Raw genomic sequence first — 72,089 nt, forward strand, 5'->3', positions numbered from 1 at the left:
TTAAGCCTGAGGGCTGAGTGAATAACAGTGTGTGGAACGGGCGCTAGCGGCAGCCTTGTTGGTAGTAAGGTGGGCTTCATCAGGTCGCGGGTGAAGTAGGTAGGCACTTTGGGGATGATGACAAAAATGTGGTAGTAAGAGAGCATCTACAATGCATGATGTAGGCAATATGAAAACTTTCAGCCACTGTATCAAACATTCAAAGTTGTACTTGTGTTGACAGGCAGCAGGATCACCTGGACAATAGTCTGGTCTTTTCATGAGACTCGGAAAGAGGGAAAAGTGGTCATCAGGGAGCCCAGAGGAGATGAAGATGCAGTGATTAGTGATTATAAATGACTTCAAGGAGTTTCTGCTAAATGGGAATCATTTTCTTTCTGTTTAGATGCTAAGGAAGCTGATGGATGTTAGAAATATTGTGGAATAATAAGAGGCTGGATATGGATCTTGCAGGTTAGAGACGTAGGTTAAAGTTTAAATAGAAATTAAAAATGAGTTAGGTTTATAAGCTGAAGTAGCAGGGAAATAATACCTTTGGATGATTTCTTCTGGCAAAAAATATATATATATATATATATATATACATACATATATATATGTATTGGAGTCCTTGCTTTTATTTTCTTTTTCTTCTTTTTCCTGCTCATATAGTCATTAGATTTGGTACCTTAGGTGTAACACAAAGCCCTTAGATGCCATGTAGTCTGGAGGCTGTTGAAAACTGTCTTAACAAATATTCCTGTTGTTAAAATACTCTCCAATCTTTTAACCTTTGTGGAGGACCCAGGGGTCTTTCTATAATTAAGACTTAAACCAATTGATTAGAAATATTGTATAACAAAGTGTAAATATAATTTAGATTCATTTTTTAAGGCTCAAGATTCCTTAATTAACGAATACAATGAGTGTAACGGAATATAAACCAATAAGAACTGACTCAAAACAAAATAATTCCAAACGTTTAATTTCTAAAAAAAAATCATTTTCAGTGCAAAGTTAATGTCAACATTTTTTTCCTCTTAGGGATTTTAGTGAAGATTTACGATTATCATAGGACTTGGTGCAGTTTGTTTGCTCCCCACAAAAGCAGAGATGATTTTTATTGACCAATCTTTGATCCGAGAGATTAAAGAAAGTACTGCAAGAGCAGTGAAAAGGATAACACCATGGGGGTCAATAGGCTTACTGCTACTTGGAAATGAAAGTGAAGCATTCCATTGGGAGAGGGGGGTAGTTTAGCATTCTTACTGGGAATTTGTTTCCCCTTTATTTATTTATTTATTTTTCTGGGGGAAAAAAAAAAAATCATTTTGCTTACAGGTTTCTCTATGACTTAATACCATGGCCATAATATGAGGTCATTTTGAGGGCGCTAGATTCGCCAACATAATTCTGCACAATGCTTTTTAGCCCAAATGGCTTGGCTGTCACATACGCGCACTTGATTGAAATGTTTCTGGTAGACTTTTGGAATGCAGTCTGAGGGCTTAGTGACTCAATATTTTCAACATGAATACATTTCCTATCTCATAGAAAGTTTCTATGAACTACTGCAGAGTTAATGTGTCTTTCTGTTGTTTCTTGAAGCACCGTGGGCTTTACACAAACCGGTAGAACTGTATGAATCAAAAGGAAATGAAAGTCCTAGCTTGATACATTTTTATTTTTTATGGCGTCATCATGGCGGTACTTTATGAGGGTATCAAAATGTCTGTTTAATGACAAATTTTTCTTTCTCAAAATAACCATTTATATCCCCTTTCCCTGGTTCCCTGGTGTATGTGTGTTGTTTACCCGCCCCCCCCACCCCCTTTTTTCCCCCTCTTTGTCCAGGTGGTATGATTTTTGTCTTCCCTTTCACTGCAGAGAATAAGTGCAGTAAGAACAACAGCTGGTATGACTTTGACTGGGGATGCGCTGAAGTGCTTTTGTTTACAGAATATTCACAGAGATGCACGAGGTCTGGCAGAGGACTCATGTCACGCTTCTTCCTCTCTTGAAAAATTGCCAGATAAATCTGATTGAAATTGGCCAGTTGTACTTCTTTTGCTGCTTACCAAAGACAGGTTTGGAGGTTTAGCACGTTTTCACATTTTATTGAGTTTCCTGCAGGTAGATAGTAAATGATTATTCATTTTTTTTTTTTTTTTGGGGGGGGGGAGGGGTAGGATGACCCTCAAAAACTTCTCAGAAAGATTCTTGTGCCTGTGAATCTATGCGTGATAATGCTTAAACAGCACCACAAATATATCATCTGGGATAATTGGTTTTATCACAAACAATAATCATGCTCAATTCACCTGGTGATAGCTTGTGAAACTTGGCTTTTCTGCTTCCACAAAACAAGGTTAAGATTCCTTTAGTGAAAAGCTGAAAAACCCTGTCTGTTTCCAAGGTTGTTTCAAAAATTTAATAGAAAGGTATTTCTATTAAGAACAATGGCAGAATGCCCATGGACTTGACAGGATTTATTTATTTATTTATTTATACTTTGTTTATTTTTCCTCCTTAATTTCCTGAAGACTAGTGACTTTGAGTACTTTGTTTGTCATATGAAAATTAAAGACTTAAGCTGATTATTGAAATTCATGAAGCAGCTATATAAAATTACTATTCTGTTTACAATCAAGTCATGGCTTTTTAACAGCTCATTTACTATTTGCAACTGGTTGTTGGCAACATTATCTAGGTTCTTGAAACTGTCTGTTCTGTTTTTATGTACCTGGATCATGTTAGGTTTTCTAGAAAATTGTCACCACTTCTGTTGTTATTCACTTCTTGGTCATTGCTGGGTGTGGGTGGTTTGCATTTTTTTTCTTTGCGTCCCTGGCCTTGACTATTCTGGAAATTGTAGTTCTCAGTTTTGTTAATAAGCTTTGATGTAGCCAAGAGCCATTCTCAGTTAGACCATGGTGAGAAAATCAAAGCTTTCTGAAAGTTTACAAGACGTGTTTACTCCTTTCTCCTATACTCCTTTGCAGATTCAGTGCTCTAAATTTACACCTTTCTCCTGATTCTTTTCCCTTAGGGTAACTTACAGGCTTTCATCTCTTAGCTGTGGAAACGGGCTGCTATACTTTTGTTCATAGAAGATGTTGCTGACTTCTGTCTTCTCATCATCTGTTTCACAAATCTCACACAATATTTGTTTAATTTTTGGGGGGTGGGGTGGATTTTTGTTCTTTCTAAAAGCCTCAACTCGTAGAGGAATTTGATTATATGTGAACCATCAGCTTTCTAATTTTATTTTTTTTTTGTAATAGTAGGAAAGTGAAACCTAAATAAAAACTGACTAAACTCTAAAGCTTCAGAAACCAGAAGACAAATAGAATGAATCCCATATGTGCTATGGAAAAAAACAAAGCCCTTTTGATATGGAAGGGCCTACCTTTTTAATGCTGCTCTCTTGGGGTGATATTCAGTGAATCTAGCACCGTTGCATGGTGGTGTGCTCAGGAGCAGGATATAAGAAAAAGCCCCTAGTGTAGCAACAAAGATTAAGGGTATTACTGGTAATGACTTAAAAATGAAATAACTTCTGTACTCAATGCTGCTTTTGGGTATAGTGGACAAGAAGTAGTATTAACTTTTGTATGCCCTGAAATCACAATATTTTCTCTACAAGTTAAGGTTTTATTTATTTAAGTAGAAAGTTTTCTTCTCTTTTAAAATTGGAGACAAGCTGGCTATGAAAATTTGTAAAAACATCTATGCAAAATCTCTGCTGTGTTCACACTTAAGTGGCATGTTCTTATGGTTCATTTGTTGTGTGCCCTGGCTGTTGTCAACATTATCCATGTTCCTGAAACTCTTTGTGATCTGCAGAAAAAAGGCTGGGGAGAGGTGGGGGCAGAGGGGGGTGTGGAGGAAAAGAAGGAAAATAGGTAGTGCAGATTTTTGCAGCTCAGTTTTCTCATACAGTAAATTCATCACTAACATCAGGCTTGTATTTGTGCAAAAATAAACAAGTGTCTTTTTGCTGCATTTTGGAATTAAGACGTACTTCTTTCTTGCCAGGAGCGTGTAGGGTTTTGGCTAAAACAAACTGAAGGATACACCCAGTGTTATCAAATACTTCCCTTCCTGTTTTTCTATTCAAAACTGAATGACTTATTTTATCAAGACAGAAGAGTGAGAAAAATGTTAAGTTAAGCTAATTGAAGATTGTCATAAGCTGTGAATAGACGTAGAAAGTAGGTTAAGTATATCACTGAAAACAAACCAAAAGGAAGATTTCAAATATTGCACACTGGACTTCTTGTTTTTGTGTGGTTATTCAAGCATTTGAGTACTGAAAGATTACTGTTTAAACTATTGATAGCAACTAACTGAAAAAGTACCAGGAATTTGTCTAGTCCAATTTGTTCATCATCTTTAGACTTGTATCTGTCCACTGAGGGCTGAGAGTTTGGTTGCCATAATTTATTTAATCTTAGTTATTTTCTATTTAATCATTAAATTGTCACCAAAGGTAAATTCTCAATGGAATGAGGTCTACTATAAAAAGGCCAATCCAAAGTGATTAGGACATACCTTAGAAATGTAGGGTAATTATTTTAGTTGATGTGAAATCTTACAGGCTGAAGTGATTTTGTTGTTGTTGTTGTTACTTCCTATCCCCCTTCCCCAATAACAATTAAGAATGTCTTTTACATTGAAAATTACTTCTTAAGAATTCTTTTAAAATCAGGCCTTACTATTAAGTTTTCTTAAACTATTCAGCAGGTATGAAGGCAGGTGTGTGTTTGGTAGTTTGGTATTCACCTTATCGCAGTATCCCAGGTGCTCCAGAAGGTGGTGAGGAATAAAAGAAATATTCTTGAATGACCTGTGGGGTTACAATCCATTAAATTCTGTCAAATTAAATATATAAACCATTATTATAGCAAATATATCTTAGAGTCATCTCACTGGAGTAGGCATGGGGCGGGGGCAGGGGGAGGGGAGTGTTGGTGCTCAGACACTACGAGTCCCTTAGGGTATCAACTTCAACCAAATTAAAAAATGTGTGCCAGCCTCAAGTTGGCATGCTTGAGTTCACTTCACTCCAGTCAATGAGGCACCTTAGCGCAGTAAGCACAATAGAGACAAAGAGATGCCTTGCAACTGACAGAGAGAGAAAAGAGCCCTTTGAGATGAAATGTTAACATAAGAAGTGAAAATGGTTTGTGGTAGTCTCAAGCTGGCTCTTTTGGGTTCACTTTCCTATAGTTACTGAACTATAGTGCTGTACCTTAACAGAGGAGTCTCAATAAAATTAGAAAGATATCCTAAAAAGGACAGAAGACGAGAGAGAGTAAAAGAGAAAGAGACAGAGAGAGAGAGAGTTCTTTTGATAAGAAGCTTAACAAAAGTGGAAAAAATGGTTTATGTGAATGTTAGTTTTCATGGCAGTCTCAAGCTGACACTTGGGCTCCCTTTATTACAGTCAGTAAGCTACTTTAGCAAACAAAGGAGAATGGAGAGAGGGATGGCTGGAAACAACAGAAAGGGAGAGAAAGAGAGACCTCTTTGACAGCAACTAACAACACGGAATCTCTGCTTCTGCTTTTCTTTTTTGAAACATTTTCTGTAAGGCAGAGAAATACAAATGTTTAAATCTTTGTGAGGTTACTTCATAGATAATTAAACAATTTAAATGCTGAGATTTTAAAATTGCTTAAGCAACATAGCAGCTTAATTGTGCTCAATAGAAGGATGGGAGAAGGGCAGTGAATGCCTTCTTAACTTTCTAAAAAGAATTTTCTTCAGCTTGCTGTTTTCAAATATTGAGAAATAACCAGGAAATTCTATTGTAGTGTTGAATCCATTTTAAATCTTCCTCATGTTTGACAATACGTTGGAAATAAAATCAACAGAATATATATATACATATTTTTAATACAGTAGTCAGTAGTGCTTGAAAACAGAATGTGTACAGGCTTATACCTACATTGCATGACTGATAAGTGAATCTGCCTTTCTAAACAGGTGCAAGAAAAATTGCTAAACCATTTTTTCTCTGCATTCAATTCAGTCCTTTAAGTCTTAGGTACTTAATTCAATCTAGTATTTCAAGTTCTAGGTATTGAAGTTCTGCCTCTGACCTCTAGTTCTCAGAATACACTGGAAAGGAAATATGTTTGATTAGCTTCCACAAATTTAAGCTTTGCAAGGTGAGCATGAGAGTAAAAAAAGATTTCAGGTCTATTGTACCTGTTAGGTAAATATATGAGGTAAAGTAAACCATACACATCAAAGCTGTAATTAAAAGACCCCTGAAAATTGGCAGATTTTGAACATCATCTATTCACTGCAAAATGGGCCATTAGATATCTGGCTGACAAATGTTTTCCTTCTGAACCTAATGTGCACTGATCATATGTCATCTGCAAATTCTGTAGAGGCACACTTTGGAAAGGAAGGGAAGTCACAGTCACAAATTATTCTTGCCCTCCATTAGGCAAATTGTCAACTTTATAGAATCAATAGAAGATTCTTTATAATACACAAATTGGTATGCATCCATGAGCAAAAGCAACTGAACAACCAAGGATGAAGTTTAATTAGAGCAGAACTTGCTTTTAACGATACCAGATAATGAAGATGCACTTCTAAGGAAACAACATTGAAGCTTCCAGCTTCCTCATCATTTTGTAATACAAAATCCACTACAATCCAACTTCACTTGTGTTTTAATAGAATTTCTTTATGGAGGGGAAAAATAGTTTTGCCTAAGAAGTTAAATGCTAATCTATTAATCAAGATGATTGTTTATAGAAGCATCATAGAAATATTCTAAAAATATACAATAAATCAAATTTGCAGATGGCATAAAGAATAGGAAGAAAAGTACTTATGTTCACTTATGTGAACAAATTTCAATCTTTGCTTTTTTTTGTAAAGCCTTATGCTGTTTTTCATATTGCATGATTGTTCACTGAAGTCACCGTGATACATCTTCTACTCCCTAATGGCTTAGTTTGAAATGTTTGAACATCCCTATAATAAGTAAGTAGCAAATTACATCATTCAATACAATAAAATTTAATTCATGCTAACAGTCATGAAACTTCAGCAGTTCAAAGCTTTTCATTACTGTTCTTCAGCTACTCAAATATTCAAGAAAAACCTTTAAGATGCCAGAAAATCCACTGATATTTCAAATTCTTCTTGGAAAAGTATTCACTGTTTTCATTAATATTCAATGAAAACCCTGTTTGGATTGGTGCCTCAGACCTAAACTTTAGTTATTTTGTTCTGATGTCTTTTTGAAAGCCTCTATCGAAGGCTGAAGACACGTGAGAATTGAGTTCTATGTATTAGGTCATAGCTAAGGGATTATGAATCAGTTACCTTATATTTGGATTCTGCAGAAATTTGTAGCTGTAGCCTGGCCAATATTAGTCAGAAGAACATGGGGAGTAAATAGGGGAAAAATAGGTGAAGATGATGAACACATTTTCATTTCTGAAAAAAAAGTGCCTTGTTAATAACGGATCTCTGGGTTTTAGAGCTGATGATGGCGTTCACAAGGGGCTACCACATATCCATGGGACACTGGTGGCAGCAACGCTCATGACCAAATTTCTCTCATTTGCTTTACTAATCCCATAAATTATGACAACACTCTTAACTATCAGCTCATTTATTGCTAAAAAATGGAACTTGTGCTGGATGAAGAAACAGGAGAACTACACTGTGAGAACACACAACTATTTACAAATAAAGACACAAAAAAGGAGAAAAGTAGAGACCACTGAAACAAAAGAATGGGAGATGAAAAGAGGCTGGATAAGAAAAACAAAAAGATTTCTATTGCAAGGCAAAGAGGAATGTTTCCATCCAGCATGGCAGCACTGCTCCTGCATTATGGATTCCACTGAATAGTTGCTCTGCATTTTATTGACATTTGTTTTAACTTGATGAATACCTCAGTCCCCAAGTTTAGGTGGTTTGAGAGACTAGTTCCAAAATATCCAAATTATTAACCTGTGATGTAAAAACAATTTTAATTGGTAAGGGTAAAAGCAGGTGGCAAGAGTATATTTGCAGCACTGAATCAAAATATTCTTTTTTTTGCCTTACTGATGTGGGGGTGTGAGAGAGACAGACTGACATCCATCTGCTTGGACTACAGAGACTAATCTGAGCAAACATGCAGCATAATAAATGCTCCTCCACAACCCCTCAAGAATGAGCACTTCTGTTTAGCGTTATTGCATGCCATCCAGTTTTCTAAGCTACAGAAATTCTGACCTACCCCCAGACAGTTCATGTAAATGCTGTTAATGATTACTGTCCACGCTCTGCCAAAAACAGTTCTGATGCTGCTCCCTTTGCTTCGTGTAATCAGTTCTTCCTTTTGCTACTAGTTTGTAACAAGCCTTGAGGTAAAACTGAATCAGAAAGCAGTCTCTCCCTCACCTCCCCTATATATGTTGAGTGATGACTGCTTCTGACATGAAGACTCTAGCTCTTTAAACTTAGATATGCTGTTAATGTGTCCTTTTCCAAAAAAGAAATCGTACTTGTCAAAAACACTTTTGGTGTCTAGACAAAGTGAAGAAAACTTCAGGGGTTTAAGGTATCTCCTCTTGGCTTAGCTTTAATTTGCATTTCATGATCAACCGTATCTCAACAGCAAGTACGTTGAGTTACTGTTGAGGCATGTATTACACCAGGCGTGGTGCCTAGAAAACAGTTTTTCTTCAATTTTTAAGGAAGTAAGGAGAATTAAGGATTATAGTCAGGATAGGATGAAAAGATTGTTTTCGTTCTCTTAATAGTAGCATAACGGTGAGGGGGAATGCATTTCTGGTAACCCAGGTGTACTGCATGGCAGTTCATTTCGGAGCAGGACATAATCAAGCTGTCTTGTGTGTGCAGTTGCTTGGCTGTATCTGGATCATGTAATGCCACTGCTACTCTCTAATGTCCAACCTGAATTAATACAACTGGAGCAGATGCTAAATGACGATACCCAAGTCACTTGTGTCCTATTTTACACTTCATTTCATGATCGGTGTGAAGCTGTGTGAACATGTGATATCCATCTTAGAGTCTCACCATATGCCCTCGCATTTATAGGCTATAAATCCATAATCAACTACTCAGCTGATTTTGGTATTGCTTCCCTCAACTGCATATGTGAGTCAAATTGTTTGGAAATGATCTTACATGAATGACCACTAAAGAATCAGAAATGTTATTTCACATAACACTATAATAAGGGGGGAAAAGAAAATGGAGGATTCACTACAGATACTAGATACTTACGTAAACTTCTAGGAGAGGTCTCCATAAACTTGAACTTCATTCACAGGATTTGAAACTAAAGCTCCAAACGTGCATACAAAACTTGTTTCATTACTGCGTAGCTTTCTGTAAGAAAAATGATTTAAAATCCTCTTCAGCTTTTGCTGACTCTTAAAATAAAGACTTTTTTTTTTTTTCTGTTGAAGATCATAAGAAACTTTATTTTCTGCTATGTGTCCCCTTCACTTTCCCGTCCCTTCAAACACCCCACACTTTTCTATTTGTCACCCTGCAGTTTTTACTTCCTTAATTCAGCCCTTCTACTCCCTCCCTTTCTCCTGTCTGCAAAGTAAAATATTTGATAAAACATCACATTCAGCTCTCTGCCCCCCTCCTGCCCATTAAACGCATGAAATGTCATTTCTGATGATTGGCAGTTCTCCATAAAGAAATTTTATTCGTTATTAGCAGTCACTGTGGTGAAATGGGACAACTTACCCCTCTCTGAGCAGATTTCCATACGTAACACTTTCGGCAGCAGCCACGGATACTCCAAGTTAGTACCCCAGTAGTTTTGAAGCTCTAAATTTATTTTGTGTTTTACAGATAAGGGCTTTATTTAGTGGTCATCGCATAGCCTGGTCATCTGAAGGGAGTGAGCTTTGTGTTGTAGGAGGGTAATAAGGCACGGTATAAACATGAAGAAACTGCTTTGCCTTTTTATTCCTCAGTATGTTCCAGAAAATGGGTTTTAATACTGGCAGCCCCTCTGAAGTACTGTCGAGATTAATAGAGTGCAGAAAATGCTATTTATGTAAATATGGAAGATCATGTTATGCATCAAAGGCCTCCTCTTGGAGGACTCCATGATTAATCTTAGCTCGCGCGAGTAGCCGTGCTGATTCCTGTAGGTCAGAGTATTGTTGCAGGGCAATATCTACTTACATACAAACAGGTTATTCGCAACTCTGCTATTCACACGAATGTTTTCTTCCTCTCTGTCTCTTTAAGAAATTGAATCTTCATTGACTTACAGATGACTGTATTGGATTCATAAAATAGTCTTTCACTTCTCCCTGGGCATATGCTGTATCATGAATTGTCTCCTTAGAGACAGCAGGCCACCTCATTATGGTTACAATAGACAAATTCCTAAGCATGTGGTCTGCTTTTATGGCCTTGACTTGTACATTTTTTACCTCAGAGACTTGCCACTCATGTTGACACAGATTTGTTGTGTGTGATGAAGTGATAAAATCAATGAAGAGGACACATGTGCTTCTCTAGCTTTCAGAAAGACTTTATTATTTATTGTTTATTGTTGTAACTTAAATCCACTCAACAATTTTCTGCAAAGGTACATTTACTTTTTGGATTTGTTTTATTCTGCCTGCAGCTTAGAAGTTGCTCTTAGTGCATACTGTACGTGTTAGCTTTCCAAAAGTTGCACTGGAAAAAGGTGAATATAAATCTATGCGTCTTGGCAAGAACGATACCCAAGGGAAGGTGGAGGGAGGAGAAGCATTAAGTAAACAATTTTAGAAAAACAAGCAACCTGAATGCTAAGTATTCCTGTGTTATTCCTATTTTCTTTCTGCCCAGCAAACTATATTGCTATTTAAAGGCTTAAAGAGAGCCAAAAAATATTTTTTTATTATTCTATTTTAAGACATAACAGTAGCTAGAGCTCTCTGGTAATATTTTTGTTATTATTTTTGGCAATTTAAAAAAAAAATGAAAAAAGCCACCTGTTTACAGTAAAAAGCATGCGAAAATGTTACTATTGACGAGGGCTGAAGAATGACAGTGTAATTTCTGAGGAAGCTGAACATCTTGTAGATCACTACCGCACCTACAGTTATAAGTACCTGTGTAGAGTACACATTAGGCAATTTCGGGAGTCTAAGTCTTTGTGTGCTTCCAGAGTAGGGACACATTTTTTATTTAATTTGCAGGCTTTGTTCAGTTTCTCTCTCCTTCTCTGTCCTTTGTATTTTATTTTACTTTTATTTTATTAATAAAAAAAAAGGAAAAGGAAGGAGCAGGGAAAGATCCGTATGATTGGCATCTAGGTAAGGAAAACAAGAATGAAGCATTTTCAGTCAAGCCTGAGCTTGTCAGTGCAGAAAGAAAACTTACTGAAACAATCTAAAATAGGCTGATGATCAAAATTATGCCACAGGCACGGAGGATATGGCCATAGAGAATTTTGCCAACCACCCTTAAATAGAACCAAAGTTTTGTTGTACATAAGAAAAGATTTGAAAGGAACTTACTGCAGAAAGTAGGCTTCTATCTTACTTTACAGAAGTTTTTGTAATATGAAAAATCTTGGATAAAGTATTTTGGTCTATAGGTTTTTGTTTTAGGTATTGCTTCAGTCATTTCCCCTGGTTATGGGCTCAACCATAAGAAACAAGGGGAGAAGCTAAATTTTGGATGCTTTTATAATCTGCCTAGGTTGGTGAGAGTTTCACTCATGTAGGTAAAGTAAGAGTAGTAATTCACAGTTTGGTGTTATTTGCAAACATTTTTTAAGTTATTGGCAAACTCCTTTTATAGAGTAGGAACATTTTAAGCTGTTACAGATTGGTGGACCATCTTCAAATTTACCTCTTCTTTAGGGGGTACATTAGAGCGACATTAGACAAATTACCCATCTTTTTCTTGCTTCTCACAGCTCAACTTAATCCGTATGACCTGCAGAGTCCATTCAAACATAATTTGATGGGAGCACTGAAGAGAAAAGGAAAAATCTGATTAAAGTGATTTTTGAGGCTGAATCTGACTGGCAGAGCACAGTCTCGATTCCTAGCTCTTGTATTGAGAAGGCTTTGTTTGATAAACAGATAACTGATTGCACTCAGTAAGTTAGTGTGAAAATCTAGATTGTCTGGAAGAAATAGGTAAAAAGATGAAACACAACTGGCTCAATCTTAAATTCTGGGAGACAGAAGGAATGAAAAATTTGAGAGACAAGATGAAAAAAGTCAAACTTGCTGGAAGACTGACCTCTGCCTTGATTGAGGGCATATGACCACTGGTTTTTAAGATAGCGTGAAACATCAGTGTCCTGTTCAGCTTCTCTCTACCCCCAGGACACACATTACATCATGTTTTTATGATCTTTGATTAACTAGGATTTTTATAGTTGAGAACCTTGCTACTGAGATACAAATATAGACCACTGCAATGCATCATTTTGCTGAGGGCTGAACATGATGGTGTCCCAAAAGCAGTAACTGGTGCAGCACACAGAGGTGTGACGCAGAACCGGATTTGAGAGAGCAGCACAAGTTTGTGTTCAGCGAGCTGCATTTGTCATCTGCTTGTGTTCTTTTATTTTTTCATATGTTTAAAATTAATCTTACGCTAAGGGCTCTTCTTTCCTGCCTACCCACCACATATAATTTATCAGGAATTCTACAGTGAAAAGGTCAAGAATAAGAGTCCCATTCAGAGGGATGGATTAGAAAGGAAATCCAGGATCTAAACGCTTGCTCTGGAAAGCAACCGGCTGACACCAAATCAGCCCCTGTTCTTCTTTGTCTCTAGTCAGACGCTGCGATCAAAAGATCTTCCTCCACTGTCACAGATGCCCTTTCAATTTTTGTAAACTTATGTAAAACAAATGCTATCTTGAAAGGACACTGGTATGGAAAAATTATACAAAGCTTTTCAATTAATTTCATTAAAAATGTTAATTATATAAGATTTTAGGCAGATTTGGCAGATCAGTGTTGGTGAAGAAAGGGTAGAAATCGGTTAGGGGATAAATTAAGATTTAATGAACAAATTAGCACTCTTCACTTTGTTTATTTCTTCATTTGCATCATCTTAGAGAAACAGTTCTTTACAGCACTGCGCATTAAAAACTTGCTTACTGTACATGGCCTTGCTGAATCTAGTGAGACTGTAACATGTAAAGTTAAGCATGTGCATACACCATTTGCAAAGTCACGACATATTTTTAAATTAGTGACTGGAATACAGAGACCGTGGTTCTTGATGGTGACCCCCTGTGCTGTGCTCCAGTAAGAGGAGAAGTAACTTTGTCTATGAATTTCTAATAAGTTCTGAGAATAGAAATCCTGAGGTGATCAGACCCAACGCACTATGGGTTTCAGGGCATGCAAAGTCATGCAAAACATTTCTTAAGCAAGTCAACCCTCCCCACTGCCACCCCACGCACCCCAACTGTGTGAAATATTTGAAAAAGAATATGTGCATGCTGGTTAGCGTGCTCTCAGCCCTTAAGAGGGATGTGATTATTCTCAATGGATGCACTTAATGCATAGGGAATTATGAAATATTATAATACATGCATCTTGTTTTATGTTTGTCAAGCACAATGAGGATTAAAAAAATAAAATACAGACCTGAGTACTAAAACTCGTACTAACCCTATTCTCAGCTTTGAGTGACTCGGCCCTTCAGTGTTTCACAGTATTATCCAATGCTTTTAGAACGATTTACTTATCAATGCATTTTGAAACAGGGTTTTTTTTTCCATTGTCTCTAGCAACAGTTTTATTGAATACCCATGTTTACTTACTGAAGTGCATTTCACTTGGAATGGAAATGCAAAACATTAGTGCAGGCTTTGTGAAATTTACCACTTCTCTGATATGTGAAAAGTACTTGAGATACAGACATTGCTTCAATAGTGCTGGGAGAAAAAAAAAACCTATAAGCTATTCAAGCAAATATAGACTGTTTATTTGTCAGTGATGTTTGTATTTAACAAGCTCACTGAGTCAGTATGCTTTTTGTCAGCGTTTAAGTCTACTGATTCCTTCAAAGATGATCTCTTTTTCTAGCTGCACAGATTTTTTTCCCTTTTTTTTTTTTTTTTTTTTTTTTTTTTGTCAATAACAAGAATGAAAAACTGGTATTTCAAGGGAGTTGAGCTATGAAGGACTGTGCAAAAGTAGAACAGGTGCAAAACTAATATTTTACTTTTTGAAATAATATTTCACTAAATCACTTGTTAGTTTGTCCTGACTTCTGAGTTTGTTACAATTTTACTCGGAATTTTAGAGTTCCGTTGTATAAATAATTATTATTGTTCTTTAATACTAGGCACCAAATCTCTACGTTTTGTTTAAATAATAAGTGGAAATGGTGCTTATAATCTACAAAGCATTAAAACTGCTTGCAGATTACTTACGTCAGTGGCTTATAACCTTTTTGATTTGTGGATCCCTAAGTACTTTTCAGTGGAGGCATGCATCTCTGTGCAGCAAAGGTTAACTTACTGCAGTAGGCTTCCTTTTCATAGCATGGCTGTGTGAACCCAAAGAGTCTGCAGACCACATGTTGAAAATTATTGATCTACATTATTTATATATGACTTGTTCGCTGCTGAAATGTTCCTGCTTTTGAGATGACTCAGTAACATCATGCCATAGTTTTCAGGAAGGAACTGGAAAAAGAAAATGTAACCCTTAATAGGGGAGTTTTAGATCAATAAAATGTTTCCAGGATTCAGGAATTAAACCTTCTTCTTGCCAGTGATGATAGATCTGAAACAATGAGGGTTGGGTGTCAGTTTTATGTTTTACATCAGCAGTAGTTTGCAGTGATTCCATGACTGCAACAGTTGGACAAATTGGTTCAGTGCTTACTTGGAAGGATGTGCCATTTGATTTACTTGGTGGCTGCCAATCACAGGATTCCTTGTGCATTAAATTGCTTTAAAGGTATTTAGATTATGTATTTATGTGCCTGCACCTCCTGGGGAGAGCTGGCCCTGCTGTGGGGCAGCTCTACCCCAGCAAGGGACATGGGGCCTCCAAGGGTTCCACTGGTACTTCAGCAGTCAGATAGAATAAATAAGAAGATAGTTTAAAACACTTCAATGTGAATATCAGATACTAGGGTATAAAATTAACACTTTTTGCTCACTTATATTCATGTGACCAAACAGCTAATTGGCTTGGTGTATTTTTAAGACTACATTGAGTAGCGTCAGAGATGCTGAGTTTCATACGTTAGTGAAGCTGTTGTTTTTCTCAACAGTATACAGTTTATCACTATAAGTTTAGAAAACACTTTTTGTTTGTTTGTTTGGGTTTGTTCTTTGCTCACTTCCCATCAGTTGATTTTTGCTGTTTTCAGCAGACAATAAGAATGGGAAGCTTGAGGCTTAATGACTCTTTAAGGAAGAGCAAGGATAAGAAAAATGCTTATTCCTTATATATTTTAAAATGTTTATACTAACAAAAGGTAATATAAAATGTAGTAATTTGTCTCAGAAAAGACCAAATGATTTGCTTACAGTTATAGCATGCTTTTGACAAAATGCTTTTAAAAAATGTTTAACTTCTAGATTTTGATAATGTATAAGCTTTTCTGAGGGCCTTGCTGCATAGGATGCCTGTCTGTAGGCCACACTCTTTCACAGAAGTGTCTATATAAGCAGTTGATCTGAAGTGCTGATTCTGTTATTTGATTTGGGATTAAGCAGTCTGTTGCAAGCCATCTGCTTCCCTATGCACGTGTCCTTGAGAGGTTAGATTTCCACAGATACTGCCCCATAACTTTAGCCAGTGCCGGAAAGATCAGAATTAGCCAAAGACATATGCCACTGAAATTATCTGTCGTATCCTAGAGGACTGGCTGACATCAGTGCCCATGTTGGAGGAAAGTTTTCTCTCTCCAATTGCTGCTGATTGAGAACCCTGCTGCTTTTGGCCAGGTGCCACCAGGCTCAGGATTGCATCCTTTGCGGATGTTTGAACAGCTGATGCTCGGTGAGTGCACATAAAGCTCCAGCAGCTTTTTAAGCGGTAACTCTCCTCGGGAACCTGTCCCTCTGGTGGATGCCGTATTGACCTGGGACAAACCCAAACTGCTGCCATCAGCTGTACAGCTTCCTTGATAGTCTCTGTGACAATTAGGGTCAGAAGATACATTTTGGTGCCAGTCCAGGGTTCAGCGTCTCTGGAGGCTTACAGAAACCTTACATGGCTGTGCCTCACTCTTACGTGCGATTTTTTTTTGCTGGGTGCCTGTTCAGGCATCAGCACGTGGGTGCTGGCTGTACACGCGACGCAGGGACAAGCGCTGCAGGAGAGCTCATGCCCAGGCAGTGGGTTTAGGTGGTGAAAGGAGCTCAGGCCAGAGGACGACTGCTTTAAAGCACTGCAGAAGCCAGCATGGTAAGCGGCCCCCCAGTGCCATGTGTGCACAGCTGCAGTCTGCGCAGCTGCTTGAGCCTGGGATGCTCAGGATACGACAGTGTCACAAGCCACATGGCACTGCTCAGGTCTGTGCCAGCCCTGTCTGGCAAACCACTCACAAAATACCACTTCTGCATCGTAAGTCCTCTTTGTTTCAGCTCAAGGTTGGAAGCAAACTCAGGTTTTGGTTAGCTTTGGTGTTCCCTAGGTGTGACTGTCTCAGGGCTGGTTTCACACCACACTCTGTAAACTTATGCTGCAGCCTGCACTACAAACCACTTGTCTGCTAAAAATGTTGTTGTCTACTAACAATGTTGTTCAGCCAACAGGATGGACAGTCTTATCCAGCATTATTTATTTGTAATTTTTTCTAGTTTTGAGTGGGTTTGTTTCAAGTCTTGCTTTAAATCCTGATTTCTGAGAGTTCTGGAAGATATGGGTTCATAATGGGACATTGTTGAACTAAGCCCTATTGAATCTTGAGTCATTTTTGTGGGACTCTTTGTTCTGTAATGTCACAGACAAGTTTAGAAATCTTTTCACTTTTACTCATCAATCCAGCTACAGAAATATGCTGGTGTTTCTATAATTTTGGGTGGAAATTTGCTAGCTCAGACATCACATACCCAGCAAATATGCATTTCTACATGCGAACCAGATGACTGGTCAAGTTAGCATTTGCAAATTGCCCTGTTTATTCACATAAATGCAGTTTTTATTTGTGCAAAACCGATGTGCTTGCAACTTTTGTGGATTGTATTAAGGGAAGCTTGCTATATATGTATCCCCTAAAATTTAGTTTTTGATTAAAAATACTTACTAGGCAATCCTCCTGATAGAGTTTCCCAATTTACATTTCCAGGTGAAAAGGAGGCTTTAAAACCTTTAAAAGCAGCCATGGAAACAGGGGCTGCACAGAGCTAGGCGGTGACACAGGGCATCACATCTAAGAGGCACATGTAAGGGGGGAGCTTGTCAAGAGCAGAAAATGATGCTCACTCGCTCTTAACTGTAGAAATAGTACTAGACTGCTGATGTGACCCAATACTAGAAATATGAGGATCCAAGAAAAATGAGGAATTTACGTGAAAAATATACATCCTCCACCTTGTCTTCTCCCTTCCTCCTCCCAGAAAGGGATTTTAGCAAGAATTGAGCAACTCCTTTTATAAGCAATTATTTAATTTCCAAATTAGCAGTGAAATAGTTTTTGAAGTTGTTGTTTAAAATTATATTTCTCCTGAATTTCAGTACTGCAGAACACAACCACAAAAAATATTAGGATATATTTTGAAAGATGTAGTCCTCGGCCTTAAGAATTCCTGCACCTGGGATGCCTGGGCATGTTTGTATACAGGTGTACATGTGCCCACCTGCAGGTACTTGGACCTAGTTCAGTCATGCTAACTGAAAAAATGGAATTGTTGAATTTCAAAAGATGATTGCTTTTGTTAGGGGGTTTAGTAAGGCTCTATTTAAAAAATCAAGTTTCTGTAAAAGTCTGGATTTAGTATCTCTGTTATTGCTAATCTCTTATAGCACTATATTAATTATGAGGAATAAGGAATGGTTATGAACTTTTCCTTTTTTTTTTTTTTTTTTTTTTTTTTTGAGGACGTGAATTTTCCACTGCTGTACAAGCCCAGCACTGTACTGCTTCTAAACTGCTTGTGCCCAGCTTTCCAGTTGGTTTATTCTCAAGAAAGCTTTCTGTTAATGGTCCAACTTTTCCATAAGGCCATATAAGATCTTCAGGTGTGGTGTTATTCCCTTCTTACGTTACATCAGTATTAAAATGTGAATAATTTCTATAGCATACATCCTCAAAAAATTAAATTTAATTTCGGTGAGCAAGCAATTCTTCATTTTTTTTTCCTTTAATGTCCAGATTTATGCAGACTGGGACAAAAGAGACCATTTCTCTCTACTTTCTAAATTTCCATGATATTGTGTAGCAAGAAAGGATTTATTCTTTTGCCTTCTGCCAGCAAGAGCATGAGTGAATGTGGTGTAGTGGTGACAGCTTTATTCTTGTTTCCTGAGGACACATTCGCAATCAAATGCCAAAATGTCTACGTTCTGGATTCCTGAGGCATCACGCTCCAAGGATTTGTATGTTCGTCTTGTATGTAAGGAAACAGCTTGGCAATTCAAAACAATTGTGAGAGGACTTAGTAAAGACAAGAGATCTTGTGGCTCATCTCATAATATTGCTGATAGGGAACATCAAAAGCCTTTTTTCCCAAATACATTAGTGCATTGAAGGCTTATTTTAGAGGAGCTTGATTAATCTGAAGGAAAGGATACATTTCCAAGCAAAACCATCACATTTAAGAAGAAATGCACAGTGTTAAAAAAAAAAAAAAAAAAGTCCTTTAAAGAAATCATTTCATCTGTGCTGTACTCCAACAGAAAAATTATTCTACTCATCTTGTCTATCCTCATGATTCTTTTCCTGTCATCCTGGATTTAGTGGAATAAACTGTTTCACCTCTCATGCCTTAGAGCTCATTCTAATTTAGTTGAACTTGATTTCTTAGATTTCAACACATTCAGGCAGGAATTTTCTCTTACTGTTTTTTTTTTTTTTTTTTTTTTTTTTTTTTTTTTTTTTCCTCTTCCTAGCTTTTTCTAAAGCAATTTCTTCTAATTTGTAGGAGTAAGAAAAATGAAAAAGAGATGATGCTCAGCTAAATGCTAGATAGACATAGATTCTATAGGGGAAATTTATATCTGTGCAGCAAGTCAGCATGAAGTCTGTTCTGTATTTATGCCTGACTTGGTAGACCAGAATAGGAGGAAAAGCTGTTACCAGACCTGTGTGTAGGGATTAATGACCTCCCCCTTAAAGTATATGTAGGCCACTGCAGAAAGTTGTCCTTCAGAATATACACATGTATTAAGAAATCTTCTATAATCACCTACCAAACTGGTAATGAGACTTAAGAAAATATAAAGTCATTTCAGTGTCATTCTTTTATTTATTTATTTATTTTTCATATAATGGATATAGTAAGAATTAAAACAATACTTTTGTAGATGTTTTCCATTCTTTTAAGTATTCCATTTCTATATTCTATCTAGTTTTAGTACAGTGTATATACATAGCACTAATTTCACATATAAAAATACTCCTCACCATCTTTGCTGCTAGTGTCCATTTACAACAATGCAGAATACTTTCTTCCTATTTTCTGGAGATATTTTCATCAATAACTCTTTCAAGCTTAGTCTTATATCTTTTGTGTGTTTTCATCTCTGCATTTGATTTATGGAGGGAATGGAAGGAAACATGACTCACCATTCTATCCCTTTGCACCTCTCTTATTTCAGTCAGTAGTGAGCATAGAAGCGATGTTTATAAATTCCCTCTTTATTCTTAAAGATGTCATTGCATTGTTCTTCTCCTGAAATGATCGTTGAGAATATTAAGTGACTATCTTCAAAATTAAGCCCATTAGGATATGCAGAACAAATTCTTCTATGGTAAAAGCAAGCACCAGAAAGGCTTTCTCTGAAAAGATTCTCTGCCTTGAATTTAACTCGCAACTAAGACCATGGGAAAAAAAAAAAAAAAAAAAGGAAGAAAATTCAATTTCTAGAAAGCTGCAACCTGAGAGACTTTTACAGTGTTTTAAAGGGGAGAGAATGTTGTTTAGTACCAACAAGTGATTGTTTCTACTGTTTGCACAGCTTCAGTAGCCAGTCAAAACCACTTTAACTGTGTATTCCCTTCTCAAGATGCTTATGGCTAAGAACTATTTCTCCAACTTTTGCTCACCTTCTCCAAAAGTGCCTACATCAGATGGACATTTGTCATAAGTTTTTCTTGTGTTTTAGTTTTGTCAGTCTTCATGGCCCCATGCCTCTTGGCATTGTAGCACAAGCACTGCGGGATGACCCAGTGTTTTAACTGTCAGTCACTGTGAACTGCGCTATGAAACAGGCTTACCAGCTCATAAACTGAAAGCAATCCCATTTACTGCCATTTCTAGATTCATAGATTGCTTGCAGCTTGTTACTGTTCTAGCAATGCTTAAGGCCAGACACCAACAGTACTATTGGTTTTGCTCTATGTTTCTGGGTAGGGTTAGTCTTGTATGAATGTCTATAGTGTTTCATCCAATATAATGGGATTAGACCCGAGGGTGACTATATCAGAGCTCCTGACAGGTTTCTGCAATATATTCTGCATGAACAGGTCCAATATATTTTTCGACTTCTGGATTAGTAGATTTACAAGCATTACATTTGTTCACACTGTGGCAAATTTTGAAGAAAACGTAATTAGTTTGCTATTCAAATTTTTTTCTGTTTTGTTAATTTTGTTCTTTCAGTAGCCGGTTTTACTTATTGGTTGCTGTCTCTGTCAGCATTTTTATTCTGTTTTTGCTTTGCAGTTTGCTGAAGGTAGATGTATATTCTGAAAATAAACTTGAATCTATTAAAGTGGCTAACATACAGTGATGTCTCTGTTTTGTAAATTGAGTTCAAGCATAGGCTATCTATCTGTTTGGCAGCAGTGGAGGTGCCTTTTTGCTTGAATTTTACTGTTTAAGCTTTTAGAGTTGCTTTCGAAGGTGGAAGAGAGGTCAGGGTAGCATCAGATTCACACATTACTGTCTTTACTGAATTTATATGAATGACCTCCTTTGAAGATTGAAGAATGTGGCACGAGTATGCATAAAGCCTCTCAGGCTCTGAGGAGTGTGATCTTTTGTCTTTTGTGCATGATCTTCTAGTTGGCTATTGATATGTTTTGCTATTCCGGGATGATGAATTTAGATACATTTGATTAAAGAAAGAAATTAAAATTCAATAACCTCCACTTAGTGTCAGTGCACCTCTGCTGAGGACTCTCTAAAGTTGCTAAAATAGTGGTGAGGTTAACTTGCTAGTTTTGTTTTATTGTGTTTTGGCCATGTCACCTAGCTCTGGAAAGGAGCCAACTGATGCTGATTACTGCCTCTCTCTAATCTGTCTAGATTGCATCCCTCAGCAGGGAGTGTGGATGCTCATTCAGAAAAGCTTATCCAATAGACTCCAGCACAATTAATATATATTTTCTGCTTTTCTCTAAGAATTGTAATACTTAAAGGACAATCAGCTTACTCATGAAATTGCAGGCACCAAGGGGGACAATGCAAAAGCAAGTGTATCCCATTATCTCTTTCTCATTCCGCATATGACAGCTAAAGCTATGAGAATCTAAATGCTGCTCTTATGGCCTAATACAAACACTAGTCAGTGGTGAGTCTTCTGATCCCTAGTTAGTATGGTCAAAGCAATGAAAATAAAATATGTAAAAAAAGGCCAGAGTCCTCCATTTTCTCTTTACTGGAAATCAATGGTGGATGTGTAAGTAAGAAACAAAGTTAGGGCACAAAGGGCAAGTGCATTTTTTCTTTACCTAATTATCCTCTTGTCTTTGTCTCTAATGAATCTTTTTTCCCAATGCAACTAAAGCAGAACACCTAACATAGTCTTTTCTGCAGCTGAAGCAGAAGTAGCTTTCTTCCAGATGAGTAACTGTCATATGGGAGTGATTTTGTTTATTTATTGTAATTACTAACTAGCTCAATTTATTGAAAGATGGATCATAAATTTATTGCTCTTTTGTCCCAAAGCATTTGATCACAGTAGTAATAAATATCCTCTGCAACTGCTTTGGTGATTTCTTTCAAATATCTGTTTAACTTACCCAAAGTTGAATAAACAACTCACATATAAAACTCTTACTAAAAAGTGTAGGCTGTACATAAAAACCACTTTCTCATCCTGTGCCATGACAATTTATAATAATGGAACGCTTGTGATATTTTATTTTCCTATCAAAAATGAAATGTATTACTCTGCAGGCAAGTCAAATTTTGAGAAGTGGAAGTGATTATTGAATTCTCCCTTTCCAATAGAAATCTGGATGGAAAAGGAGAGCTCCTGTTGGCTCAAATATGAAATGAACCAAAAGTTTCCATTTAGCTGGGTGGGGAAGCCTCTGAATGTATAAATCCTGTTAACAGTAGCACGGGTGGTGTCATTTTAAAGCTATGCAAATAACTGCTTTTGTGCTTTCTTCCTGATACTGTTGTAACTGAATATGTGCGTGTGTATATACATATATATATATATATATGTATATTGTGTTGATTGTGGCAGATGGAGAAAGTATGAAAGAGCCCAGCTTAAGGAGAAGTGACAAAAGACATTTGTCTGGGGGCTGTTTTATGTCTCTTTCCTCCTTCTCTGGCTTCCACTGTCCCAGGTTGGCTTTTCCATTCAGCCAGAGAGTACTCTCGGACGGCATCACCTCCTCGGCCAGCAGCTGCCCAGCCTCAGTCAGTCTTGTTTATATCATGGGGGCAGAAATCTTTGCATCAGGCTTGTGAATCTGTGAGTCTAAGATTTTTTTTATTATTATTATTTTTTGCAACGAGAGAGCATAGATAATTCTGGTCATTTTCCTGTTTTTTTAAAAAAAAGGCAAAATGAAAATAGAATAAGTAGAAAATATACTGGAAAATAAGGGACTTTTTTTTTTTTCCCATTATTTTGTAAATGTCACGATTCTTAAGAAATACTTATTTTATTTTTCACCTATAAGCAAACATGAACATCATGAGGCAGCTCTGATGCACAGCTGGAAGGTTGCAAAATATATACAATATGGGCAGTAAGATAATGTGCAGACTCATTAACTTAAGAAACTAATATTAGATGCCTGGATTTTAAATAGAAAAACACAGCAAACATTTTATTTGAACCTCTGAAATATACACAAACACAGGCATATATGATATACAATTTATGTGTATCTATATGCATATATGTGAGTATAAAAATATATTAAGCGCTGCATTTTTATAAGCTCTTGCTATGTCTGTATTAAAAATCAGTATTTGATGTTTTCCTTACTAGAGTCTTTTTTCTTTTTACCTTAAAATTAATTCTTTTTGTCTTGAGGGATAAAGATAGGACTCTTTTCCTTGGTGTGGTTCCAATAGAAGATAACTTGATGCTTATAACAGCTTGTCAGTCTGAGAACTGTTAAAATAAGGCTGAAAGAAAGAAAAGCTCCATTTATTGTGGAAACCCCTAGTGGGATGAAAACTATAGTTCGTTTCTTTGGATAACAAAAGACACTTCCATGTCCTCCTCGCTAGCAACTTTTTTTTTTTTTTTTTTTTTTTTTTTGACACAAAAGACGGAATGAGGGGGCAAGCGATACCCTTAATTATAACCTCCTTTTCCTGAGAATTTTATCCTACTCTGCTTGCTCTGGCTTAGCGGGACATCCTGCTCTATTTTACTTGAGTAATAAGAAATATCATTAGGGAGCATGAGTAAAGGGTTAATATTCCCACTCTTGATGCTGTGCGCAGGGCTCGAGGAAGGACAGCAATATGCAATGTGGCTCTGACCTTCTCATTGTTCCATAATGTCATTGGCGGGTTGCTCCTGCGCGCTTCACAGCCGCAGCAACTCGCGCTGTGGCAAGGAGGGGTCACCAGTGACCAGGCAGCGCTTGGGAGATCTTGAAGGATTAATAATAATTATAAAATACAGATCATTCTGGGCCTTCCAATTGGCATATTGTTCTTTTACAAAGACAAGAAAAGAATGTGGCATTCACCTGTTTTCACAAGAGTTTGTTGGTTGGAGGAACAAAGCTAATAGTATTTGATGCTATAGGAGTAAATCTTGCCTTACAAAGATATAAGTGCCTTATATACCTTGTGTGTATGTGTATTGTTATTGCTGAAGGTGTGTATTTTGTCACCACCTTTAATGCTGTAAAATGAAGTTAACATCTTGAGCCTGCTGAAATAATAGTCATATTTCCTGGGGAAAAAAGGTGGTCTGTTTTGTGTCTTTTAACAATCTTTATATCATTGTTAAGTTCTTCAACGTGCTTGCTGCTACTGCTCCTTTTTTGTTCTCTTTTAATGTTGGTGTCATTGTCATGAAGGGGTAGGATAAAACATACACTGAGATCAAGGTAGGGGGTGGAGAATTTTGTTCTTACACCTCTGTTCGGAGACCTGAGCAATGATCAGGAAGGGTTTTTCTTAATCTTTTAAGAAAGGGCATTATGCGTCAGGGGATGGGTTGAGTGGGAAGCCCAAAATGCTGCAGTGGAAACGGAAGCAACCCTACAACTTCACTTTAATAACCTGAGTTTGTACAGTTACAAGTTTGCCATCAGATATTTATATGCTCATGTTATGTATTATTTCTAACGACAGAAATTGCAAACACAACATTACTGTACACTAATCTTTCTGGGGTAGGAGTAAGAAGAAAATGTTTGGTGGTTAAGGAAAACCTTAAAGGAAAAGGGTAGATTTCTCCTGGTCTGATACTGAAGGACAGACAACTTCCTTCTTGTGAAATGTAAATTTTAGTCATCTATCCAATACATGCATTGCTTGTCCGCTCACAATTTTCCATGCAAAACCAAAATATTTCATGCTGGTATGAAGATATCACAAAGATCTAGGATCACCAGTATGCTTTGGGTAGACGTACTTACTTATACTTGCCTGTTTTTGATGGTATAGAAACAAATGCATCTTCAAAGGAAGGTGATAGCTAGAAAGCAATAAAGTTTTATATGCTTTATATTTTGAATAGTCTGTGTTTCTAGTATTGTTCTGAGAAAATGTTCTCTATCCATGTCTAAAAAGCTATATTGGCACCAAGTGCCACATAGGCACTCAGCTTTTTGCTTCAAAATTATCCTGAGGGGGAAAAAAAAAAACAAACAAACAAACAAACAAACAAAAAAAAAAAAACAAGGATCATCTGATCCTTCCCTTTGTCAATTCAAATTTCTGGAGTAGGTTTACTGGTTGATTTAAATATATGAAAAGAGAAATATTCAGTTGTTGTCTGAAAAATATGCACACTACTTATTCTTACTTATTCTTTTTGGGAAACAGTATATTGCAGAAGTAGTTTCATATAAATCCCAGTTACAGCAATTTCGTAATGACAATTTGAGCGATGTGTTCTGTCTTCTGGTTTATATGCAGTGCTTATTAGTAATATGATTCACTAATGCAACACGTGCAAATTTTTTTAGTTAGGGCTCCTTCCTAACATCTTCTTAGAAATCAGAGCTACCAAAAGCACCATCTGAAAAGACTCAACTTCAGGACATGAAAAAGCAGTAGCTTTGGAGCACGAGTGTTTTTTCCGGTACTTCTTGCTCAGTTGGTTTGTGATCTTTATTCTACTTTCATAAGAGTAAAGGTATTTCCTTTCAAGTCAAAGGTGTAGTAGAATTATAGTTAATGCTGTTTATTTTTTGCTAATACTAAATTTTAAGATATACTTATTCCTCTCAGCTGGTGGCATGCATAACACTTATGAGAGACTGAAGATGTGGTTCTGAAGATGTGGTTCTTCCTGTATGAAGACCTTAAGCTAATATACATCATGCCTGCAGTAGAAATTTGGTTCAAAATAGATTGTGCATTTCAGTTGAAGGGGCAGGAGTGAATCTAATAAGCTAACTGAAGTTATGGCAAGTGACTCTGCCTTCATGTCTGATTGTGAAATTAGGCAAAAGACATTCAATTGTAGTGACAGAAATCTGACCATATATGAAATTTCCTGGAGAAGAAGCTTATCTGAGAAGTTGTCATACAGCCAATTCAGTTGGTTTGTGACAGTAACCGGAAAGACACTTAGGACTGCAGGTAGCTGCTGTATGGTGACCTCTATTATGTAGAATTATTATTATTATAACATTCTGCAGTATCATTCAGGAAAGCTACATTACCTTCTTCAAAATTTGTGGCAGTTTTGAAAGATACAGTCATTGATGTACTCTGTTGAATGCAGTCTATAGGGCAGCTTTCTCTTACAGGATAATCTGCCTTGCATGCAGTTTCTCAGCCACAACTCACTGAGTTAAAAATGAGCCTGAAATTATTATACATTTGTACCTGATGTACAAGATATCTGTAGAGTGCCCAAATTTGTTTTATCTGAGAGTTTGAATTATGTGTTCTCAGGGAAACAAAAAGGCAAAGGCATTTTAAATATTTAACCTTGAATTTTATGCTATTTTACCTACTTGATTTATGATGTTACACTTTTGAATGTTAAGATTAATTAGTCACAGATTATGCACAAGTTATCCTAATATCTATAGACTCTGGACTATGCATTATGACTTTCAAAAAAGTTGCATTTTGCTCATTGACATCAGCCAGTCATCGTTAAGATATATTAATGATGTTACTGTGAGCTATCACCACTAGTGCCCAAATGAACTTAGTGTTATGTGTATGTTGTTAAATATTCTATACTTGCACACAAAATTCATTTGTACTCTGAACTTTTAAAGCTAAGTAATCCATGGTTGCTCACTTACCAGAAGTACATCTACAGATGTGTTTGAACGAGAAGATACACAAAATTTGGTCCTATGGAACATAAAAGATACTGCTGTCTGCCTTGCTTAAGGTTGAAACTTTTATCTGGCTTACCAATTAGCAGTAGTAGGTGTTTGGAAATTTGGAGGAGAGTTGCACTAAAATGAGGAATAAGGGGCAGGAAAATTGAATTTAGAATAGAGGAATATATGCAGAAAATGTGGTGAGAATTTCCATTATAGGCAAAGTCTGCAGAGCCAGAAACATGTCAGGGTTAACTTTCATCCATGCAATCGTGGCTCTTGTTTGCTGGAGAATCACAGACCCAAAACCATGGTAAGTATCCTAAGGTTGCTGTGAGAAGTTTCCAAGCATGAACACAATATAGGAGCTGGGGTACAGGTTCCACATTATAAAGTACAGATTTTACTATAAAGTGAATCGCTGTACTTGGGGACATCGTATAATCCTATGTGATTTTTTTTCTGCCATCTGATCATGGTTCCTGTTGGAATCTGTTGTGTGAGAACTGCGGACAGTGTTATTGCAATAACAGGTACAAATGCTTATGGTATCATTTACAATATTTTTTTACAGTCCGCTGATGTGTGCTCTGTAACTATATTTTGGTTTTGCCCTATGACTTATAACAGCATAAACTGTGCAAAGTTTTGGCTGATAATTGCTAAAGTTCACAATCACAACATTTTTATGCTTGGTGAGGAAGAAGGGGGAAAACCGAAGGATTTTTCATGTCTCTCAGATATATTGGCCTATTCTCCAAATGACAGGTTCCTGACTGATCAACTATACCACCTGCTACTAAAGCTCAGTAATATTAGTCTGTGCAATGGTTTCATTCTCATCTCACACCTCAGAGATCTTGAGCTCAACCCCAGGCATCCCCTGTGTGTTTAAATCAGCTTAACGGCTCATACAGTGTGCTGATTTCCTTGTAGGCCTCTGTTTTCTCAAAAAGTGATCACCTTTTGCCAATGCCCTCAGGATTAAACAGGGCAGTCTGGTTTTCCTTTTCTGCATTGGCTATACCTTTGTAGTCAATAAAAGACTAACTAGAAAAGAATCAGCTGATGAGAGAATCAATCTTCTGGAAGCCTCCCCACAGTTTTCTCATCATTTTTGTGCCGTCTGTCATCTCAGATTGTAAAATGGAAACCAAAACTCAGTATGTGGGAAGACTTTTAGTGCTCCTTGTTAACAAAAACAGTAAGACCAGGGGTTTTGATCTTATGAGTGTATAGGTAAACAGTAAGCTGTAAGTGTGCACTCTTGAAGTAGCTTTTCCATGTTTCTAATGGAGGTCTGCAAAAAATTATCAAAGAAGTATCACAAAGGTCTCATAACATACTGTAGTGTGGATATCCATTCTGAGTAGGTCAGGTTAAATCTGAAGTTCTTCTATATAACAATACAGGGGTATCTTACAGAACAGCTGCACCATTTACCATGGTATAAAAGCCATATAAATAGAAAAGGATTGTAAAGTATAAGTGAACTTTTTTTTTTTTTTTTTTTTTTTTCTTTAGCTGCTTGCTAAGATAAAGCAGTGGTCTCTCTTGGTAACTAGTACTGCACACTGCACAACAAATTTTAAGTTTTTTGAATAATAGCCTACTTCAAGATGGTTTAAAATGACAGATGGACCAACTTAAAAAAGAATTGAAGGTTCATCATAATCATCATTCTTTGCAGTTCTACATTTTTCATTCAAATGTATCACAGTAATTTACAAATATTAATTCAGTGTTATAATCACCCACCCACGAAGCAGGTCAGCATCCCAGTTTTGCAGAAGTTCAGAGCAGGGTACCAAGAGGTTAAGAGCTGTGAGGAATTCAAAGGTCTGCTGGTATGCACCATAAGGCTGGTGCTGGAGACTCTATTTTTTTCCACATCATACTTTAAACTTCATTTTAAATCTGATTTCCTTCCCTGGACTCAAAATTCAGGGATGGGTGTCATGGAATGTGCAATGGGGTTGTGTCAGTGACTGGTTGAGAGTCACTGCAGCAGTGCTGAGAGGCCAAAGGGTTAAGCTGGTGTCAATAGTTTAACTGGTTTAACTGGTGACACCATCACCACCTTCAGCAGTGAATGCCTTCCTCTTCAACTGCAAGGGCTCTGTGCATTGAGATAATGTTCCCCATAGAAGGGAAGCTCTGAAGCTTCTCATGTTCTGCAAAACCCCTGGCATGCATCACCACATTATGGTGAAAGTCTATGGCAGACCTCAGCCACTCTCATTTGCCTGACAATTGGGCAGCACATCTAATGCTACTGAAAAGGTTTAAACATATTACCTCTGGTTCCTTGTTTTACTGGCAGTGCAAAAAAAAAAAAAATAAAGTACAGATCTCTGTCCAATAAAGACAGCAAGAACAGTAAGAACTGGGACACAACTCTCCTGCAGTTAGCTAAATCACAGCAATTAGTTAGGAAGCTACTACGATCAGCAGTATCAAATACTCATCATACATCTATCATACATCTGCAAGTTGCAATACTTTAAGTTAAAAACAGAGGTGAAGAAATGGGCCTTTCCCTTGTGAAAGAAGGTGACATGGTTTGCAGTTATCTCTGGTTTCCAGGGGAGTCCATTTCATGGCATTGAACCTGAGAAATCCAGAAACATGGTAAAGAGATACCTGTCTCTGTTCCTCCTCCAGCAGAGATGTGGTCTCTGAAATATTTAGCATGTTCTGACTCAGAAGCCCAGGAGACATCATTCCAGAGCAGATGAATCTCTCCATTGCAACAAAACAAACAAACAGAAGTCTGAAAGCTTTCAGATGAACCTTCATTTATGTCAGAGCTATAGAGATATGGATGGTTAGATCTCAGTGATGGATTTCAGAAATATGCAGGCACCCCTTTGCTTGGGCCATGGTGCCACCAAGTTGAGCATAATTCATGGATTTCTTTATTCCCTGGCAACTCCAGACTGACATCAATCATGCAGGGTTGCTTTAATGTCTGTTTCAGAGATCTTTGCTAGAAAATTTGTTCTAGAGAACATATCTACTGAATTATACCCGTGTTTGGCAATCACTTCAGGGCTCTTTTAGAGTGGAAGGAGGGAAAACACACTGGTGGCTCTCTTACTGTCACAATTATTTTTAAAGACAGAAGAAACAGGAACTGTAACAATTGCAGGGGCTTCAGGGGCAAACCAACACAGTTTGGGCTGTTATGAATGTTGTCTCTGCTTCTGATCCAGCTGTCGTGTTGTTGATACCTACTCTAATAATGCCAACTAGCAAGCCCCATGGTACCTGGAAGGTATGTACAATGCAGGTTTTGATTATAAAGATCCATTATCTTTTAAATTAAAAAAAAAAAAAAAAAGTCTGCTGTCATTCAGCATTATTAGAAGCTGCTTTGCGGTCATCTCAGCTTGCCATCTGCCAGGTGGCTGCTCTCCTTGCCCCCACTGAATCAAAGTTTCTCAAAGGAATGTTACCGATTTAACTATTGGTCAGAGAGTCTCTCTCTTTAGGGCCACTTCATCAGGTTCACAGCACTACAGTTATGTTCTGGATTGCTGCCTAGATCAGCTCCTTTGGAAGACAATCTGTTTATGTGGGTTTACATGATGGTTGTGCACTGTGCTGCAAACTTTTTAGCTGACTTAATCTCAAAATTTTATCTACATGCTGAATTCACAACTTCCCAAATCCATTCTCTGGGAGAAAATGTAATCATATGTCCTAAGTATACCCCCTACAAAGTTGTTCAGCTTACATTATATATTTCCAGGTATAGCCAAATGTTCTAGATAAATTATTTTGAAGAGTTCCTTCAAAACAAATCAAAAGAAGTGCTACAGTTTATTTCTTTTGGTAACAGATTAACTGGTATACTACCCTAAGCATCAAACATTGCTTTATCGGAGTGCAAAGAGTATGTTCTTGCATCAAGGATCAGAATTCTCAAGGAAGTGTCAGAGAATACCTCACCAACCTTTTTACCAGAAATATGTAGGACATGTGATTGTTGTAAAGTACAGAGAAAACATAAAATACTTATTTAGGGCTACATAGTAGGCTCAAAAGGACAGGTTTTCCTTAAAGGTGCAGCTATGATTGTTGGACCATAATAGTACAAGAAATTTTATGTTTTTGTGATGTTGTTTTCATAGTTCTGTTTCTAGTCTGCTGAAGTTATCTTCTTCCCTACCTGTAAAACAAGACACAAGAAACCCAAACTCCAAAGCAAAACAGTGGGAGGTGCAAACTGCCCTTGTTGGCTCAGCTCACCCTTTCCAGAGGAGTGTCAGAATTTAGATACAAAGGATGGAGTGGGATCATAACCTACACACCACTTCCTTTGTCTGTTTGATAGCAGATCATGGTTATATGTGTATTTCTGACTTCTGTACAAAAGTCCTGGAAACATTTAGTATAAGATTTTCTTGTCACAGCTTTTACCATGTTTTTCTGCTATAAATTGGTTAGTCTTATACAAATTGTTAAACTTAGCTTTCTCTCTGTGTGCAACATGAAACCAACTTGTTCAGGGCAGAACTTAAGATGAAAAATATTCTCAAATCAAAACCCCTTCCAGATTTGCTTTTGGTTGTCCCAAGGTAATTTTCCCACTGCAAATGCATTTCTTAGATAGCTTACTCAGAATCTGCTATCTTCTTACTGCTAATCTAACATTATGTGCCATGGCATCAAAGCTCCCCACAATTCACTCCTTGGAACGCTTGGAAGCTAACATCCAATTAAACCCAGAAAAAGTCTTCCATCTCCTGAGCACACATATCGTGGAGGACCTAATTTAAAACAGGCAGGAGTATAGGTTTATATTGTGAGGCATCTTTTCTGCATGCAAAGCAGCCTTGATAAAATGAGATACCTACATAAGCACACAAAATCTCTAGGTATAGCTCAATTAATTGAAGCTAGGAGAATTATTCTTTGGCTCCCCATGAGTCACATATCATGGCTTTTACTAGAGGGCATTTGCTACAATGGCTATCATTTCTGCAGTCTCATCAGAGAATAGTTGTCCAGGTGTGTTCATTGCAGTCTGGTGTCCATTGGCACAAAAGCATAGCATTAGGAGTGCAACAAACAAGTCATTCCTACACTGGAGGGAAAAAAATGAATAATGTGAAGAAACAACTGAATGGATAAGGATTAGCATTTACTCTGTGTAGCAGTCAGTCCAGATTGCAGAAATAATGGTGTACCTGTCAATCATTGGCTTAGCTAAAGCATTGCATGCATCAACATCTGCCAGCATTGTCATGTGGAACCTTTCAGAACATTATGTAAAGAATAGAAATCATTGCTTAAAGTGTCTTTATTTTTCCCTTGTTTGAATATTTCTCACATATAGTAAATATAAAAAGATAAACTTGAACGAACGGAATGCAATAAGGATGGGGGAATAGAATATAAAAGACAGGCTAGAGAATACAGACTCTCTACAGCACAAAATGAATGATGGATTATGAATTTGTTAAAACTGTGTCATGCAGAGTTGAAATATACTGAACTCCTTCTGTGTGTAAGGTAGACATAGTTTAAGTTAATGTCAGGATTGCATCATTGCAGCCTTTGGGAGCAGAAGCATATTTTAATGGGATATAAGGAATATGGGTGTTTTGCAGACTCCTAAGTGCAGTGGATGATCTGCAAACACACAGACGGGCAAACGGACTTGTTAGCAGGATGAGCTCTCGTGTGCTGAAGTCCCTGACACTCCTCAGAGCACCCCATCTACTCAGTAATAAATAAGCATGGGCTCGTGGATGTTTTCACATGAGGCAAAGTAGCAATCAGGAAAGAATATTCTGGATCAAATCATCGTGTATAAAATTTGTCAGGAAACTGCATTTCATTGAATCAGACAGTTTTGTGAAAAAGTTTTAATTTCACATTCTCATCGGGGGGGGGAAAGAAAAATATTTTGTCAAGGAAAAAACTTGAAAGTTCTCTCAGGGTAAGGAAACAGCTTTCTACCAACTTCTTCCTATTATAACATGTTCTATTTTGGGTACAAGTTGCTTTCTGGTTTTACACCACCATTTCTACCGATAAATGCAGAGACAGGCTGTTGCTTCCCCTTTCCTCTCAGGTTTAATACCAAGTATTAATTAAAATATGGTTAACCTTTAAAACAAATTCATGTGTCAAATTTCAGAGTTAGAAAAAGCTGCTTAATGCAAAAGCAAATTTTGTTTTCCAGTTGTTTCTGAAAGGTATTTCTGTCAACAAAAATGTGATAATTTGATGCATGTGACAGTGATGCCTAAGGAACAACTAGACCACAAACATTCATGATGTAGCTACTTTTCAAAACTGAAAAGTCTTTATTGCCACATTCACAGTCCAATCCATCTGTGCCCCTCAGCCCTTGTCCGTGTAGTGACCTGATGGGCCCTTAACAGGAAAAATCTTTGCAACGATTGCGGGTGGTCTTCTGGCTGCTCATCTCTTCCCAGCTGCCTTAGTCCCTCCACTCCTTCCTGTCTACTTTTCTGGCTTTCAAGATGGAAAATAATATTGAGGAGATAAAGTTAGGAAAATGGTATTTGCACCGCTTAACAGTTTTTGTTTTTATCTACCTGCCTACCTACCTACCTATTTATTTATTTATTTATTTTTACTCAGCTTTATATTCCTGGTTGCTCAGTTACTTAATAATATCCTTATTTATTTATTTATTTATTTTTCCCACTCCCAGATTATTTTGTATACTCTTTTTTTTTTCTTCTTACTGTTCTTTCTGTCATCTTCCTGGTTGTTCAGGTGGTGTTTCTTCGTGGTTTTATTTATTTATTATTATTATTACTGTATCTACCCTGGAATGAGAGTAGATTTTCTTTCCTTCTTCTTTATATTTTTTTTCAAAGTTTTCCTGGTTTGGTCTCCTTTTTCAATTCCTGTTCATTGTCCTCTGACATGAATGTGAGTAAGAGGATGCTTTGAGATATCCCTTTTGCTTTTAGCTTTCTTTTGTTCATCTTTTCTCTAAATCCCTTTGGCTTAGCCTAACCTTCTTCACTTGCCAGCTCTACCTTCTCCTGTTTCCCTCTAGCCTCTACAGAGCAATTTCACTCCTTGGAGCTGTCCTTGTATGTGCACATTTTTTTTCCTTGCCTCTTTCCCACCTATTGCTGTGAAAAGAGACGGTGAGGAGGAGAAAAGAAGGGTGGCAGTAGGGATGAATCCAATACAACGAAACTTTCCAGGGGAAAGGAAGGTATTAAAAGATAGGGGCTGTAGGGTATGTAATTTTGTTCCTCCCTTCCTCCCTTCTGCTTCCCCTGGTACTCAGAGCCAGAGGGAAGAAGCATGCACAGGGGACAGATGCAGATTTGGCACGTGAAATTTTTGTTTTTCCCTGGCACACTTGCTATCTGCTTGTGGAGTTGCGTTCTGCAAGGTCGTTTGAATGTTTTCTCAGAATTGCTGGATGGTGTGTTGATCTCATAATTATTCAGTAACTGTAGGAACTTCTGACGTTTCGTAGCTTTGTATCAATTTATTTAAAATGTTATGAAGTACATGATGAAAATATTGGAGAGTGTGGTGAAGCACAGAAATAACAAAAAAGGCAGCAGTACCACCTCTGCTTGTGGCTTTGCTATTCGCATGGCTTTTGCCACCTGCAGCACCATTACCAATTTCAGAGTTGGTGGCAGACGAAGCAATCTCTTATCCTGAAATTGAACATTAAATCGGTGAACTTAGAATCACTGTGATGAGCTTAGTTCACTGGCAGTGAACAGAAATGATAGAAGAAATATTTTGTTTCAATTATTTATGTTTATATGGTTAATAGGAATTAAAAAACTGGAGTAGTCTGATGAGAAAAGCAAAAAACATCCACCAGAAACCAGAAGAATGGAGAATCATTTTTTTGAACTAGAAAAGATAGCCACCTAGAAGAGAAAACAAATATTCCTTGCCCCTGAAAAAAGGAAAAAAATACAACAGTCGTGCAGTAGCTTTTGTGTGGTAAGACTTTAAAGAGTTAGGTATTAATCCACATCAAAAAATGTCAAGAACTGGTTCTCACTCTTAGGAATTTATTTATGTGGCACAATTGGAAATTAAAACATATTGCTCACTACAGGTGCAAATATAATTCTGGTATGGTTGAATGTTGGTGAATGTCTGCATGCTGCATATACACCAAGTGTTTGAGCATATAATGTGATATTTTGTGTGTTTTCTACTGCCCAGTGGTCCCAGGTGGACAGGATGTCAGATCTATTTATGTATTTCATTAGGTACTGCCCTATTAGCCTAGCTTGGAAAGAGGATATACCCCTATGCTGTTGTTATAGAAGGAATGTTTCTACCATGTAAGCAAAAAGATGCCTTGTGCTTTTGGAAATGAAGGTTGTGAGTCCTGGTCTGTAAGTCATATGCATATAACTAGCTGCTGACCACATATGTATGTATTCAGCCACCGGCTTGTATACACTGGAAAGCTTTTTCTCCTAAAGAATTTCTTTGTTCTGCTTTTATTTCTATAAAATTACTAATGTTCCCAGAAACTCATAAGCATACACAAACCTGAACCACTTCACCTACTCTCAGAGATATGACAAGCTTATTTTCAAGTGTACAGTTCTCCTACAGCTGCTGTACAAAAGATCATATTTATAAAGCCGATCTCTTATCTGAAGGAGTAGCTTCATTATTCTACTTCATTGCCTGATAGCCCCGACTCGGAGAGCTGTGTGAATGGTAACCACAAAGCTGTTCCATTATTTAACTCTAAGCTGCTCTCCATGACTCTCTCTGGGTGGATTTCATCATTTTCCTCCATGTAGGATTTTTTAGTTTGTTCATATTTGAAGAGAAAAATAAAGAGGCATAGGGAATAAAAAACTTGGTAAGGCCAATTTTACCAGTCTTGGAGCCCCTGCAAAGCCTTTTTTTTTGGTGTCCTTGATTATGGTAAAAGCAGAAGTTACCATCTTCGTTCTTTTTTTTTTCTTTTTTTTTTTTTTTTTCCCTAAAGGTGCTTTGTTTTGAGGGAGAATGATGATAAAAGTCAACAGTGGCTTTCAGATCTGAAATTTTGAGCATTTAATTTAATGTGAAAATATCTGAAGTTCTCACTTTTCAGACTAAATATTTCAGACTAAAATATTTACAGGATATTTACGACCAATGACTATTATTTTCCCAACACATTAGCAGTATGCATTTCCGGACAGCTTGTAGGGAAGAAGCAGTCTGCCTGTTTCAGAGGTGAAAATAACAATTGAAATAAGTTAAAACTAAATTCTTATAATGTTCAACTATAAATCTGAACAGGTATGTATTTTATTACATTAATTGCCCTCTTGTTTTTATCTGATCTATATGACTGCTTCTATTTTACGTTTTTTACAAATTAGCCAGTTTGCAAATTTAGGTTTGGCATTTACAAATTAAAGCAATATAAATATTTTTGCCCATCATTTTGACATTTGTGTAAAGAACCTTCTCAATATACTTTTTTTTTTTTTTTTTTTTTTTCTTTTTAGTCATCAGTATTAACGATATTCTGCTACAAGTTGTTGAATAGCCCTCATGATTATACCTTCATGTGTAATTTGATTTATGGTATGTATTAGCTATGGATTCAAATCTATGTTTATGAGGGGAAGAAAGGGTTGATAACCTTCCATATTAGCAATTCATGATAGGCAGCAAGTATGCCTTTCTCAACGGCACTGCCTTAGGCAGGGTGGGGATTCCATCCTGGGCTGCAGGACGCACTGCAGGGCTCCCTCTTCTCTGCCTTATGCTCTGGCTGCGTCTGTATTTAGTGGTCCAGTCCTCTCCATATGCCTTTAAGTCAGTGGCTCTGCTCAAAACCTCAGTAAATGTTAAATCTGAGATGGCAGGTCTTCATTAGCAGGTTACTGTCAAATAATTGCTAAGCATTTATTACTTGAGCTGTAATTCTGACCTTTTTTCCTACAACACTAATGCAGAGGATTAAAGTCATCACTGTAACTCCTCAGCCCACACCACCATCATTTCCTAGATTTGGCAACCAGGCTTGTGAAGAGCAAAAGTAGTCCAATTTTTATCTATAACAACAAAAACATTTGTCTCACTGTCAGAAGTTCAACAGCCTTCCTGATGCTGCAGCGTAAGTGTTGTGAATCGAAGCTCCTCCCTCTACTGGCTCGAATCTCACAGGAGCTACCACGATGGTGAGAAATAAAAAGATGGTTTTCACCCATGATGTGACTCCTGCGGAGTGCCACAGATATTTTTACTGTGTTAGAGGCCTCTGCTTATTCAGAAGAAGACAGGTAGAGGAATAAGGAGGTGGGTAGCTCAACTACCCTGGAGATTTTCCAGGCCAGAGTATCATCTGATAGACTCAGGGAATTATAAACACCGAGCTGTCATGGTAATTCCCTAACATTTGTCAGCCTCTAGGCATTATTGAAATAGTAATATGAAAGAATAATATTGATTGTGGGCTGTTTTTGCCATACAGTTCCTGCTGAAAACATCTGCCTTTGGTACCCCCCTCTTCATCTGTGAGGTTTAATTTACAGTCTTGTCAGTGAATAATTATTTTGTGCGTTGCAAACCTCTTGGGATATAAAGGGATTTCCTCTACATGTGCACTAAGTGAACTGAGTTGAGGTGAAAAATGCTTCTCTGAAAGTTGTTCTGCAGTGTTTTGAAAATGCTAAAATGTTAAAATATTTTTCCTGAAAGCATAGGCTTACATAAAAGATTCTCTTAACTGTCTAGCCTTCATCCTCTGTAACTCTATTTTGATGTGTTGGGGTTTTGTTTAAATGCTGACAAATGCCAGCATGTCTATGACTTGTGGCAGCTGGAGAAGGGAACTGAATGGACTGGAATCTCTTCTGCTATGAGTATCCCCAAACTGAAAAGATTTTATCTGCCTTGTATCCAGGCTTTAGTGTCATGAGGAATGGTTGGGAACCCATGTCTTTCCCCATATTAAAGTGGCTTTGTGTGTAAAGACCTATACCATGTTGCTTTTAAGCTTCAAATTGGCCATAGGGCGTATATTAGGGAAGTTAATAATAACTTGAGGTTGTTTTAGAAGGAATTGATTTCTTCAAGTTAGCAGAATACACCTAAGCTAGCATGGATATGTTAGAGCAGGCTGTGCTGAAAGGTACTTTAATGGCTGCCAAAGTCAGGCACAGACCTTGCTAAAAGCAGCGAGCATGCCAAGCGCTCTCGTAGACCCATCAGAGGAGCTCAGTGCTCCTGGGAGATGCTCCGGGAGTGGGTCTTAGTGACAGGCAGAGTTTGGGTTTTTGCATTATAGGAAAAGTTTAATGAAAACTTTTAATGCTCAATTTAAAACATTCCTGGTCTGGGGATGTAACATTTGGCAAGTGTGTTATAGTTGTCACAAAGGACGTGATCCAGCACATGGTTAAGTCAAGGGGGCAATTTTATTGACTTCAGTAGGTGTTGGATGAAGCCCAGTTTTATGAGTTAACATTGATCTGTGTTTCAGTGAGTCAAAGTTAAAACCTTATATCTGTTTTAAATGAAAACTTATCATTTTAAAATGACTTTTTGTTTTTGGAATGGACTTAAAATTAGCCGGGATTTTTTTCTTTTATGTTTATGATGATAACGTTAAAGTGGCCTCGCACTGTCTGTACAAAGTTGTATTTGATGCTGGTTTGGAAAGTTAATTTAACTGTAAACTAAGCAGAGCTGCATTTTGAAAAAATTTAAAGGTCAGAGAAAGCTGAAATGTTTTCAGGATGCACATTAAAAATTCAGTACAAAAACAATGGCTTCATTAACATTGTTTATATGAAAATGAATAAAATCTACGAATTTAGACAGTAACTCTGTAGAATAAAATGGGTAAAATTGCTTTCAACAACCATTCCAATATTATATTACTTGACGTTGAGTTTCAGAAAAAAAAAAAAAAAGTGTAAACTGTTGCCTTCTCTCCAGCTGTTAGACTTCTTTTTTCCTATATCTAAGACAGCTAAGATCACAGCTTTTATGCTTATTACTCTGGCATTGGAACTCTTCTCAAAATAACCCAATAGTGTTTCCTTAGTCTGCACCTCTTTTTCTTGTGCTGAGAGATTTTAAGGACTGGAAACAAAACCTCTTATAGCTAGGCATTTCTCCTGTGCTTCTTCTCAAATGAAAAGGAAAACTATCCACTATTGACTACTTCCAGAAAACATTTTGATTGTCCTGTTAAGCTGCTTTCTTCAGTTAGAGAAAATAATTAGAGCTGGAAAATGGGTTTCACTTCAAAGATGCGTCCTCGTCTCTTTCCTTTGATACGTTTCTGTAAGTACAGTGTTCTGTTGTATGTTCTGCAATATTTCCATTTGTTTTCCAACAAGAAGGGTTGTAATGAGCGCTGTGCTCCAACCGACCTCCATTTCCAGATATAATTTCTCTTCCAGAACTGAGGAATCATAGGATTCCCCGATCAGAATAACGTTACACTACTTCATTAGAGTTTGTCACTTGAAGGGGGGCACATTTATTTTCTGATTAGTTGTTATATGTTCTAGTGAGTGATCCGAATTGTAGTTTAAAATTAATTTTTTATTGGAAGCTAATGAATTATTTATTTATTTTAAAATGTAGTCATCTGCAATCAGATTTTTTTTTTTTTTCCTTCAGTTTCTATATTTGGAATCTGCTGATAGTTACTGGAAGCTGTTTGGGGATTGGAATACTCAGCACTATTGTATTGTGATCAATAATTAAATTTAGTGCTGACATGCATCTAGTTTATGCAGCAGCCTCTGACAATCCCATCTTGCAAAATTAATCCTTTCCAATTTATTTAATAGGAGACTTGAACAATAAAATAATTCAGATGAGTACCAATGCAGGATTATTTCTGGTCAATATTACTTTATTATAAATTGGGTCCACATACTCATTAGTAAATTAACTGTCAAACCTGAAAACAGTTTTTTTTTTGTTTAAAGGTAATTATTGGTACTGAAGACAAGAAGGCACTTAACCTTGCTGTGCAGTTGTCCTTACCACAGTGTTTTTATTCCAGGCTATAACTACCCATCAAAGCTGCAGAGGAAAAATAATTAGAGATATTAAATGGATGGATATTAACTATTAGAAAGCCATATTTATGAAAAGCTCTTAGTCTTTTGGATTCTTTGTCAATAAGGCATTTTTTCTTTAGATTTTTTTTTTCCTAAATATTAAAATCCAAGCCTAAATTTAAAAAAAACGACCAAACAACAATAAACACTGAAAAAAGAAAAGGAAATCAAAATGAATATCTAAAGGTAATTTTTTTTTGTACATATTTTAAAGGAAATAAGATATAATGAGAGAAAGTTTAAAGAAATCAAAAGTTGTTAAAATATTTTTAAAATTGTAAATGTACTCTTCCAAGAATTTTACCTAGAACAATGACCAGCTGTGAAGCTGGACGTTCCCCCCTCTCACTGCTAATCCACTTCAGTAGCTTTCTCTGTATACTCCTGCTTCAGAAGGTTATAGGCCTGGTAGAGAGACTGTAAAAAAAATATCCAACCAACCAAACAAAAAATCCCAAGGAGTTGTGTTAAAAGGGGCTTAGAATTTGTTCTGGTTTCAGTGCTCCTGAATGACAGCTGTTTGAATTTTTATAATTATTCCCTAAATCCAGTTTGAATCTGCAGGAATCTCCAGAGTCAAACAGAAGAGAACACTGTATTTTATTGTAGTTTTTGTTGTTGTTTCTTAAATGGAAGCTATCAGAAGTTACTGTGTAGTTGCATGAGCACAGGAAGTTGTGAGACCCAGTTGTATTTCAGGGCTGGCCATGAGCTGGAACTGCATTGCAATGGGTGACAACACTCTCTGGGAGCTTTGGAGCTTGCAAGCACCTTGGCAGCTTTGGTATCTGTGCTCTGAGGGGATGTTTCCTCTCTACATGGCCACCTGTTTCCATCATACAAATAGGACATTAAATTCCTCTGAAATTTATCTTTAAATTAAATTTGGTGATAATCAGTCCACAATCTCTGAAGTTACTGGTGGGATAGACAGACTTGCTACTCACATTGTTTACAATACCATTCCAAGACATACACCCTTTTCATTTCCAATGCATTTTGGTGAGTGGTCATGCTTTACACTATACAGTGAACAGCAGTAAAGATACATTTGTTCAAATTCACATTACTTTGACTGTGAAAGACTGAGATTCACTTTATTTCTTTTTACACTGGAATATACCTGTCAAAGCTTAGAGAGAAAGGGGGCATGAAGGGAGAAAACAAGCACAAAATATTCATGCAATATTTGGCAAGACCCTGGGAAAGTAAAAAATTGTTTACATGCTGAGTTAAAAATGTGGTAAACCACCTGAGAAGTCCTTTTAACAGATAGATTTTATAATATATTATATTATGCTACAACTGCTTTCTAGATACAAAGGAAATTAAGTTATCTACAGGTTGTTGGCTGAAAGAAAACCACTTGAGATTAAATTCATACTCCAATTTATCCATAGTTACATGCTGGAAAATGCTATATGGTATGCATCCTCCATTCTTAAGTACAATTTCCAGCTGAAGGCAACATTCACTTCTTAATTCATCAGCATTACTATTTTCTGAAGAAAATCTTAATTTATCTTCAAAGCACTGTTGGAGTTATGATCTTTTCTTCTGTATTAATTCCAACGTAAGCAGGTAGATCTGAAGGAGTTAGCTAGTAAAGGAAGGGCATGGTGGTGGCAGACACTGCTGCTGTGGTCGCATGAGCATGGTGCAACAGCACGAAGGAGAGTGCATGAAGGAGAGTGTGATGTGAGCGGAGCGTGTGGACGTATGGAGGGATCTTCAGCCGGTGTAGAAAAATTGTCAATGTATTATATCGAAGCTAAAGAAGGATGCAAGAAAGTGGGTCACTGTGCTACTATTCTTACTCCTGTTCTTGTACATGCCAAAAGCAGCAGGATGGCATATATGCAGATGAGCATGGAAGGGGAGTGTGAAGGCCCGTGTGTATAGTTCTGCCCTGGATTTCAAAACAGCTTTGGCAGTCACACAGCCTATAGAGGTAAAAATAGTTGTTTTTTTTTTTTTTTTTTTTTTTTTTAATTTTTTGTTTTTGTTTTTTTATCTGACCAGACCAGACCTAAAACCAAATAGGAGTCTTTATGTTATATGTGGCCCATGTTATTCAGATGCATAAAGTACACAATGGTTTGAGGTACACTTAATCATCATTTTCATTTTTGGAGGAGCAGTGAAAAGGCCCTCTCCTTGGATTTTCTGTAGGAGGATCAAGTGGCTCTTGCAGTTGCTGAACTGCAGTCTGTTGTGTAAGAGTAACATTCAGATATCATAGTCTGTTATTTTAGTGTATACAATCTTGTACTGAATAATGTGGACATTTTGGTCATTATGGTTTTTTGTTTGATACCAATTTGTGCAGGATGGCTAGATTCCTTTAAAAATGCCTGTGAGTGCATATTTAGGATGTGCCTCTGCTTTGTCACCACGCGTGTGATCTTTGTCAATACAGCGTGTGGACAGAGATCTGTGGGATAACCATTTCTGTACTTGGTAGCACAGAACAGCCTGAAAACAAACTGAGCCAGAATGCAGCTTTTTCATCTTTTGTGTAACAAGTCGTAAAAATAAAATCTTCTATTAAAACCATAAAGATGCCACTATGTGACTCTAAGGTATCCCTTAGGAGGTCATTTCAAAGGGGCAAAATGATACACGTGAGTTCTGAGAAATTATTTTTGCTTCCAGTGAAATCAATCAGTGCAGAAGGGTCCTTAGTGATGAATAGACACTTCCTTTTATTGAGCTAAATAATTTCCTAATAAGGGTTGAATAAATGCTGTTGTTAACCACAAGAAATGTGTTGATTATATTAAAGGATTAAGTGCAAGAATAAAGTGAATTGCTATGCTGAATAATTGTTTGGAATCAGGCTGTTACAAATACATTATTAATAACAAATGCTATAGGTTGTCATGTTCAGCTGGATTTCTTTTAAAATAGAAAAAAGGACTTTTACATCTGAAACCATTTATGTCACTTAATATGGACTTTCTACTTTCTCTTACCTACATTTTCTGTTGCAATCAATAAAATGAAAGTATATCTGGACTCATTAGGTAGTTGGCTATGTACTATTTTCAGAGAGTTACTATGCAGACTACTCTGAATTACAGGGCTATATATTATTTACAAGTTGATATGGCAGCCTACATTGAAAGATTGTAAAAGCATTTTCAGAAAGTTAAGGGTGAGCATGTGAAATATATCTTAATTGGAATCTTCTATTGTATTTTGCATGTATATTTTTAAACTGCCATTCAAAATTTTAAATAAAGAATATTTTGGTTTTGAAGCAAAGTATTCATGACTAAATTTTTCCTCACCTTGGCTGTGAAGCTAATTTAAAAATATTATTAGTGGTAAATGTGATTTTAGTCAGGAAATCAAGATGTGAATTTTTGAACATGTTTCTCCAAAGGTGCACTTCTCAAATTATTACTGTGAAAGTAATTTATTTCAGCCAAACACCCTTCCCACATATTGTTAACAGGAGTCTGCACTCCAACTCATTTAACAGCTTTTTAATTCAGTAGTTATTCCATTTTAATAGAGCCATTTCTTCATCATTCTGCATTTAGTGATAAATGGTGCCAGAACATATGATAAATTAAACCACAAAGAACAGTGTTAAAGTAATCTAAAGGGTTTAACTTGAAAGGAAAAAGCACCTAGTTTGCTCAGCACAGCCGTCTGAGAGTTCATATGGAGAAAAACACTTCCTGCCAAAGCTAAACTGTGAAACAAATTTGAAAGTAAAGTTTGAAACTGTCACTGCTTTCGGAAGTTCCTCCTGGCAGTAGCAACCCAGCTGCACAATTTCATAATGCCCATCATCCCATCAGTCTGAAAAAAAATCTCACAAAAGCTGTAGTCCACTTTTTTGTTACGTTGTTTTAAAATTTAGCCATTAGAAGATGCTAATTTAAAAATCTGATATTAATACAATCTCAGAAAGGAACCCAACACGCAGTTTATTGGAAGGTATCTTCAAGTGGACAGCAAAACCCACCCAAAGTTCTGTAAACTGCTAAGACAAGTAATTTTTGTTTCAGATATGAAATTCAAGCACAAGTGGATTTTTTTTTTACACATATTAATAGACGGTGTCACTTATGCATATGCAAGTGTTAGAGAACTTTAGCACAATACAGCAGTATGGGCCACTGTCCTGAGATAAGCTCCCTTCCATTTGTCTCAATCCATTGCACACTGCTCTCCTTTGCTCCCTCCGTTCTACAGAAACACGTGCCAGCCAGCCAACTGCAACTTCTTTGCAAACGAGCCCATGCCCTTGGCTTCTTCGTTGCTTAATTAAGGACTCAAAAATTTCTGTGGAAAATAACTGGCAAAAGGGTGTAGGAACTAACATGTAGGCATGTTTTAAAGTAGGTCATTCATTATAATATGCATAGCATGTGTTAGCTTTCTGCTCTTGGCATTTTTGTAACTAAACCTTCTTAATTCTGAGCCCTACTTGGTATGGTGAAGGTAAATTCAATGGTAATGGAGTGCTTAGATAAATGATAATGAGGTATGAAAACCTTTTGAATCTTTCTGTAGAGAACTAAAGCAACCATTAAGTAGATCCATGCTGTGGTCTGTGTAAAATGAATCTGAGATCTTAGTCCAGCTTCTAATGAGTATCTCTTTTTTTTAAAGACCTTACTTGAGCAGGCTCTGGTTGGTAATATGAAGTTGAGTGTGTGAAGAATCATTGAGCAGGAGCTATCTTTCCAAGGGTAGGGAGTTAAGAGCTCAAAGGTATTTGAAAAACTAGTTCTGAATGCTGGTTCCATTTGAAATCAAACATCTCTATGAAAGATCCCTTAAAACTGTTCCAAATACTTTTTTTTTTTTTTTTTTTTTAAATATTATTTTAAAACAGACAACAAAACAGAAGTGTTATAACTTTAACCCTGTGGTGTGTGCTTAATTATTACTTCATGTATGCTGTCAGGACAGAATATTTGTAAACACTTCTTTTAAAAAAATATTTCTATGAATTACTTGCTAACAAAGTGAGTTTTTAACCAAATTGGCTTAGGAAGTGAAAACATTTTGCAAACGTGGGCAAAATGCTAGAAGATTGAAGAAGGCTCTTCAGTGGCCTCATAACAGCTTTCGCTGCTCAAAAAATCAATGAGATAATAGACAAAGACATTTTTCTGTGCTTTGAAATGTTTAGGGAGTGCATTTTCCTCTTCAGATCTTTTTTCTTTTTTCTTTTTAGCTGTTAGTTAAAAAAAAATGCGGTCACTCGTGCTTCAATATTGCTCTGTGTGAGACCTGCAAGTTTGTCATTCATTAAGAGCAAACATTTAATCACTTACTATAATAATAACTAAATGAGTCCAATTGTAAAAACCTAAACTTCCAATATTAAGTTGGAGCATATGAATTGTAAAGCTCAGGCTTAATGATCTCTAAACACTTTATTTTGTGGGTGGTCCTGAGACGTGCTATTTAGCAGCAGTAAATTTCACCTGTAACGAACAACAGCTTTACTGAAGTCAGAAACAAAGCTCTAATTTGTATTTGAATGTCTATGTATCGTAATATGGGCATAAAGGTCATTTATGGTCATTTTTCTTTTAAAAGGATTATAAAAAGTATGTATTATAGATGGTTTTCAAGCAGCAGTCTTCTGGGATAAAGTAGCCTATTTTAAAGTGAGGCCATAAAGGACGGCTGAGTTCTTGTTAACTTGGCTTTTGCTCTGAAAGGAAAATACATTTCATAATTGTGGCTCCTGTTGGCAAAATGCTCTGTGTGAACACATCAAGTGCTCTGTTTTTCAAATCCATCCCACATTAAAATCAGACCCTGCATAATACTGTCAGAAGCTGACCAAGTGCAACATTAACAATGTGTTTGGATAATAATTGTTTGAATTGTTTCATTTCGGATATATTGTAATAATGCCCAAAGCATTCCCTGGTGTGCATTGAGACCATAGGTGCAGTGGTGCTGGCTAGCCTAAAGCTGGATGTACCCCAGGGTCTGCCATGGGCTGCAGTGCTGGCCTTGCAGTCTCTGTAGCGACTGTCTGTGTGCATCTCAGGGGAAGCGAAAAAAATGCCTTGGGGAACCAAGGTGGCCAAACAGAAAAGCAGGTTAACAATGCTGCCACATGGAGTGGCTATATACAAGAGGAAATAATAATCATCAACAGAAGTTTGTAAAAACAATCAAATTTGCTTAGGATTGCCATTTTTTTTTTTTCCAGTTGGCCTGCCACTTAATTTCATGTCAAATGCAATATTTTACCTTAGGGGGAAAAAAAGGCTAGAAAGGAGGACAGGGAAGGGCCTTAGGAGTCTTTGGAGAAGAGAATCATGAAAACCCCCAAAATACAATGGATTTCAGAAGTAGCTTGGTTAAAACCAATACATTTCAAAGATTCATCTTTGGCAGGGAGGAAACTTTGATATGGAAACCTCTAACATTTGGCTTTACAACACATACCAATATCTCTTAGGGTTATATTCATTATATGTTGGTAGTAATCCAATGGTGCTGTCCTCTGTCTGACTTTATTTTTTTGTTGGTACTTTGTGATTAGATTCTCTGTCCAAAATTCAATAGCATTGGCATGACCTTTACACTATTTTGGGGAGGGATAGCTAGAAAAGTTTGGTACAAAAATTGAGGTTGTACTCTAAGCCTCAAAGATAAAGGTTCTCTTTAGGAAATATGAATGTAAGATTTTTGTTTTCTTTATCTCATCTGACACCTATATATAAGACCTGCTAGGTGTTATATTACATGGTGCATGGCATTATTGTTATTGGACTTTTGTATTTTTGAATTAAATCCTAGCAATTCAAGTATTTGAGCTAGTTCAATTTTTATTATTATTATTTTCCCAAAGTGAATTAAGCGACTTAACTTTTGGAAAGCTGGGAAAGTTTCTGGCAGATGGAGGGCAAAAGACCCTTACATAGCTGCCATAGAACTTTAAATGGACAGTCACACCACAATACACTTTATTTCCTACTTGTCCAACATTTCCTTTTGTATACTGCTTATTACAATGTCTGGCCTTGGTAGGTTTTTCCACTTAGGGCAGAAGTGCAAGAAAACTCTACCTAAATTCTTTTAGTGTCCAATTCTCCCCCCAGCTGAAGTTCATAACCCTTGTACTTTTATTTAACACCAGCTCAGATAGCCTGCAGCATCTCTCCTTTCTGTTCCCTCCAGGATTGTGTGTACCTTAATAGACTTTCCTCTTAATCGCCTCCACTTTCCAACAACCACAAAATTTCCCTCAGCTTTATAAAAATCAAGGTTTCCACATCTCAGTTTTACCATATAAAGTTGCTCTCCTGTGTTGTACGCTCAGCAATGCTAGACTATGCTTTTCTATACTGAGGTGATAACTTACTGGTGTTATTCCATGCTGGCTGGGCCGCGTCCTCATTATGGTGGGCTTCCCTCAATTGACTTTGCTGCTTAACCAGTTGAGAATTTGTTTTGTCTTTTCACCACTGTAAATCACTATGTTATGGCGAATAATGTGTTTATGCTCCATCATACATCATATTTTATCACATTCCTATTGTTCTTTGCAAAGGAGATTAATTTTGATCTAATGATTCTCATTTCTTGCTTGATTATTTTATTATTTTTGGTACTTCTGGAACTTGCTTCTCTCCATTCAAAATCCTAGTTTGCCCTAAGACTTTCTGATCTATATGGCTCTTTACTTTTGTATTGACTGATTCCCCCATCCCATTTTTGTGTCAGCAAAAACTGTCTCACCTTTCTTCACATTTCTTCTGCCAGGTCATCAATACAGAAAGAGGGGAAAAAAAAAAAAAAAAAAAAAAAGACAAAAAAAGCCCAGTGCAAATTCTAATGCTCACGGCATCATCTTACTTATAAACTCCCTGCATACCCACAGGTAACCTTTGGATCAGATATACAAGCCAGTTCTCTAGCCACTTTTAGTGTTATATTTTCTGACCTTTATAGGGCAGGCTTTTCTGCAATTCAGTATTAGACGCATTCCTTTATTCCAATGTGTTTTGCCCAAAAGTTCTCTAGTCAACACTTTTGTTTCTTTAACAAAAGGAAGAACTCTATGATTTTCCATTTCTAGTATTCATTTCTGGAATCAGTTTGGATGTTTTTCTTTGCTCTTTTCTCTGTTTCTGCATCTTGCTGAGGACTTGCCAAAATAATCAGACATGATTACAAATTTCATCTAGTTTGGCCCTGTACCTCCAAGGTTTCCTGCTAATCTTTGCTGTTCCATGTCACAGCATCAAGACAAAACCCTTCAACCTATACTAATGTGCCTTAAAGGCACACTTTGGTGGTTGAAAGCACTTGTTGTAATTTTAGTGCCTAACAACACATCTAGATGGATCTTTATTACACATTCATCCCCCGAGTGTCTTACCTCTTTAATTATAATTATTATCCAACTGTACTTTTTATGTCCATTTGCAGCTTTTTGTCTTCTCTTTCAGCATGAAGTTTTTCACAATGTTGTTTTGAAACAGAATAGTGCTACATTTTGAGAGAAACATGCTGATTATGCTCCACAGGATTTTAACGGACAGGTATGCTGGCTACCATGTGTCTATGATTTGTCAAGAGAGCAAATTTGGGGCATTAGATTTGCCATTTATTTATATAACACTTATCACCATATTGGTAAACATTGTTTGGAACCATTGTGATGGCAGGGGTAAGATGATGGCAGTTGTCTAAAACCCAACTGTTGTAATGATACAGATACTGGATACAGATGGATCCAACTTCATTTTTTTATTATGCCATTACAATAACAAAATAATATATTAACATTGAGTATGTTTCTATGGTGAGTCTAGGAAGCATGAAATGAAAGATGTTGTGGTACCACATTGCTTGTGTGGAAACCTTCTGTATGTTTACACATTATGGTACTTCCAGTGTGTTTTGTGAACATTTCTTGACAAAAGTGGATAAATGATACCTTCTAGTGTATAAAGAAAACACATTGTGCACTATCTCTACAGAATAATTGCTCAGATTTTTCTCCTTTGCTTTAATAAATAATTAAGGATTTGACTTGTTCTCTGAATTTAGTTTCATGAAATCTTTATATGCAACTTTTATAACTTCTTCCAAATTGCTTATGGACAATCCAAATAGAGATTTCACTCTATACTTGTGACATGAACAGGAGATTTTTATTGAATTTTGTATAGTTTTGATGGCCTCTTCTGCTGTTCAGAGGTCATTTAAATAACCTTGCTAATTGATGCAAGGTTATTTATGCAACAGATCACTGACACAGCAGAAAAAAGTTTTAGACTTAGACAAGTTTAACAAATTTAAAAAAAGTCGGAAAAAAAAAAAAAACTTGTTCTCTACTTTCTGAATTATTGTTGAATACAGTGGTCCATTGCAAGAATGACATGCAATGGATGTCTTATTTTAACAGCTTTCTTTGCTCATCAATTTTTCATAGGTAGGGTCCAGAACATTAAAATTTGGACACAAGAAAGCCCAGTAAAAAGCATTGCATTGAGATTCTCTTGGAGGAAGCTTTCCTGTAAAATAGTACATTGATATTCAAACTATTCTTTGTTCATTTGACTAATGAGCCTTTTGTTAGTTTCATGTGCTAAAGACAGTGGCTCTTCAACAGCTTATTAAAAAGGTCTGACTGTCTGGCTTACACATTAATGACAAAGAGAAAGTCTCCTTTAAAGAGATATGCCTGTGAAGAAGAGACTAGACATCAAATCCCGGAGTTAAAGCATTTTCTGAAAAAAATAAAAACCTGTGTGAGGTTCTCTGGTGTAGTGATGGCTACAGGCCTTTGATAAGGGGGGAAACTCAATACCCCTTTTATAGTATGAAGTAAAACAACAATGTCAAAAATAAGGTCAAATATTATTTTTTCCCCTCCTTTGTAATTAAAGTGGCTTCATTCAGATGATTAATTTCTTAATGTTTTCTCAAAAACCCTTAAGCCATTTGTAGACAAAGTATGCTTCATACTTAAAACCAAATATATTTCAAGCCACTGAAGTGTACATCATTGTTTAGAAAAGCTATCTTTGGAAGCTTTGGCAGGTTTGCTGAAAAGTTGAGTGATTTGGATTTCATTAATGAGAAAACTACCTTAATTCAGAATTAAAGAATTAGGACTAATTTTGCATCAATATATTTTATTTAATAGCTTTTTAAAAGCTGGATACAATTGTTTTAGTCATATTGATTTCTTTATGTTAATTTTGTGTTCAATTATGATAATTCTAATTTCTTTAGCTGTTGTTGAAGGCCATTCAGAATTTTCAGGTGTCTGAGAACTGTAACTTTCACTTCTGGAATGGGTCAACTTGCCACCTTGAGGCTATTTGACAAAAGCTGATTTTCTTTGCAATAAGCAGTGAAAGTGGATGAGTTTGCTAACGCTGCCACAGGTGCTCTTGCAGAATCAATTAATGTCTGCTATTGTATCATGGATGTTACAGTGTCTTTATCCTCTAATCAATAATTTTGGGGCAGAACAAAGTGCTAGCTAAGACTTCCCAGGACCTAGCAAGCCTGGGACAAGCTGACTTTTTACCTCTTGTAATTCATTTGGTTGTTTTGGAATCACTTTTTGCCTTTATTTCTCTCAATGAAGCTTTCAGTCTCTGTAGCAAATTATTCATTACCAGGCATCTGCACACTCCAGGGAACCTGCAGTTTGTGGCTGTCTAATAGAGTCTGTCTGTGAAACCCATCGACTTAGTCAAATCTTAGCTGAATTAGTCTTGCACAGAGGAGCAGTTGAGGATTTTGCAGTTTGAGTAACACGTAGGCCTTTTCCAGTGCTGTGTTCTGGGGAGGCGAATATCGATGCTCCTCAGAGCGCTCCGATAATCTCCTTTCGTTCAAGTCTCATAAGTGCTCACTCTCCGTGGAGCCTGAGACTTGCAAAGTTGGATGAATTGCATAACTTGGATTTTTTATTATGGGGAATCTATTTTTTCCGCATGCTTTTGACTGCAGGTGCCAATATAAACCACTAAATATAGCTCTGAAATTGTGAGACTTTGACAACTGAAGTTAGGACACAGTTTCTGATAATCTGATGTCATAAAAGGTCCTAATTCCTTTGTCTCCAGAAGTGTTCACTTGGTCCAGGATACTTACCTTGCATACCTGCATCTCACCTCTTTCTTTAAGTAGAGGGATTGAAAGTACAGGATTGAACTACAGGTATTGCTTCCCCTTTGGAAGTCACCTGCAAAATTATTTTTATATTTTAAAAAGGTGTTGAGCTTCCAAATAAGTGTAATCAGAATATAGAAGGGGGGGGGGCGGGGCGGCCGACAACAGGACACATGGACAAGGTGAACATAAGTGTACAGGAAGTGTTAAGACAATGCACAGAATATACTGCACTAAATGCAGAAGTGTTTTCAGCAATTACTGTAGCCAGCAGAATTATGACAAAGTGACTTTCCCTTATTTCTTTCTGGAGTTTGATTTGAAATTACAGGACTTTGGATTTACTGCTAACAATACTCTCATGATCTTTCAAATGAGGTGCCAAGGGTAATCAGCTGTATAATTTGATGGGAACTCATTGCACAGGCATCTGCATTGTTTAACAAAAATAAAAATTCTTTTTGCAGTAAATAAGCCATATCTTCTAGAATAAACTCTGGAAATCCCCGCAAGAGATGTAAAACTGCACAATGCACAGTAGCTCTCCAAAATCTGAAGGTAGAAAGTTGGGCCAGCCCTGCAGGAGACTTTCTTTTGTAAGTCTGCATGCTCTAAGAAATAAGGCATCTTGCAGATCGCAAAGTTGATACTGTCCTCTGTCATACAATTTCAGAAGGCACTCCTACAAACATGCTCAGTACAAGAGGCCGTGAATACACGACTTGATCGTATGAGGTGCAGTGTATCTTTGGAGATTGCACAGGCTTAGAGGGAACCATGAATGGCCAACAGATGGTTGGCAGCAATTGCAGTCTCACTGAGCGTTTTTGTGTTGTGGATCCTTTTTGGTCCTATTTATTGCTGCACTATATTTCTTTATATATAATCAGTCGCAGAAAAGCAAGCTTTCATTCATTGCCTAATTTCTTGACTTTGATAATGCTGACAAGAGCTCTGAGCCAGAGGTTTGAACTGTGCTGAACAAGTCCTCCAGATGTGTGTGCTTCAGGCGAAGATGGGAACACCATTTACCTGTTAGGCAGTGATAAAAGCCGAATCAAAGATTGAACTGCTAACTGCTCCAAGGACAAGGGCTAGCAAAGTGCTAGCATTTCAAAGTAATTGTCATGCTCTCATTCTGTAGTGTGTTTTTTGAGGTGGATATTTTGTGTCTGTTTATGTGTAATTCAAGGCTTGAGCATGGTGGAGAGAGGTTTCCTCAAAAGAGTTCTTTTAAGCAAGGATTGTTATGTCTGTTTTATCTTTAAACATCAGAAAGACTTTAATTAAGATATCCCTGGGTTCATGTGAGTTTGGTAGAACTCACTCACTGGGAGGGTTTTCTAAGCTCTTCAAACTCATTTTTAATGATACTGCTTCCAGAGAATTGTCTGAAGAGAGTCACTGAAAAATGCAATATATTGTATTATCATATCGTGTCATGCACGGTTACTGTTATAACCCGTCATAACTGATTTACATTAAAAATAAATATAGAAAGTCTAGTAGTCTCTCCACAGAAATAGGAGACAAGAACATCTTGGTTTTAATTAAGACTTTGGTTCCTCTGCAACCTTGTTAAATTTACTTAAATCTTTTTGTGCCGTTTTTTTTCCCATCTTCTCACTGATGATGACTAGAATAACTTTGTTTTAAAAGCAATCCCATTACCTTTAATGTTACCATAGTTATAAAATGTGAATACAGGAATGAGAACCTCTGCACCTCAGTCTCCCATCTGTAAAACAGGGAGGATAGTATTTCCTGCTTCACACGACATTCAGAAGTGAAATTTTTAAGTGTTGGAGAGGTGCTAGATGTTATGGTAATGAGGGCAACAGGAGAACTCACTAACTTGTTACTAATTAATTATCTAATAATTGTGAGGGCAATAATAGAAAATAGAAAACACTGTACAAAGAATGTGTCTTATTTTTTTATGATGGCCAAGCTTCTTAAAAAATAAAAATAAACATATCTCAGGACAGAAAATAATGCAGAATATAAGTATTATACCTTTAAAAGGTAAGCACAAAGCCAGTTAGACTCTACACTGTATTCTTATAAAGGAACACCTTCTTATTTCAATTAATTTCCTATAAACTCTTTATCCTGGTAGGAAGTAGGTATGCAGCAGCAATTTTAGATCAAAATGTTCCAGTTACTTTGAGGAAGTTGCATGACTTGTGAAATTATATTTAAATCATGTTCTTTGAAATGACACCCATATAGGTAAATAGATACATTTATCTATTTATTTTTTAATAAACCCCTGTTAAGGTTTCTTGAAATACTAGATTACTGTGTCAATGATTTACTTACATGGATATTGTTAATGTTTTCTTCTTAACACAATCATATTAAATTTTAATGACATGGATTGTAATATCTAACTGGTATCTGGAAGCTTGTGGATAGCCCAAAGGTTTTATACAAATTTATATGTATAAAGCTCTCACTGATATACTTTGCCAGTAGATATTGTACCTTGAGTAGTCAGCTCTGCAAATCCCTTCTCACAAAAGATTAAAAACATCCTCCTATTACATCTAGAGACTTCTTTTTGTTATTCAAAGGCATGAATATATTTAGAAAAATGTATATGATTTTTAATGCCTTAAACCAGAAAGCTACCTTGATTCCCATTAAAAATTGGAATATTTAATGTTTTTGCTGCTTCTGTGGCACTTTTTTGATATTGTGAAGAAGAACAAAAAAGATTTCTGAGAACATATAAAACAAAAAACTGTGTTTGAAGTATTATAATAAAACAACCTTCTTCTTTTAATGCTAAGTCCCTTTTTAATGAAGATCCTCTGGCAGCTCTTGAATGTATAACTAGTTTATATCATGGGATGAAGCTGTCTGTTCTGATGATTGACATGAGCCCACATTACAATGTGATTCTGAAAATTAGTCCATAGAGGTCCTTTTCAGGTACTACTCAGACTGAGAGCTGCCCTCCAACTACAGTAGAGCCTTTTTAACCCCACTCATTGGTATTCTAATCTGGAAGTGCTGTCCTGCTTTTTAAATAACTCAGGCATTCAGGCTAGTACCCCCCTTGACACATTACTTAGCCAAAGGATTCAAATGAGATTCAAGAAACATGCAGTACAGCACAAAGGGATTGGAATATGCACAATTAATAATCACACAGTTAATTCATTTTTAATGCAAGGAGGTTTTCTGAAATTTCACATTCAAATTTGTAACACAAAGTAGTTGCTGTCTATTCCCATTATGCTGCCAAAATACTATAATGATAAAAATTTCCTTATTTTCCTCTCTGTGTGGGTGCGTGGGTGCAGGCACACGCTAAAAAAAAATAAGCCTGAATAACACTGTGGTTATGATGCAAACTGATAAAAGCTAGAGGGTTCAAAGTCAAAGATGGCTTAAGTCAACCGTGAGCAAAAAAAACATAAGACCCATGGCATAAGTCAAAGGAGGCATACCATTTAGCTTTTGGTGGCAAATAGTCTAGCTATTGCTGATTTGAATCCAAACCAGAATATGGTCTAGTCAGTTGTTTGTTTTCTTTGCTTATGGTGTTGTTTGTTTTCTGTTGTTTCCTGCAGATGTTTTTGTGCAGATGATTGCAACGCCTCTTCTGAGTGGAGCTAGGCTTTTGTCTCAGGGGAAAATTCTGCACTGACACTGCAGGAAATAAGATGACATGAAAATTTATATTTTGCTAAGAACTTATTTTGGATCTTCTGTTTTAACTGTATATTATTTTAGGGGCATCTAGTGTTCTTCCTTTACTATATATATATTGTTTGTGGCAAATGAACATTGAATACAGCAACTATTTAGGGAATAATAGTAATTGTGCAGTGAGGCTGCTGCTCAAGCCCTTCTAAAAAGCTCTCCATAGATTACCAGCCACTGTCAGGGGGATCTGCCAGATAAATACAGCGAGTACACTTTCTTATCAGTAGGAAGCTGACCTTTACCAACCATTACCATGTTGAAGCATGATTCCCTACCCCTTCCTTTTGTGTGGTCCTCACTGCCCTCTGCTCAAGTTATTCAGGCCTTCTGTTGGTAAATTTTACCCCATGAAGAGTGCCTGAAAAAAACATGCTTAACTCCTACTTAAACCCTATTTTAAAGACTTAAGTGGTGCATAAGCTTTATGTTCTCACTGCACACAGGGATCAACTTCATTCTCTGTGATTACATTTTACCAGGGTCTACTTGAAGAGACTTCTGCAAGTGCTGCTTTTGGATGTGTCTATTTTTAAAAAGAAGGGCTTGAACTATTTCCTTCCAGTAACTAAATCTCCCTAATCATGCACGAGGTACAAACTGTGTTTTAAAACACAGAAATTGTCTAGAGTGTTCAAGAAAATTAATATCAAAGATAACGCAGCATACTTGGACTAAATATCACAGAAACAAAGCTGCAGACAATTAAATAATTAGAATTAAAAAATAAAACTTGCTCTTCTAAATCACTATTTTACATCTAAAATAGGACATCTCTTCACAGGGAAAATAATTGCCTTTTTTTTTTTTTTTTTTTTTGTATTCAAGCAATCCCAAACCTGCCCAGGTGAGGTTTTCCATGTCTGATATCATAATTAGTGAAAGAAGTAAAGGACATCTGAAAGACAGCTGGAAATATTCTATTTTCAGCTACACGTGAGGCTGTCATGATCCCAAGCAGTAATGATCCCTCCCAGAGTAATTTTGGGGAGGTGGGAAAGGAGTTGACAGCCATAATTTTTGGGTTGGATGGAATATATATGTATCTTGCTAGGGACAGACAGCACCTGTCCTACCCCAGATGCAGGAAATGGAAGTGCCAGTCCCAGCTGACTGGGAAGCCTGCAGCCCCGTACCAGTCACACAGTACTCAGCGTGATCCTACGTCATATTTGGTCTACAGGCTTTCTTCCACTATCCCTTTTGGTAGAGGAGATGGAAACAGTTCTGACTGAAATGCAAGTGTGAGTTTACAAAACAGTAACTATGACCAGGGAACAATTCATAGATTTTGTTATTTGTTAATCCATTATTAATTGTAAAATAATTGCTCTGCATGAAACTAGCAAAGCTACCCCACTTTACATTTTTAGGCATAATTTGCCTCAACTTAGTGTGATTGATTTTGAAATATGGACAGGATTACATATTTTAATATTTTTTAGATTCTGTAAATCAGTATCTCTTGCATTTTTTCCTAAAATGAAACTGAAGATGTACATAATGGGATTCAGTTGAACGGATTTGGACAGGGCGATACATCTTAACACATTTGTAGAGGCATCACCATCAGTAGTGCTACGTTTAGTGATGGTACCTAAGGATCACACAAGAATGTGGGCTTGGGCTAACCACTAGAACATAAAATAACTTCTGCCTTAAAGTATTCACTGTTCACATTACTCACTAGCATTCCATCACTAATAATTTCATTATTATACTTTTGGGGCAGGGGGACGGTGAAGAGCTTATTTAATTAGGAAGGCATTTGCTAAGTAGAAGAGTGGGGGAATAGGAGGTGATCTTAAAAAGACATGAGATAAAGAGTACAAAGTCAGGAATGTGGTGAAGGGGCTGCAAAGGAGGAGAAAGGAAGTAAATTTTAGCAGTAAGCAGCCAAGTAGAGTGGAGAAGTCAAGATATTTTAAAATAAATAAAATTTTATCTTACAAAGTTTTTCTAGTTATCAGTGATGATCAAAAGATTCCTTACCATGAAGGCTTTTTTTTTTTTTTTTTTTTTTTTTTAAGAGCCCTCTGTTCCCCTCAGAAACATTAACTAATATTTCTATTTTGGAAGCATCCTTAGACAAATAGATTTCTTGCTGATTTCTCACTTGCTCACTACAGTTTCTTTGTACTTTACCGGCACATTAGTAATACCTCAGATTTGGTATACACACAGTGTATTATTATGGCTTGCAAAAAAATGTTATATTGGTGCTACCTACAGGTAGTAGGTAATATTCCATTAAATGTGGGATTTAAGTTTTCAGTATTGCACACACATGACTCTAGATATTTGTTGTGACACTGAAACAATGGTTACGTATTGCTGTTAACAATAAAATCAACATTATAGACTGCAAATCTTAATGTGATGGCAAAGGGATGCTTTGTTAAACCCTTGCTTTATTGTGTCTCTTTCCAGTTAGGATCACATTCTTGCGTTCTTAGCAAAAGGAAGAGCTGCATCACTACCAGGGCAAATTGTTCTGCTGCCTTCTTGAGGAATAAAAGCAATCATACACACGCACACAAAGCTATGCTTTACAAGTCACATGAAGTAATGTTAACCTTGGGAAGCACAACACCGAAGGGGAAAACACAAGTCAGGAGTGGTCATGTGGTGCTGTGAACCTCGCAAAGCTGCTGCTTTGCCTCACAGGTTACCCCAGTCCCAAGCACCATGGTATGGGGTGGGGGGGTGAGAAGACCCATGTGGGCTGGGGGAGAGCCCTGGGCAGATTCCCCAGCAGACCCAGCCAGGGCTGGACTTTGGGACTGGGGTCCTCTGCTGAGGTGAACCTTCTCACGATTCCTCAGCACTGTTTTCCTGTTTGGCATTATTGCTTACCACGCATGAGTGTTGTCCCCATATGCAACAAAGAAAGGGGGTCCATGACTTGCACTATAGTGCAAGTACTATGTTCTAAATCTCTGTACCCCTTGCTGTGACTTTTGGGAAGACCAAAGAACCTTGTAATTTAGCTTAACTAAAGGAGAAATACTTGGTTTCTGGCTTTTACACTAAAACACCCTTTATCTTTTATCTGGTTCTACATGGATATTTTTTACTGTATCAGTGCAAACTTGGGTATGTATAAATGCAGGGAGGGAGGAGGGTTCTGAAGTGTGTTTTTTTTTTTTTTTTTTTTTTTTCTCTCTCATTGAGTAACCTGAGAAAACCCATAAACCTTGGCTTAGCAGGATAACACAGAAGCAGACTTGTCTGATTATGCTGTAAATGGTCTTTGTGGATTTAAGTTATAATTGCATTATAAATGTAACAGCTTTTCTGGTGTAAAAAACCAAGAAGGCAGATCAGGAGGCCATATGGTGTATAATGGAAATGAAATAGGTTGTATTTTGCTGATGTGGAGGGTAGAAGTAAAGGAATTGTTTTGGTTAAAATAGACAGTATAACAGAAGGATAGAGTGGAAAGGCCAAGGACATCTACCTGTTTACTATGGTGTTAATTCCTTCAGTTGCTGTTGAGTACCACTATCTGTGTGAAGCAGTTATTTTCTCAATATGCAGGAGGTGGTGTAGTCAGATATTTCAGACCTTGGCATGGCGCTTGCTCCACTTTTTCCTTTACGCTGCTGAGCAGCTCTCTAAAACATTGCCCCTCTATGAGACCCATAACTTTAGCCAGAAAGAAATACAGCCCAGCCCCACTGTTACCACCTTAGAGCCAACTTTTTCATGGCCCTTTTCCAGGTTGTGGCTATTGAACCTGTCAGCCCGGTGCATATGCTCAGAGTTGTCCTCCTGATGCCATTTTCCACTAGCAGCAAGGGGCTTACTTGCTCTTGCTTATTTGGCAATGAGGTCTTGAGCACATTTTGCCTGACAAGCATATGTATGATCAAAAAGGTCCCCCTCCTCTATGCTCATTTATGTTCACACTATAAATCTGCTTCCTGGCCTTAGAGCTGATCTCATCAGGAGTAAATCCAGACCATCACTTTCAGACAGTTATATTGAGAGTGTAACCCCGTGTGTGTATTAGCCTCTTTCTTTTGTGAAGCAAGGTTTAAACGCTACATCAACAGATTTAAATGGACAGTTATTGAAATCAGCAAGATAGTCTTATGTGAGACATCCATAAATTTTCTGGAGAATATGTTTCAAGTGTGAGGCAGTTTTCTGAGACCTAGGTTGCTATAGCGGGAAATATTTTGGTAGCTGAATTACTATTTGTTCTTGACTGCTGTTGCTTCTTTTCCTTTCCTTTCTTTTTTTTTTTTTTTAAATGGTGAAATAGCCACATCTCCAGGGGAGTCTGGGGTGCTTTGGAGTAGGTACAAAAGATTAAGAAGAGATTCTAGTTTCATTCCTCCTCATTAAATTATTGTGTATCTTAGCAAACATGACTTGACTGGTCAACATCCTGGTGCGCCGTTTAAACATTTTGTCATTATTCATCAGGACAGTTTAACAACACAGAGTTTCTTCTTTCACCGTAGTAGACTTACAGCAGTTTCAAATGTATTTCTTTTTCATGATGGGGGGCTTTTATCTCTGAGTATTCACATCCCACTTGTACTTCTGTGCCTTTGGTTAAGTAGAGACAGTAACTGAGTCCCTCAGTGACTAAAATGCCAAACCACACACGACACCCTCTTTGCACTCCCTATTAAAATTTTACAGGTCAAAAATCCAAAACCCACTTAATAAAAATTGTTCTTCATCGTAAGTGACAAGAGAGAACAGGTCAATCTATGGAATAATGGTGCAGTAATTAGAAACTTTGTAGTTGATAAAGTGTGACTGTTAATCAATGTTTGGCTAATTAATCAATATTTTAATCATTAGACCTTTTAAATTTGTTTTAATGAGCATTTCCTCTAATTCCCTTGATCCTGTTGCTTCCAACACTTCTATTATCTCTATTAAACAGCAAAGTTAAGTGTTCATATGAGCAGAATATGCTGTGGTTTTGTAGATTTTGTAATTTATTGCTAAGATACGTGTTTCTGAACGTGAGCAAATGCGGATTCTTAAAGAGCATTCTCCTGCCATATGCCCTGTCTGTGTTTGTGTAAGAACCTTGTGAGGCATTTGAGACAATGAGTCTGGACAATGTATCAGTGCACTCCATCAACAGATTTTAATATCTTACTCTTCCTTTCTTAAGAAACAATGGAGATGAGATGTTTGCTTCTGAATAAGTTACTCTTGCCCTGTAAATTCCTTCCTCTTGTCCATGCCTCACTCAGGACTAGCAGGGTATTTTGAAGCTTTGTGGACAGCAACTGCTCCACCATTAGTAAAAACCAGTTCTCTCCAGGAGTTTGTCTGCCCTTTTCTTCTGTTATTTGATGGTTGCAGTTCCCTGATTTTTCATACATGACATATGTGATGTACCATAGTTATTGCAATGGACATCTGAGTGTCGTATCTGTCATTTTAGCTTTGAATCTTCCAGTAAATTTTGGAATATTTGGATCCTCCTCATAAAGAATATTCAGAGAGAGTTTATATGTCATTCGTCCTCTCAGAAATAAATAGCCTTTACTACAGAAGATTTGATTAAACTCCTTCTAATACTAATAGCTATCAGGAACTTGCTGCCCAGTCCTGTGTGCACAGAACATATCACCTGGCAGCGACAAAGATTTTGCCTAATGCTGCTTGGGTTGGCCTGTTACACTGACGTAGCTTTCTTGCTGGGCTCCTAAACACTTGCTGTGATTCCCCTTTCTGTTTGTTGATCTTTGCCTCATCCTTGACTAGGTGTCAGTGAGGGACTGGAAATGACCTGTTCCAGACATGTAGAAATCTGTGGTTACAGAGCTCAAGCTGATCCTTTGCTTTAACTTAATCCAGAGGGCCTCTAAATCTTTCTGTGCAGGAAACGAGCACTTCATTTGTTTGAAAAAAAATAAAAAAATAAAAGAAAAAGAAAAAAGTCTCCCCAACTAATTCTACATGCCTTAGTGGTTTTGTCTTCCACAGACACAGGAGGATTTTGGCATCTTTCCAGAGCATTATCTCATTTGACAATTCTTCTCTTTAACCAAAATTTTTTCAACTGATTGGAATTTTTAGTCAGTAATGTTTACTAAGTGTCAAAGTAATTCATAATATGCACTTAGGGCTTGGGTTATCACCTGTGATTTCTGGCTTTGCAATTGAATTCTGGGAATGAAAGCTTGCATTTTGGAGTCTGATTCTGCAGACTTTACTGTAGCAAACATCCAGCTTCATTCAAAGTGTGATTATGTGTTTCTGGAATACTGAAGTGAGGTCTTGACATGTAGATAAAATAAAAGCTATTTCTTGTAACAGTTATGTGATTTATAAAGAAACATCAGAAAGGCAATTTGCGTGTTGCTTGCCAGTGCAACCAAAGCATTTGAGCATTCTGTTACCAGCTCCTGAGTCCTTATTGAGTAGGAAAACCTCTAAGGTTTAACTCCAATGTTATTTTCCAGGGCGTGATAATGTGGCCTACTCCTGCTGGCAACAGGGGAGGAGGGCTCAATTCCTAGCAAAACATCTCAGCTTTGCTGAAGTTAGTTCAAAGCTGTGCTTGGCTTTGCCTGGGCATAGGCCTTGCTCCTCTTAGGTTGATATGGCCACCTTTGCTAGTCATCAGACAGGCAGCTTGGTCTGGCATAGGATTAATAAATAAATAAATAAATAAATAAAGGGAGTAATCTCACCTAAAGCTGGTATAGCACCTGGAGATGCCTGTAAATTTTCTTTCACAGCAACAATTTAATGCATCTAGTTAATGAGGAAGACTGATCAAAAGAACTATGCATTGATTTCTTGCTGTTGCCGTGTGGATTTGGTGGGGAAAATACAGATGATTTTCTCCTGATAGGATCTGAAAAAATAATAGTAGTGGACAGGCAGCCTTCTGTGCAAAGCCTGCTTGGACAGGGACAGTCAGGGAAGAAACTTGCTCTGGGATATTTTATTTGAATGTTTCATTGTTCTCTGTACTTCCTGACCTTAGTATTCTTGTACCTGATCCTACAACTTTTTCTCGGTGAATCTCGGCCATTAAATTTTGGTATCAATAATCTCTTGTCTCATTTAGTAAATCAGTGAAATCTGAATTATGAAGACACAACCTCTTGGACAAAGTTATTATGAGGACTAGAATACAATTAAAATAGTTCCTTACCAAAAGGTTATTTTTATTAAAAATATATATTTTTTTGTATTGCATTCACATAAGTTGTTAAGAAGCCATTAGTAAATTGTTATTTTTATGAGACTATTTTGCTAAGGAAATTTTTTAGTTCATCATATTTTATTAGATCAGCAGTAATGAACCAAAACCAATATCATTTATTTTTATTACTACTTTAGGTTGAATCACAATGATTTATACAGCCAGATTGAAGCTGTGACTGTAATTAGTCTGTTATTGTCAACTATATATTTTTCTTAAATCAGACATTTTAACCACGTATAAAGCCCATAAATACAGATACTTCTAATTTTAAAGACCCACTTAACAATATTGCTAATTTTTGCTGCAGAAGTTTCATGTTGGTACACGTGAGATCTCATTCACCTGACTCTGTATCTTCCTGATTTACTGGCCAAACAGTGCTTTTTGACTGTCAGGAATGACTTCACTTTCCATATTTCTTATACACTATCACCTATATCCCAAACCAAGAAAATCAGTCAAAGGTTTTAATTTTATCTTTCTTTTGTTTCATTTCTCTTGTTATCCTTTCTTACTAGTGAAATGAAAATATATATAGACAAATGACCAATGGGGATGTGTAAAAGTAACTTGCAGCAAAATAGTGGATTTTAGGAAGCAGTTACTTCCCAAAGAGAGGTCCAAAAGAAGCTAAGGAGGACAGTAGAGATTTTAGCAATCACTAAATGTAATAAAAACACAGATTATATTTAAAAATACAAATTTTAATGGCAGTATTCTAGTGGTAATAATCTTGAATTATGTCCATTTTTTTATTTCACTGCCTGTTGCAAGCTTCATTTACTCCATCTCCCCAAACATTTTTGATCCATTGGACCTTAAACAGAGCATATTAACGTAGAGGGCTCAAAATAGAGCATTGGTGAGCCAAGAATCCTCTGAAAAAAAAAAAAAAAAAAAGAATTTACCTTATTGATGAACACCCTCAAGGCCTAAAAGTTTGGGAGGTGGGGGGTGAGGGGGTGGGGGGGCACAGTTATAAGTCTGTTATATTTTTGTTTATTTATTTATTTATTTTCCAAACAATGTAATTCTCCATGGAGATGGAGGAGAATATAAAGCTTCTCAATAATGTTTTGGTTACCGAACCATAGAAGCGAGTGAAGTAAAATTCAGAGCAATGATTTTCACAGCATGAAAAGTTTTTGGAGATTCCCTTCCAAGACTAAAAATAACATTTCTCTTCCTTCCCTGTATATGCTCCAGCAGGTTTTTTGGAAGTCCTTTTGCTCCCATCGGTGCATCAGGAAATATCTGGTCAAAGGCTATGAGATGAGGCTTTAAAATAACATGTTATTTTTGAAAAGTTTTGACTCTTAAACTTATGTGTAAAGTGATGCCAGCTTCCTTTCCTAGTTATCCATGTTTCCTTCTTCTCCATGTCCCATTTTCCATTCTCCCATTTTTTTTTAGAACAAGAGTAGTATTAAAAGGCTGCAGGAAAAAAGAAAAACCAACCAACCAACCAAAAAACCCCAACTATTTAAATTCCTTAAAGTTGTTGCATTTTTCTTTGTTTGCTTGTTTTCAGAAATCAAAAGTAAAATGGGACGTTATGATAAGCCAGTTGAATGTTCAATCTGTACTCAATGTTCAGCAATGAAAAAAATACCTGAAGTGACACCTGGGCATTTTTTTTCTCCATGATGTAAACATGATGTACAACATCAGTAAAGAGAAATAGACCTACTCTTGGCACTTTGCTGAGCACATCAGTATTCTGCTGAGCAGCAAGGCAGTGGACTCAATAGCTATATCTTCTTGCCTGATCCATTGGAGTCTAACAAGCAACTGAAAAAGAAATGTAGAATTATCTTTATTTCTGTGCTGGGATTCTTGTTCATAGTGATGCTGGCACCTGAAATCCTAGGGCCAGTTTTTCTACATGGTGAGTACAGTCAGCTGAGAGTGCTCTGTGCTGCTCAAGAGATGCTGAATACCTTGCAGGATGGGATCCTTGGAAAGATTTGAGTGTGCTTTTGTGAGCATTTGCCTTTCCTCTACAGAACCCTTAAGAGCAATTCTAAAGACAGGTAACATAATTCTTACAAAGTTCAAATGTAAATCTCTTCAGAATTATTATGTTCTGTAGAGGAGAGTAAACAAATAAACATAATAAGAACTACAGTAATAATATTGCACTTATGTAGAGCTTTTCTTGAGTTTTACAGAGCTTTTCTTCTCAGGATCTCAATGGGCTTTATAGATGGTACTTATCTAACCCTCCTAACACCTTTGTAAAGGTAGCACTTAGGTATCATCCTCATTTTCTGATCAGAAATGAGAAATGGAGGCACAAGAGATGTTAGGCTATTTTCCTGTGCTTCTCAGCTGGTCTGTGGAAAATAGGACCCAGGTCTCCTAATTTTGTGTAGTAGCATGAGATAAATTATTGTAAATGAATGGCATTTGAAAGGTCTTTTAAATACCATGTAATCTGAAGTTAGTGGCAGTCTTGTAATCTTACATTTGTGCTTTCTTTGGCACCCTGTTTGTCTATTTTACAAATGGTGAAAAAAATATTTCTTGTAGTTATTGTACATTTTTGTTGCTTTTTTTTTTTTTTTCATTTTTTTCTTTTTCCTGGAAATCAGTTGATTATGACAAGCAGTCTTAAAGATTGTTGTTATTCTAGTTCACCTTTAGTCATACTATAATCCAATGAATTATTAATTAATTTGTGTCATATGCATTGTTCTGTCTGGAAAATAACCATTTAATAACCGATCTTATTTTCAAAATTTTAATGAGTAGATAAATACCAGTGGTAGAAAAGAAGAAAGAATTTTTTTTTTTTTTTTTTTTTTTTTTTGCGCTGAAACAATATTTATTAACATTTCTGTGTTACAAAATAAAATGCAAATACTTCTTCAATTTCCATTACTGTAAAACATAGAATTTGCATGCATTATTTATTTCAAGGCCTTTTCATCTTAGAATAACTAGTACATATCACATTTCACTGAAGCTTGCTGAAAAAATGCACAATTCAGATCAGAACAGGTATGTCAGCATCTTTCTTACGTTCTTTTTTAATATCCCCTGCCAGCTGTAGTTTCCATGTTCTGAAACACAAGGGATGCTATTTTGCAATCTGCAAACACCGGTCCCAAGAAAATACTCAAACTCTTGTTTATGTTATTTTGTACTTTGGACAGCACTTCAGGAAGTGAAGTTATTCTTTTTTTTCTAATGTATGATTTTTGTAGGATAAGTGTTCCTTGAACAGATATGTGTTGTCGGTCTGACAGAACTTACATTAACTACAGTCATTTGAGTGGATGCTATATTCAGTCATTTCAGTTATTACTCATTTGATTCTCAGTCACTTACAAAATGTGTTTGTTAGAAATGCTGTTGTTACTTTTGTGTTGTTGGGAAAATATTCTTAAGACTTTAAAAAGGAGAATTGTAAAAGTGAGTTTATCTGAAAGTTCTTACTAAATGCAAGTCTTACAACATTTTAAATTGCAGTGCTTGGATTATTTACTTGAGTTTTTCATGTCCTTTTTTCTGGGTCTCTGCTACCTTTGAAAGACTGGGTTTTCAAATGGCTGAGAGGCGTACTCATAATTTATCAGGATATACTTGTAATATAGGATATTATAATATTTGACAAAACTAGGTAGGAAATAAAGCATACTTGAGCATCTCCTGAGAGGGGACGTTTTCTTACATACATCCTGGCAGTTGTGACATAGAACATAAATTAAAAAAGAATAATATCAGGTTTCAAGTGCAGTTCATATAACGGTCTTCTGATAGGAGGTTTCAAGATCTAGATACTAAGCTGAAAATGCTGAAACTCATTAGAAGTTTTAAGAGCAAGTTTCATTTGAAAAGAATTGTCATTAAACAGAACTGAAAGAAAGAACTCAATATGGGTACAAAAAAAGAAATGTACAGAGTACTTAGAAATAGCATTTTTATTGTTTGTAACATATCACAGAATCACAGAATCACAGAATTTCTAGGTTGGAAGAGACCTCAAGATCATCGAGTCCAACCTCTAACCTAACACTAACAGTCCCCACTAAACCATATCCCTAAGCTCTACATCTAAACGTCTTTTGAAGACTTCCAGGGATGGTGACTCCACCACCTCCCTGGGCAGCCTGTTCCAATGCCTCACAACCCTTTCAGTAAAGAAGCTCTTCCTAACATCTGACCTAAAACTCCCCTGGTGCAACTTTAGCCCATTCCCCCTCGTCCTGTCACCAGGCACGTGGGAGAACAGGCCAACCCCCACCTCTCTACAGCCTCCTTTAAGGTATCTGTAGAGAGCGATAAGGTCGCCCCGAGACTCCTCTTCTCCAGGCTGAATAAGCCCAGCTCCTTCAGCCGCTCCTCGTAAGACTTGTTCTCCAGGCCCCTCACCAGCTTCGTCGCCCTTCTCTGGACCCGCTCAAGCACCTCGATGTCCTTCTTGTAGCGAGGGGCCCAAAACTGAACACAGTACTCGAGGTACGGCCTCACCAGAGCCGAGTACAGGGGGACGATCACCTCCCTAGCACTGCTGGTCACACTATTTCTGATACAAGCCAGGATGCCGTTGGCCTTCTTGGCCACCTGAGCACACTGCTGGCTCATATTCAGCCGACTGTCCACTATCACTCCCAGGTCCTTCTCCGCCTGGCAGCTCTCCAACCACTCATCTCCCAGCCTGTAGCTCTGCTTGGGATTATTACGCCCCAGGTGCAGGACCCGGCACTTAGCCTTGTTAAACTTCATGCAGTTGACCCCAGCCCATCGGTGCAGCCTATCCAGATCCTCCTGCAGAGCCTTCCTACCCTCGAGCAGATCGACACTCGCACCTAACTTGGTGTCATCTGCAAACTTACTGAGGGTGCACTCAATGCCCTCGTCCAGATCATTGATGAAGATGTTAAAGAGGACCGGCCCCAGCACCGAGCCCTGGGGGACGCCACTAGTGACCGGCCTCCAACTGGATTTGACTCCATTTACCACAACTCTCTGGGCCCGGCTATCCAGCCAGTTTCTAACCCAACGAAGCGTGCGCCAGTCCAAGCCAAGAGCAGCCAGTTTCTTGAGGAGAATGCTGTGGGAGACGGTGTCAAAAGCCTTGCTGAAGTCAAGGTAGACCACATCCACAGCCTTTCCCTCATCCACCCAGTGCAACACTTTGTCATAGAAGGAGATCAGGTTCGTCAAGCAGGACCTGCCTTCCATAAACCCATGCTGACTGGGCCTGATCGCCTGCTTGCCCTTCAAGTGCCGCATGATGACTCCCAAGAGGATCTGCTCCATGAGCTTCCCTGGTACTGAGGTCAAACTGACAGGCCTGTAGTTCCCCGGGTCAGCCCTCCGGCCCTTCTTGTAGATGGGCGTCACATTCGCTAGCCGCCAGTCAGCTGGGACCTCCCCCGATAGCCAGGACTGCTGATAAATGATGGATAGTGGCTTGGCCAGCTCCTCTGCCAGTTCTCTCAGTACCCTTGGGTGGATCCCATCCGGCCCCATCGACTTGTGCACATCCAAGATATATATACAATCCAATATATATATAATATATCCATATATATATATATAATCCAATATATATAATCCAAGATATATATACATCCAATATATATACACAATTAATAACTTGAATTCATGGGCTATTTCAGTACATTAGCAATTACTTACACTTAAGGCTCACAAAAGGTAGACTGAAGCTGCCATCAAAACAGCAGCTAAGGTGTATCCATCCAGCTTGGGCTCAGTTTCAACTGAACCAGCCTGGGACCTGCTGTTAGGTCTCATAACAGAGCTTCCCATGTGAGACAGAGCTTAAGCCTTCATCCACCTTTACAGGTAGGTTTTGTGCTACCTACACCAAACAAGCAAGTTGTAATCTAGCTCAAATATTTCTTTAGTAGCAGTATAGACATATTTTGAATCACAGAAAGTTTTAAACTGTGGCAATACAAGCCATATGGGTTTCTTAACTTTGATGAAATCTGATGGATCATTTCACACATGGTCATGCTGAGTTTAATGCTAGAAAAAAGACTCAAACAATCTCTTTAATATAATTATTTCTAAATAACAGTTTGTAAAAAGCAAGCACAGACTGGCTAACCATACTTTCTATGACATTAAATTTTGAAATATTAACATTTTCCGTTTGGTGATTTTTGTATTTACTTTTAATTGCATGACAGTTTGTCATGAGGGAATAGGCACTGCTGAGTGCTCCCAACATGTTGAGGCAAATAGTGATACATAGACAGGGAGTCTACAGGCGCTTTTCTCAAAATCACTGCCAGGTGCTGATGTAGACCTAAATAAAATGCAAGAACCATTCAATTATCTAGTATTTTGAAAATTCAAATCTCAAGCTAGGGGATTTCACAGACATGAAATTTGGCCTAACAGAAATGAAAGTAAACTTGCAAGAGTTGTTCATCAAAGTTAGTTTGTTGAAGAAGAAACTAAACTATTTGCAGAAAGACAAGGTATTGCTATGAATCAACAATTGGCTAGAAGGATTTCATCCTAGCAAAGTGAGTAAGAGGTGCCTCAGGTTTCTCTATTAAATCTAATATTATTTAATAATAAGCTGGAAAAATAACAGAATGGAATGAGTAAAATAAAGGCATACATAGCAAAAAATAAAGTCAAATTTTGTTACATGACAGAATTCTGTTGCTCAGTTGGTTGTGATTGTGGACAATTTCACTACAGAGAAAAAGATAAATCAGAACAATAGACATCAGTGTGCTATATTGTTTATAAATGAAACAAATACTCTTTGATGAGGGCAGATAACTATGCATACACATTCTAATTAATGTTACCAATGCAGGAGTTAGAGAGTAATCAGAGGGGACTGGCTAGTGTGCAGCTGCCGTCAAATGCAAACTGTCTTATTAGGAAGCATGTGGAAAAGAAAAGGGAGAAATACGAAAGAAATCAGAAATTCATGCAGAAAACTGTACTGTCTTGTTTGGATTTCCATGTTCAGATATGGTTCTTTGGGTCTTGATATCAATAATGAAAAGAACAAAAGAGGTGTACAATTTAAACTTTAGTTGAAACAATCCCTTATAGGGAAAGAGAGAAAAACTTTAGTTTTTAACTGAGTGCAGAAGAGAAATAGGAAAAGATGTGGAAAAAGTATGTGCTCTTTTAAGTATATGTCTCTTTTAGGTCATCTTTTCTGTTGCATACTTTTTTACAAGTATGTTCTTTCTTAATAGGAAAGAAATATTCAATTAAAGTCAGTGATAGAATATTTTAAAACAGAGAAACTGTGAAAAATAAAACAGTGAATCTCAATGTCACTACTAAGAAAGGAATATTTATTTACATGTATAACAGTTTATAATGAAAGGGAAGACAGTGGGAGCAAAGACTTTAAGACTTAAAACACAAAATTTATAGGTTGATTTTTAGAGGAATTTTCCCTAGAAGTCAGATTTATGCATTTCACACTTCTCCCTCAGCCTATATAGGAGGTGTCATGGTAGATGAATATGTACTGAAAGTGTTCTTCAGTAGGAAATAGTGGTGCACATATGTGGACAGCTAGATTTCTTTATTATGTAGTGGTTCAGAAAGTTTTCTATATTATGGAGTGTAGTTTTTTATACTTTTTTTTCCCCATACTTGCCATTCTGCCAGTACTCTGGACTTAAAATGAACTAATGGACAGGACCCCTCATTTTCCTCAATTCATTGGCTATAAAAGTGCTACAGGATTGCTTTGTTGTTGTGAAATCTATCACAGACTCGCAAAGAGAAGAAAAACGAGAAAATATTACCCTGCCAACAGAGTCAAAAAAAGATCATTTTAAAGGAGAAACAGTGGTTGATGTGCATTTATGCCAGTGCTTGATGTCATCAGTATAAGTGCTTTCCTTCTGGATAACTGCATCCCTGCTATACAACTAAATCACTGTTTTGTTCATAGGACAGAAAAGAAAAGATTAACAGCCTGTATGGTGCACAGTGTCAAACTGCCTTTGGTATAGAAGCAACGTGTTACCCTCTAGTTTATCAATTGCTTGGGTGGGGCTTTCAAGCACGAATATCATATATTTGGACTGTGATGTGGTTCAGAATCTGATGCACAGAGTGGAAGAAAGGAAAAAGTGTGGGGGGGGAATGGAAAAATGGGGCAATTTTAAAAAGAAAAGAAAAGAAAATGAAAAGGCATATGTTAGGCTTTGGCATTCCTAACCTTCCGTATCATCACAGTTTGTTATACCAGTGAATCATGAAAGTCCTGCATACAAACATCAATACCTTAACCTGATATTTCCAGCTCTCTCCAAACTAGCTGCAGCAGTTGGCCTCACCTGTTCCTGTAAGAAAACAACCTTCATGGAGAATGAAATTCTTCTGGAATTGTGTCGTAGCTCTCTAGTAAGAAAAAGTCTAGGAGTCATGGGACCGATCCTGGAAGAGGGAAAACTGGCTCAGGTGTCAGACTGCTTTCAGACTGAATGTCTGCAAACACATACACACTAAAAATTCTCAACAATGTAGGACAGTACAAGAAGAAGTTTACCCCAAATCCCCCTTTTCCAACATGTCTTCTACCTGATTTTGTGTATGTTGCCTTGTGTATGTTTGCAGGTTTTATTCTAATGTAGTGTGTTTCTTTTCTAAGAGTGCAGGTTATTTGAGTTCAGCTTGCATGTGGAATTAGGGCAATTGACCCATTTGTTTGACTCTTTTTCTTGCTGATTTTGTCTCTTTTCCTTTAGATTCTCAAAACAAAACAGAACAACAACAACAAAAATAAGACAAAGAAAAAATAATCTATTTTCTGATCAGCCTCTATCCTGTAAGAGTTGGAGACAAAGGAAAAGATTATTTTTACTTCTATATTTATGGTATTTGGAGTTCCTTGGTTAGTGTGAGGCTGAGAAATATCCTCTGGAGTATGTCTATCCTAGTTGGATATACATATTCAAGAAATGGATACTGGGCCAGATCCCCAGCATGAAGTCAAACGAGCTCTGTTAATGTAGGCTAGGTAAGGATTTGGCATAGACAAATATATGAGTATACAAGTGCCACAGCTCACCGGGTGTTATTACAAAAAGTCTGTCTCTTGCTGGCATTGACTTTCAAAAACAAGCTGTGCTTAGCACCTCTGAGTTTATAAAGATCACACAGCAACCTACATGCTATCAAAGCTTCAGGAACAAATAAATAAGCGGCTTATCTCTCAAGGTCTTTCCCCCCTGATTTTATTATAAGTGACAATAGAGCCAAAGTTGTAAAGCAGCATAAGATCTTCAACCCAAATATGTGCTGTATAGTTTTTACATTGTCTGAATCTGTTGTTGGATTATTTCCCTCATCAAATTGTAATATTATTATTATTATTTTTAGATCTGTCAGAGCTTTGAAATTAACTTCCACTTTTGTTCTACAAAAGACATGCAGCATTTTTCACACATTTGCTTCAGGAGAAAGGAACATCTATTGGCACACAAACATGGCTTAAAAAAATCAGGTTTATAGAAGTCTATCTGCTGTAGTCTCTGCAGAACTATCTGCATCTATACAGAAAATGCAGGGTAACTCCACTGTATTTTAACCTTTAAGGCAGATGTCCTGAATGAAAGAAAATTTAGTAATTTCCCTTGTCCCTTGAGAAAGATAATGAAAAACTGAAGGCAAAAATTTGCCCACTTTCTGAGGTAGGTGTGTAAAATTTCACATAGCAAAGATGAAAAAAAAATAAGATTTCTTAACTTCTTTTCTACTGTCGTTCTTCATCAGCTGTGAAACAATAACAATCTCACTCTTGCTCTAATTCTCCCACTCCAGTAAAATCCATCTGTAAAACTGATGGGGATGACTGAGCAGAAACAACAGGCAGCCAGGCCTTTTCAGCAGGAGGGAATCATTATAAATATGAATCACACGAACTAATATAAGCAAAAAGACTACCTTGCCCCAGGATTTAATTCAGCCTCTGCTACCTAGTGTCAGAGTCCTCTCTTTCAGCAGCAGCCCTTCAAGAAATCTTTCTCTTTGTGAGCGGTAGAGTAGGTTGTGCCTTTGCGTCCTGCCATGTGGTGCCAGACAACCCTAACATACAGTCAGCAAAGGCACAGGCTTGAATGAATTGTGTTGGAAAAGCTGATTGGAAAAATCTTTTTTGCCTGTTTAATTAA

The sequence above is a fragment of the Oxyura jamaicensis genome, chromosome 7 (assembly GCF_011077185.1).
Source record: "Oxyura jamaicensis isolate SHBP4307 breed ruddy duck chromosome 7, BPBGC_Ojam_1.0, whole genome shotgun sequence".
Taxonomy (NCBI): Eukaryota; Metazoa; Chordata; class Aves; order Anseriformes; family Anatidae; genus Oxyura; species Oxyura jamaicensis.